At 36.7% G+C, this 57,118-nt stretch overlaps 6 protein-coding genes and 1 long non-coding RNA gene across 11 annotated transcripts; 6 read left to right on the top strand and 1 right to left on the bottom strand.

Annotated features, from left to right (window-relative positions):
- Window positions 1-14,304: 14,304 nt before the first annotated feature.
- LOC124185743 lies at window positions 14,305-24,166 on the top strand. The gene is made up of 4 exons (XM_046576807.1): window positions 14,305-14,544; window positions 22,649-22,775; window positions 22,986-23,196; window positions 23,413-24,166. Exons 2-4 carry the CDS (start codon window positions 22,654-22,656, stop codon window positions 23,536-23,538), a joined length of 459 nt encoding a protein of 152 aa, XP_046432763.1. The 5' UTR covers window positions 14,305-14,544; window positions 22,649-22,653; the 3' UTR covers window positions 23,539-24,166.
- A 254-nt stretch (window positions 24,167-24,420) lies between these two features.
- Window positions 24,421-28,347, top strand: LOC124185739. Its single transcript, XM_046576803.1, has 7 exons — window positions 24,421-25,630; window positions 25,782-25,946; window positions 26,056-26,211; window positions 26,347-26,575; window positions 26,672-26,758; window positions 26,895-27,191; window positions 27,343-28,347. The coding sequence occupies exons 1-7, from the start codon at window positions 24,600-24,602 to the stop codon at window positions 27,415-27,417; spliced, it is 2,040 nt and encodes a 679-aa protein (XP_046432759.1). The 5' UTR covers window positions 24,421-24,599; the 3' UTR covers window positions 27,418-28,347.
- On the bottom strand, window positions 27,588-30,299 carry LOC124185741 (mitochondrial ornithine transporter 1). The gene is made up of 5 exons (XM_046576805.1): window positions 29,828-30,299; window positions 29,008-29,244; window positions 28,680-28,843; window positions 28,200-28,472; window positions 27,588-28,076 (listed from the first exon to the last, which is right to left on the bottom strand). Exons 1-5 carry the CDS (start codon window positions 29,916-29,918, stop codon window positions 27,897-27,899), a joined length of 945 nt encoding a protein of 314 aa, XP_046432761.1. The 5' UTR covers window positions 29,919-30,299; the 3' UTR covers window positions 27,588-27,896.
- Window positions 30,300-30,855: 556 nt separating this feature from the next.
- Window positions 30,856-42,107, top strand: LOC124184194 (histone-lysine N-methyltransferase KMT5B-B). Of its 5 annotated transcripts, none has more exons than XM_046573609.1 (9): window positions 30,856-30,982; window positions 32,400-32,651; window positions 32,842-33,007; window positions 33,250-33,420; window positions 33,586-33,714; window positions 33,853-34,057; window positions 34,268-34,673; window positions 35,440-37,380; window positions 37,838-42,107. In XM_046573609.1, the coding sequence occupies exons 2-9, from the start codon at window positions 32,419-32,421 to the stop codon at window positions 38,235-38,237; spliced, it is 3,651 nt and encodes a 1,216-aa protein (XP_046429565.1). In that variant the 5' UTR covers window positions 30,856-30,982; window positions 32,400-32,418; the 3' UTR covers window positions 38,238-42,107. The 5 variants fall into 5 exon arrangements, with proteins under 5 accessions (XP_046429565.1, XP_046429567.1, XP_046429563.1 ...); XM_046573611.1 differs by lacking the exon at window positions 30,856-30,982 and adding an exon at window positions 30,992-31,288 and having other exon boundaries at window positions 33,853-34,042; XM_046573607.1 differs by lacking the exon at window positions 30,856-30,982 and adding an exon at window positions 30,992-31,288.
- A 1,266-nt stretch (window positions 42,108-43,373) lies between these two features.
- Window positions 43,374-46,905, top strand: LOC124184195 (RING-box protein 1A). The gene is made up of 5 exons (XM_046573612.1): window positions 43,374-43,576; window positions 43,741-43,768; window positions 45,054-45,175; window positions 45,461-45,546; window positions 46,827-46,905. Exons 1-5 carry the CDS (start codon window positions 43,484-43,486, stop codon window positions 46,837-46,839), a joined length of 342 nt encoding a protein of 113 aa, XP_046429568.1. The 5' UTR covers window positions 43,374-43,483; the 3' UTR covers window positions 46,840-46,905.
- On the top strand, window positions 43,775-44,682 carry LOC124184197. The gene is made up of 2 exons (XR_006871139.1): window positions 43,775-44,376; window positions 44,507-44,682. It is a non-coding gene; the product is annotated as an uncharacterized LOC124184197 (long non-coding RNA).
- Window positions 46,906-49,735: 2,830 nt separating the features above from the next.
- Window positions 49,736-53,590, top strand: LOC124184196 (RING-box protein 1-like). The gene is made up of 5 exons (XM_046573613.1): window positions 49,736-49,919; window positions 50,088-50,115; window positions 51,399-51,520; window positions 51,809-51,894; window positions 53,140-53,590. Exons 1-5 carry the CDS (start codon window positions 49,830-49,832, stop codon window positions 53,150-53,152), a joined length of 339 nt encoding a protein of 112 aa, XP_046429569.1. The 5' UTR covers window positions 49,736-49,829; the 3' UTR covers window positions 53,153-53,590.
- Window positions 53,591-57,118: the final 3,528 nt, after the last annotated feature.

Here is a 57,118-nt window from a genome sequence, read left to right as displayed (position 1 = left end):
ATAAGTATTTATTGAGTGGGTTATATATAATTATGAGCGTCGCTTCTCACTCCTATGTCTCAAATTTACCAACTAGGCTTATATAAATGTCCCTAGTCCGCAACAGTCACTTGCAGCCTTTCTATCCTATTAAGTAGCATAAACTTTCCGTAATTCGACTTTTCCATTCAAATTTGAATTAAGAAAATGACCGTGTCCCAATATGACAGAAAATACAAAACTTGCACGTTGCATTTGAACTTTATAACCATCGTAGAGAACTGACGTCGTTAATTTTTGCATTATTCTGTGTAATAAAACGCTAAATAAGCCCGATTGAATCGCTGACCCAGAACAGATCGCCATTGTCGGAATTTTTCCGTCGTGGTCTGTGTAAAGAGCGCGAAGGATCGTTTACTGGGCTAGAATCGTAGAGAGAATCAACGATTCAAGTATTTTGGTCGCGTCTAGTATAAACTAACTGAAGCGTATTAATGAAATTAAAACAAAGCTTTCTTGATTGAGTCTGTTAGTCGAGCTAGAAAAGGGTAGAGCAGCTAATCATGATTGCTCCAACTGAATGAGTACGAACAATAAGTTAAAATAAGTGCTGCTCTTCGCCCTCTTCAACTTTATAACGGGACCAGAAGCTCTTGCTCAATGAACCGCATTAAATAAGTCTTAAGAGAAATATCTGTCCAGCGACTGTAGCTGTATAATAATTTTTAACTCGTGCATTACGTTATACTTGCGACGAAATTATTGTGCCAATATTAACGATAAGCTAGGTTTGAAGATACCAAAACCTGCAATTAGATATCACAGTAAATCAAACCGAATTGAGTACTGCAAAAACAGAATTGGCATGAATTGGAAAAAAGAAATTAAAACAAATTCAAAAGAATTCGCACATATGTAAGTATTTTCAATTCGCTTCAAATCGAGTTAATTCGGTTTTCGGACTTACTCAATTCTATTCAATTCGTTTTGGTTTATTGGGATATCTTCAATTGTTGTTGGTGATTTAATGAAGTTGTTCAGTTTATGCTTCCGTTAAAGTTCGAATCATAAATGATGAAAGTGTAGAAATTGCGACATGTTTTTACGTGAAAACATATCTGACAGAAACTTCTGGAATCGAATATTTTAAATGATGTTTGTTTAAAATCTCGCGACTCTTTCCGAAAAAAGTCTCACGTTGCGATAGACTCTAGATAAAATTTTTCTCTCCATGTATACCATTCAAAGAAAGATTCAGGTCAAAACACTCAGACTTTCTCTGTTTATCCTATTCTTTACTCTATGTTGTCACAAAAAATATTTAACTTTCGTCGATTTTGTAGCTCTCCAATTTTTTATTTCAACAATTCGTGTGACTTCGTAAGATCATGTAATTCATTGTTAGAATTGCTCTCAGCGGTGTCCAATTCAATCAATCATTCCGATAATGTATTAATTTCGTTAATTGAAGCAAATTCCTGCAACTGAAAATTATACACACGTGAGTAATATTCCTAGATCAATATTGACCGAGTCAAACTCTGGCACTAACATCTTAGCAATGGACATCGGGTCTGGCAAAATACCTTATTAGTGGCTTCACTGATAGAAACAAGTCATTGAATTAACTAAATACGTGGTCACGGGCGGCATTCAAGATATGCTGGTCTAGCAAAATGTTTAGTTAGTGTCAACTAAATTGTTGATTTCAACGACGATTGAAACCCGCAGCATCGCACTCGTGCCACTTGACCAATTTTCAAGATTAATATAACAGTATTAAAGGAATCTTAGGAAAAAATCTAAGGAATCGATCAGTAGCTTGACTGCTTGAGCTACTGCAGAAGCTACAGGTGACCCGATCCCGTGTATCTGAATAAAATACATTCCGGTAGATGCCGAGCGGTGCCAAGTTTCCATAACTCATTATTTTCCACTCAATGGTCAAAATTTTTAGAGTCAGAAGCCAAAGGTGAGATTATTCAGTGCCAGTGAATATCTGGAGCGTGATTGAACGTGGGAAGTCAATTGTGGACGACACACCGCAGGTTTGAATTTAGTATAATCAGTTTGTGAATTAAATTATGATTTTGCGAAAAATCCGTGCTTCGGCAACTGCAGCCGAAGTATATATGCACGACATTCATTAAAACTGGATTCATCGCGTGCATTTAACGAGACGATTTTTCTTCTTTCGGTGAGCCAATTGAAAAGTTTCATTTATGAACAGGTCGACTGAGTTGCAGTAAGCAGATGTGAAAAAATTTACCCTTTTTCACACGGGATCACGTAAGAAGTTTGTGCAGTTCAAGGTGTTACATGGTGAAATTCCTTGATTTATGGGAATAGACAAATCCATCTAATCGTAAGTTATCCTAGTTTGCTGTACGCTCTAGCCTCTGTGTGTACAGAGAGAGTCGTCTGTCTCTCTCTTGGCGCCAGCATCCCACGCAACGTCTCAGTCAGCTCGATAGTAAAAATCGTGGGAAGATGAGAAAAGGCTACTGGTATCCTACTTCAATGGATAAAATAGAGATTTTACAATAAGTCACGTATTGTTTTTCGGCAAAAAATTATCGCGGCCAATGTCAGTGGCATGTTATTGCGCGTAACTGCTTTCCCAACTCCAACTCACTTAGAAGGTCAAACTTTCTGCCCCTGCACGAACAGGGAAAATTTCGACGAGCATTTTTTTTTCTGGCGATGACGCAGCAATATCGGGGGGCAAAAAGATTCGAAACGTCGGAAGGAATCACTTGCTTTTCGGTATGCCTCGGTGAAAATAATTTCATCAATATTTCTTCAACTTGTATTATACGTTGCGAGCTTATTTTCGTAAGAGTTATAGATGGCTGATGGTTTGCGAAATCGAGCGAGCTTATCAACTTCGAACTATTACCATATTCCTTTGTGCCGATCGATAAACTGTAAAAATGAATACATGTTTACATTTTTTCAACAATATATATAAAAAATTAGTTCTACCAGAAAATAATTCTTACCTTTGCCAGAAGATGCCGAACCGAAATTACTTTGAACGATGATCGATTTTTCGAAAACCCGGATCGAAAATCCGGGCGAATGAGTTGCAACAATTAATAAAAATTCATCTCGTATAGCCATGCACACACAGCATACGAGGATCGAAAAAGCATGATTTATTCGCCACGTGGCCTGGTGGATGACGATGATGTAAAATATGTTTAAATTCACGAGCTGCACGTTTGATATCGATTGCCGAATTGAAAATAGCGATAGTAAAAAGGACAAACGACATTCTCAGAAGGTCACAGGTATCGTTTTAGTAATAAATAAAAGGTCGTTCAACTTCAAAGAACTCCGCTTGAGTAGCATAAAAAGTTATGCTGTTGAGAGATCGCCAAGCAATCTGGTCCGTTAATCATTTAAAGTTACCTGTTTTCTTCTTTTTTGAGGGGAGGATGATGGGTGAGGGAGGGGAGGGGGGGGGGGGGGGTGAAAAGTGGGAGAAGAAAAAGGATCGAGATCGGTGAAAAATCGCGCAAAGTTGCGTTTGGGTAGGTATTGGTTTACATCCAATATCCCTCTCGGTTTTTTATATAACGTGCAACAGACGTGCATGAATTTTTTTGACAATACAATTATTACAGTGTAATACACCAATTGTCGACGCACGTTACATAATATCATAACAATTCCTGTCAGCCATGTAATTTAGATAAAGTTAGTAATAATTCTCGCGAATTTACGTGAAGCCGATAGAAGTGATAAAGTAATAATCGATCGTCTGGCAGTGCTAATTGGTTCGTTCAGAGAATCGCTGAAACCCGCACCCGTGACGTAAGAATAAATTATTAGCCCGCCACGCGGGATACCGAATAACTGCAATTTCTGACGCTAGTGAAACCAGACAGCAATTTCTTCTTTTGGTTGACGTATAGCGTACTTTTGAGACGAATTGCGCGTCGTTACACGAATACAAATTTCGATCATTATATTCGGTGATAATATAGCATTATTCTATTGGATCAAGAGGTTCGAGATGAACACAAGGCTCTGATAGCGCGTCCGTTCATATCTTCAAAGAGAAAACCTTCTCATGCGTGTGAGAATCTTTTACGGGCATTTTTGTAAACTTCTGAAAAGGCAGCGACGTTCCAGTGATTGCAATCGTCGCAATATTATCTAACAATCGAGGTTTATATCCGCAGTCCGCAGCCATGAATCCAGTTCTCACGTTTCGCAGCTTTCCAACCCAGTTATCAGAGTTTTTACTTTTTTAGGCACTAATTTTTAAACGTGCATTTCGGTCTATGAGTTGAATAGAAATTATACAGAACTGTCCAAGCTCTGTAAATGAAATCTTGACTTTTATAGAAAAGGTATAGCTGGATCCGATTCCATAATGAGAATTCTTGTTTATCTCCGTAGAAAAATATTTGTCGTTCTGACTCACACCTCGTGGAAAAAGATCCTTGTGTAGTCCTAAAAAAACTTCTACAGTAGGTATAGACTGTTCTCTGTAAATCTTTGACCCTTCCGACATTCACCCCAAAACATTTCCACTCCAACACTTTTTCCTGTCAAAGACATTTTCAACGCCCCCACACCTTACGGCTAACGCAGATTCAAATCTATAGCCGTAAATTCGCGAGAAAAATTTTCGTTCTTAAATTAAGAAAAACTTCCTTTGTTGACTGGCTCGTTTTTGGTACCTAGAATTGAATTATTGTTACATTGAATAATTATACTTGTTCCGCTTTATATCGATTGCGTAAATAACATGTCAACATTATTGTTACACGTGTAATTTTCTGTTATAACTATAATAGGATGAGATTTCTCTAAGTGCATGAATTTCCATTTCCGTCTTAGATGGAATAAAAATATGGTGAATCATTAAGATAATAAATATCGACTAATAATCAAAGAAACGCCGACGAATAATCTCTGAAAATTGTACCGTAGGCACAAAGAGTCTACTTTCCGCAAATGGCCGACCAAACACCGCCTGAACTACTTGCTAATACAGCGTCTGACCAAACACTTTTTCTCCCGGCGTTGCGTAACCCTCCTTTTCTACTGCCGTCTGACGGATGCCAAGCGTACTCTATTTTCACTGTCGGCTGATCAGGAGTAGCCTCTTTCCACTGGAATATCGGGAACTACGGTCTGACCAATAACGCGTCGCTGCTACTTGGCAGGAATCACGAATCCGTCCGACTCTATTTTTTTTCACTGGCGTTTAAACCGCTATGAACGATAATAAGCTGATTTTTGAAATCAGTTTTGAAGCTGCAGGGAAAATTCTATGAGGCTAAGCAATTGCTGTACAGAAAACGGAACGTATTGTTATATTTTGAATCAATTGTGTGTTTCTTTCTTCAAAAAATTAAAGTCGTATGCAATTACTCGGAAAAATTACTCTGCTTCTAAATAATCTGACTATTTTTTTTTTTGCCAAGTAGCTGTTTCTTCTCGATACATTTTCGAAATTTTTCAGGAACCTTAGAATACATATACATTATAAATATATGTATACCTTGTACATACTTACTTAGGTTGACTTTAATCGAAGTTTCTCACCCTGCGGTTTTCTTTACTTTATTCTCCCTTTAAGGTTCGCTGCAGTCCTCGGCTGGAATTGAAACTCGTTAAAATATTCGACTTCAACCTCAGGTTCAGTATATGAAAAAGGTTGGAACCTGGCTTAAAGAATGTCAAGGTATCAACTTTCAAACAGACAGCGGTGACATCCATTTTTCTCTAACCGTAAAGCAAAACGTTATTGCGGGTTCTTCGTTGTTTTTCGCTAAAGCGTATTTCGCCAATTGTACCAAGCGATAAAAGCATTGATCGATACTGATCGCTCTCACTGTAAGATTCGCGTGCAATGTCAATTGTCAAATTTATTAAAGAATACGGTGTCATTTCTTTACATAAGAGCGAATGAAAATAAAAACGGGACGTTATGCAGATGTGAAACAGCGACATCGATGCATGGAGATTCTCTTTGGCGAGACACGCGTATTTGACACGAATGAAAATGCCGAGTGAAGGGGCGAAGGGGGGGAGGGCAGGTTGCCGTTTAGTCTATTGACTTGGGCTAATGTGTCAATATCGCGTCATGTCGAGGGAAACATCCTTAGATCCTTGGGCAGAAATGGGATAAAGTTAGAACGCGGTTGCAGGAATCATTTCGCGTCTATTGCAGTCATCCATGAGCATCAGCAAGAAAAAAAACCTCGGCCGATGTAATTAAATACTGACATTTTATCGCCGGAATCGAACTTCGCGAAAATATTGTCGAGTTCGATTCAGCAGAATGAGGTCCACTATTATCGTATAATGATCACGTCAGAACGTAAAAAAACAATCCGATGCCTGATTGTGAGTCTCTTAATTCGTTTTGGGGAAACGCATGTTGAAGTCTCACAAGATAGCCTGGCATTCTGATGGATGTGCCGAACTCGATACGCTCAATAAAATATACGTTATGTCGTAATATTATATTTCCCTGGCGAAATTATTTTCCCCGAATCCTTGACAGTAGTTTCTTCCGCAAAAACTTAGAACCGTCTTTTTTCCCTACCAGAGACACAGCCAAGCGGTTATAATATGAGTGTTGCTCCAATTTCATCATGAATTTTTGCCATCTTTTGTCTTTCTCGATTATATGCGTTTGGATAAAGAAAATTAAGAAAGAATAAACGACCAAGATTTTTTTCCATCGTATTGGATCGCCATTTTGGATTTGGTAAATCTGACCTCAGATTAACGATCAGCCACCCAACAAACCGACATGTGCCAATTTTAATCAAATTCAAAATGTTTTCAATTTTTTTCAGCTTATTGAATACGCCCAATTTCAGTTTTATAAACTTGACCTTAGCTTCGTGATCAGTGACGCAGAAAACCTCGCGGTACCAATTTTCACCCAAATCCATTCATCCATTTTCAAGATGTCATTATTTTTTATTGATTGTTTGGAATTTTGTTAATTAAATGATTGAAAAAGTACTGAATCGATCACAGCGAAGATCTAATCAGTTTCAATTTTGGAAAAGCCACGTCGATCGAGAATAAAATCATTGAAATCCGTTAACTCATTCCCAGGATAACGTCGGACAAAAAAATTGATCACACACAAACGTCCATCCGAAAATGGTCGGAGGTGATTCTCTAAATCTCGAAACGTCGAGATGTAACAAAAACTCAACTTTTCATATTTCGTGGTGATTACAATAACTCCGTTTTTTTTTCTCTGAAAACAGAGAAACGGGAAAATCGAGGGGAGCGTGAAATTAGTTTTACACGTTCTTTCACATCGTCCGCATCAGGGTGAATCTTTTCAACTGATTGAATCTCACGGTCGCATTAAAAGCAATAAATGCGTGGAAGTTGCCGACTACTTTTTATCCTCTTCTCTTCACGGTCACCGGCAAAGGTCTACGAGATTCCTGCTCGCTTCTTCGTTCATCCGTCGTTGTTATTTCGTTTTATTGTCTATTCCTATTTTTTTCTCAATATCGTGCCGTTCGTGTAGCCGAGCTTGATTTCTTTATCGTGGCCGGAATGTGGCGCAGAAGGATGAGTCGTCCAAGGATCCCGGAAATGTGAATTGACTCGCCCACACGGAAAACCTCCAGTCAAATTTTATATAGACCGAATCGCGGTCCGATCCTCTGCAAGCTTTTGCCTAATAGGAACGAACCGAATTACGACTGATGTTTCTAGCTCCGCGTACGTCTTTCACCAGGCGCCGCATAGTCTGCACAAAGTCAGCCATCCGCCCGTTCTCCACTTACAAATTTACCCTCTGAATTAATTGTTTCTCAAATCCGGTGTAAAAAGCTCCTTCCAGTCTCTCTCGGCAAGTTTCGAAGGCCGAGATGTAAATGCGTACCTACTAAATTCGCACTCCCCGCATCCTCGATTTATAGTGTCTCTTTACACTCAATTTTACCGCCGATTTAACCAGGTTCTAAAATCAAATGACGTATGCACGTTTGTTCGACAATTTTCCGGTCGTTTGCTAGTCGCAACGAAAATAAGTAGAATAAAAATACAGAAAAGGGATTTAAAAAAAGAAAAAAAAATCCCCCAGGGATCGTTTTTCTCAGATTTGTTGAATCCTTGCATCTGTTTATATACCTACGTGTTATATTGTGTACGTTATACGGGAATCAGGATATCCGAGTCAGCGTATGTAGGGATAAGTTTATAATATATGGTCGATCGAGGGGAAAAGCGGGCGACCAAAAACGGATATTGCTCGAAGGGTGTAGTTCGGTGACCTCTGCAAGTTCACTGTCAATTTCTCAATACATGAAATGGTAAAAATTCGCGCCGGAGTTAATTCGGAGCGAAGAAACGATCCTTGTTCCCGATCGATATCGCAAGGATCACACGATTGACTCTTTTTACATCCGCACGTTACAATCCCAAGGTTCGCTTTTACGGTTTCATAAATCTGAACCGGTTTCACTCTTCAAGGGTATTAAAAATATCGTTAAACTTTTGGTTATTCATGCGGATTTCCGCGTGTCATAGATTCAAGACGTATAGTATCTAGTGCATGTATAATACGAATCGTAAAATTCCCCGCTCCGAAATCGTTTGCTAACCGCAATTTCAGTGCCCGGGTTGTATCTCTCGGGCAACAAATGATGTGTAACTCATTCTCGGAATGCAGGTTGACTTTCATGGTCTTAAATTCGCGGTGATTTTCCCGGGATTATAAAGCTGTCCGGTCGTTTCATCGACTGAATTGGAAAATCGATAAAATTGTCTCGTTTAAAGGAATTTCGACGATCGTTTCGGCCGTCTTTCTGCCGCAGATTGCATACCTTATACATGCGGATTGAATGCAGCGAATTACACGACGACTGGACGCGAATAATCGGGCTCGGACTCTGTGCGAAAAATAAGCCGGGTAGAGGCGACTGATATTCATTTGCATTGCTTATTTATACGGTCTTCGGTGAATCGCTTCCTCCGAGAGGGTTCGGCCGGCTGAACTTTTGGCTGGATCGTCGATGGAAAAAGCTCTGTAACAAATTTTTGTATTCCGAATGATTTGCGGATTTTTTACCAGGTATCGTTGCACCATTCGCCCTGCGATCACGCCAAGTTTTCATCTCAAGGATAAGAATAAACGTTGTCCTTCGGCAATCTTGCGTATTTCTGAAACGCAGCTGTATAACGTGTAATAGGTATAATAATAATTATTCAAGCGCGAGATAAAACGTGATGGTGAACGCGTCGAGTGGATTTATAGTTCACCGGACGTATCGTTGTGCTCTTGAAAATTTGCCTAGCATGTTATACGCGACTCGCAGATTATGGCATCACATAAAATGAGCCCCGCTGCATGTAACGATCGCTGCTGGAAACTGGTCGCGTTTGGAAAATTCGGCAGCACGGCTTTGTGTCGTCCGAATGTTGGCACATTGCGTTGAGTGAAGTTCGGAAGGAAGGTAAAAATTTCACATCGAATTTTGTATATTCGTAAGATTCTTGTACTGGAAAATATGATGCATTTCGTTGTATCATTTGCGTTACGCGGAGCTTGTCTTGCTTGTATGTTGAAAAGTTTTACACGTACAGCGACGACGCATCCTTCAAAAGCTTTCGCTTAAGTTTTTGACGGGTACAGTTTTAGAGGAATAATAAAAACACAACTCGAACCAATTTCTCAAATGCAACACGCTAGCGCTACGTAACAGGGAATTTATTATTGATCGAATTCACCGTAATTCGCGAATCTCTCGAATATTTTGAGTCTATAAGCGACGGCCACTGATCGTAAGCTAAAAATAATCGATGCATCGATCAATCGGGACCAGAAAAATAATCGAACCCGACTCGATTGAATCGGTAAAAATGAATCGATATTTTTCAAATGCTGAATTTAAAACCAAAATTTCGTTAATTTCAGTACATAGTCTTAATGGCGCAAAAGTTTTCTGACAATGATTAGTTTCGTTCAAAATATTTCTCGATTTCAGGTACAAACATTCATTTATCTTTCACTAATTCTATCAAATAGGCACTTAATGAGTAAGACAATGATAATCATTGATACCTTAATCACAAAAATTGATAATATCTCGCGTCGTTAATGGGGGTAAGAGTAAAAAACCGATTGTGACGAAAAACAATCGAGTTTGAAAAATAGTCGATCATATTCGATGAATCGGGATAAAATAACCGATTGTTTTTTATCGTTCTTAGAGTCTCGACACTGACCAAATCAGTTGTTCCCTTCCTCTCGTCTACAGCGACGTGTTAATCAAGGTATACGATTGAAATTTCGAAATTTCCAATTAGAGATATAAATTTAAATTAAATAATTGTGCTCGGCTGTACTTTTACCTCCGTCAATTACAATCTCACGATCGAGTTGCAATCATCCCGAATACCGTATATCATACAACAAGTTGAAAATTACCCGGAACTTTCGCAGGGTTGTATATCGCCTGTAATTAATTCGTAAAGCTCCGATGTTCAGGGGCCGAATACGGTCTGCTTCTTCCTTAAGGTTACCACGAATTTCTGTTGCAGCCGGAATACGAGAACTGGCGATCAGTTTTTCCCTGCGCTGATACGGCAGGCGGATCGTGAAAATTGATTCAGGGGTAAATTGGGATTCAGGGGAGAATACAAAACACGTTTAATAGGTAGAATTAAAATGTCAACGCTCTGCTTTGCCGTTGCATGACGGCAATTTATTTTTCACCGAACGAAAGACCGCGCATTTTTTTAATTTATTGCGGTAACACGATACAGACAATAATTAAACCTCCGCGGGTTTTAACCTCGTCTACTGTAATTTTTGCATCGTATTTTATTAATGTAAGACTTGAGCTCCGCACAATGAGCGATGAGGACGGAAATTATCCCGGGTCAGCGTTTCGAATTTTCATTCATAAATTATACAATTCACTCGCTTTTAGACGTGAAGTTTTCTTCACTTTCTATATTCTTATTTCTCTCTGTTATATTTCAACACCGTGGATTGCATGGATTTACTGCCGATTGATTTTCTGCCTGAGTAACGTATCGACAAAACGCATTGTTTAAAAGAAATTTCAACTAACTTGAATTATTAAGTTAGCTGCATTTTGATCCTTTCATCATCTTTCATTTAGGAATGCGTAACGTTTTGAGCTTAAAGCTTTCCGCGTCCTTCTTGTTTATTGACAAATTATTATACGGTTCTAGCCTGGTTTCCTGAATCAAAGTTCTTAAGAAACGTTATACGCCTATCTGTTCAATGAATTCTCTTATATCTTCCCGGAAAGCTAACAAATAATTATAAATGTACGTAGATGAATTTGCCAACGCAACCTTGGTTATTTTAACGAGGAAAATAACCGCAGGAATCGACCAGGTGTTGCTGTATATATATATACGTATACAAGCTTTCATCCGAAAGCGAGAGAAACTTCTAATAACAAACAAGATTCACGGAATTATACGTGTATTAAAAAATCACCTCTGGAATCCTAAAAATCTAGTGGCACAGGTATAATTTTATAAATACCATACAACGACAGTTTCCGTCGCTGCAGCCGCGAAGCAACAAGTTTTTCTTCTTTTGCCTCCCGGTCAGTTATTGACACGGAATCAGAAGATGTGTTGGAAAATTTTAAATACACGAAATGGACATTCATTTCTTCAAATATTAGTTTTTTATTTCTGTAATACTTATTCTCACAGTGATAGAAGTTTGATATTTATTTTGTTTAGAAATTTTTTAATCCTTCGTTTCTTATTTACAGCTACATCATTTCTGAACTTTTGGACCCCCGATGAAACTCATTTTTGCAAAATATTCACGTTTTTTGAATTGTTAAGCGCAAAATGTGAATGGAGAATAAATTGTAAAAATTAAATAAACATGCGACAAATTTATTCGAAGGGAAACAATTCACCCAATTTCTTAATTCGCCGCTAACGATTTCCGGCAAAAGTTGGCTTTTCATTATTCATTCGCTCGTTACTACCGCCTTTTAACCGCCTTGTCTTAAAGTAGGCCTGCTCTGTTATAAAAATATTTCTGCGCTTAAGTTCGGCTGTATACAAAATACTTTCCGTCGCCGTTAAACAGATCGTTGCCATATTTTTAAATACCGATCAATTCATAGCTTCGTTAATTATTTACTCTTGTTAGCACTGCTGCTTAGCATTTTACTCAGGGAAAGTCGGAGAATTTTTTTTTGACTCTTTTCAGTGTGTATAATATGTTTGCACACACGCACACAGGTATATAACAACAATAAAAAGTCCCACCCCGAAATGGATAACGAACGACAGAGGCGTGCACCGATCTGTGTACACGTAGAAATATATCTACGCATATACTCGAAGACCTAACGGCTGTCCAATAAAATAATAATTTTTCAGGAACGTGAGGATGGTTCGCGGGATGAGGATAGACCCAATCTCTCGGCAAAGCTCGCCTTGCCCATTTGTACTTATATCATTTCTTCTGTTTTTACGATAACATTCACGGCTTCTATCTCGCCATTAACTCTTCCCCGAGTAATTTGGCGCCTACAGCTCGGACCGACAGCTAATGGGTTGATCAATTATATTTATATTCTACAGCTGTCACGTTTATATACATATACCCTTGCACGGTATACGCGTAGATAAGTTATTCGACAACTCGCGGAGATTCGTTGAGTTACGCGGGTGTTAACGAGTCGAATTTTACAAACCTCCCTCACCTGCAGGCGCGATTATCGTTCTTAAGCTCCAGGGAATGACGGCGTTGAAATTCTCTGCGACCTTATTCTATTATGCATATTGTTGTTGCTGTAGATATTTTTGTTTTTAACCAACTTTTTATCGCGTTAGCACGACTCACTCGTGTATTCTTATTTTTTAAGCTCTCTCTTTCTCTCTCTCTCTCTCTCTTTCTCTCGCTCTCTCCGTCTGTCTGTATCCCTTCGTCTCTCTTTTCAGCATTTATAATTTGCATAGAGTAACCGGCGTAACTTGGCCACCTTACGAATGGCCGCAAAAGATATACTCGCTACCTGATCTACAACTCCCGAAGATGCAACGCGGTGTGAGAATATGCAAACGTTAACGATGCGAATTGTCTCGACATACCAAAAAGAACGATAGAAAAACGAGAGAATAGAACGAAAGAAGGAGAACAGATTTTAGCCAATAAAAATACACGCAAGGATAATGTAAAGATTAATGGAATATAACGTTTCAATTTGTTTAATAATAATCCATCAACTTTCTAAGATCCCTGGAATATTTATATACCGATTTAATTGTATGATTCAAATTTCAGACAACTTTGAAAATTTCTAATAATAAAAAAAATGTCCACTTTTTTATAAGAAAAAAAATGCAAGGAATGTTTGTTCTTTTTTTTACAACACTTCCTGAGGATCTACCTTGAAATGTATTTAATGTTCGGAAATTTCAAACTTTTTTTAGAAGACAAAACAAAACACATTTAGTGGTATTTTTAAACGATTATAGGAAGCGCTGAAATTTCGAAGACAAAACAGGTTCGATTCGAAATCGCGATAAAATAGATCAGCATTTTTCTCGTAAACGTTAATACGTAAGGGTTTAAAAATTTTAGGACCTTCGTATTTCATGATACACTAACAAAATATCCAAATTTCATTCGTATCGAACTTTCGTCCCTGAAAGGCTAGCCGAAATTTGGTGGATAATAATTGTTGTTATTGTAGACAGTAACAACGACGAGGATAACCAATAATTGCGGTTACGTAGCCTTTGCAAAACGCGTGATTACCGTTACGAAACGTTTTCTGGAACCGGAGTTCCACGCGATGCATGGTTACCTTTAATATCGTAACGAACCAGACGTCGCAGAATAAAATAAACAGGTTCCTGAGCTTGTGAAGCGAATTAGCAGGCAGGAAAATTAAAAGTTTGGAAAACCGCTTTTATTGGAAAATGCGCGCTATCGGTTTAAAGTCCGAAACAATACCGTTTGCAATAATTTTTGTTAACGTAGCCGCCTTATTCATTTTTTGAGGTACGAAAGCTTTCATACGTCCTTTAATTACGACGAGTACCGGATAGAAATAGGGGGGTAAAACGGGTGATTTCACCCTTTGCAACAACATGAATACAGTTATTCGAATGATCTCCTCAACTAATATAACGTCTCTGCGTTAGCCCGCAGGATAGGGTGTATGGGTATAGCTTGGTGAAACTATTTTTCTGTGACATCATCGTCGCGTCGAGGTGACGTCACTAACGCGCAAAAGACAACGGAAACACGGCGAAGAAGGGGCTCCTCGAATCGTCGAGTATATAAGCGGGGGCGCGCAAGCTCTACCAATCATTCGCCCGACGATCCCTAAGCCCGAAGGTTTGGTACCCCGGTTCCTCAAGTGCGACACCTCGCTGTATCAACACGCCTAAATCTTCGCCCGCTTCCCCGTATCTCATTCCGACAAGTAGAAAACACAACAGATATAAATAAAAATAGCAGAAGCTGAAAATACCTTGTGCACACACGGATCAGAAGTTTTCGCTGCAGAAGTTACGCCGCAGAAATTTTCGCTGCAGCTGAAAGTAAGTTGTCACGATCTGTTCTCCACTCCTCGTGTCATTTTTGTTGTTGTTATTATTATTATTATTATTATTATTTTCTCTCTTGAAACATAAATTTGATTAAATTACCGCAAAGAAAATTACAGAATTTTTTCATCCTTTGGATTATATTTCTCAACTCTTCTCTAGACTTGCAGAAATTTCAAAAAACGTCTCCATACTTCTTCGCTGACCGATTCACGTTTTTTTACTCTAATATTATCCGTAATGAATAAGCTTTCGGGCTTTTCACGCCGGTTTAAAAACTAGCCTCGATGTCCGGTCGTCTTTGGCATTTTGAATCGTGGTCTGCGGTTGTAAATGAAAATAATCATCGCCGATAGACGGAAATACGAACTCGTATTCGAACTTTCCCCACTGCTGATTCTGCCGGTTGTTATACACAGGCGTAAATCAATTTTTGACAACTCATAGGGCTCCTTTAAAATTTCACAGAGAAACTTTTTCACCCCCCGACACTCGAATACGGCGATTGCGGCAGCGAGTGGCTGCTTTTCGCATGCAGACACTGAGACGCCGTGGCGTCCCACATCTCCCAGACTCTTCGGGTCCCGCTTTTTCTCTTCCTTTTCTATTTTTCGTTCTCTCGCGGATATACGCAGAAGTCACGCTTTCGCGAACGAGCCATTCTCTCATTCATGGCCACTGCACCATACGTCAACGATCATCCCCCTCTCCCCCGTTATTTGCGGGGTGGAAAAATATCGTCATTGATTGAACAAACTTTTTTTTTTACTACCTGTACTGTTTCGATGTGAAATATCGACGTGAATCTGTAATTCGATTAATCATATTAGCGAAAAGTTATTTTTATCTATAATATAAATACATATATATATATATGTATACGCGAATGAAAAGTTAGTTATCGATTCAAATACAATTCCATTTCGTATGAATAGAATATTCACTTCGTCGTTGGTCGGAGTATTTTGAAAATTTTCATTCCAAACGTTGGTATCTAAATGCCTTTTTTCACTCGTCCGCGCAAATGAAAATTTACTTCCCACATACAGAATATTTAATGGATTCATGTTTGATTCGGAAGAATTAAAATCAATGACAAATAACTTCGTATAAATTTCTGCACATGAATATCTGCCGCAAATTGTGCGAGTATTCGGTTTATAGCGATTTAATTGTCCGCTGTTTTGCTCCCGGAAATAATTCAAGTTCGAAGAATCATTGCGGGATAAATTTTCATTCAGAAATCAAGATCCAAATTGTTACTCCCAACCGTGTGCAAAAATTCACATGTATTCCCCAAACAATTAAGTATGTTGGTTTTTTTTTCCTAACGTTGTCTCGCAGGCTGCTTTGAATAATTTTTTTTCACATCACACTTTTTACTACTTATTATTTTTTTTTTTTTTTCAAAAAAATTTACATGCTTCTCTTTCTCTCTCTTTCTCTCTCCCTTTTCCTCTCAAGTTCTATATTCATGCAAATTCACGGTTATTTTTCGTCGACGTAGTCAGGGATTCAATGTGCATATGTATGTAGGTTCAATTATAATCTCGCATGAAAGGTGATTACACTCTCGCATAAAAATTACACGGAAATTTTCATGCAATACTTCTTTTTTACCTTTGGCGTTTCTTTTATCAAGAATTATCACGCCGCCGTGCTCCTGATAATTTCTCGCAAACAATCCACAACCCGTTTGATTTTCTGTAATAATTATAGCACAATCACAAAGTCAAAGCCTCGTCGGCATCGGCTACCTAAAAATATGTATTTTCCCCCCTCGACCTTTGATTTACACCCTCAACCTGCTTCTCATTTGACTTTCATTTGAACGCTGCACAGTTTAGTAAGAATTTTATTTGAGTAGATTACAGTTTCGATGCAGGAATAAATTAAATATATTCCGCGAGCTTAACGCATTTATCCGTTCTTTTCCGTTTGTCTTTCCAAATACGAATCAAATTTTTATTTGATCGTTCAAAATCCGATCATGAGGGTGTGAACTTCTAAGAGTGTGATAGTCATTTCGGCTAAACCGCGTAGCGAAACCTTCGAATCAACTGATTCACAATTCGGTTGATTTGACTAAATGCAACGATTAAATTTGCGACATAATTAAATATTCGCCTCTGCTGTGCACACAGCGTCACCAAGTACCGAATGCGAAGATTTCACTTGCTGATGAAATTCCCTCTGCACGAGGACGTCGGCGCTATCTAAACTTTCCTTGTACGCGAACGGCGTCAAACTGTAATTGATCAATTAATTAAGTGTTCGGCGCGAAATAATTACAGCTGCGTTGGCTCTGCAGCGATTCACCGCATAGAGACGGACCAATTTCAACTCGTAAAAATCGGAGAGCCAATTCCGGAAGTTTACTTCCGCGCTCGCACTTGCTTCGGATCGACGTACGGTCGGAGAAATATTTCGACGAACAAACTTCTTCCGTTCTCTGTTTCTATGTAAAGCGCGAAGCTGAGATTGGTTGCGAAGACGCGATCCTCGTGGATCGGTGGACGGCCTAACTTGGAATGTTATCTTTACCTAGGAGCGGTCAATTAAATTTACAAACTTTGAATAGAGTCCAGAAATACTCGGGCCTTTCGGTTCGGCCGCCGCAAAGTCTTAACGTCCTTTGAGCGGAGGAATCCTTCAAGTTCGGAGTCAGATTGGCTACTCCGGAAACTTTTGTCCGAACCGAATATCCCGCCAGCGGCACTTTCAAAATCGCACCTTTCGATCAACTTATTACTCCGGAAAGTTTCTATTTTTACTCTTCTCTTTTTTCCTCCGTACTATCCGCAGCTTATTTCACCCTCCGGGATATTCTTCGCGAAAAGTTTATACTTTGTTATAAGTATCATTGCATGGACAAAATCGAAGTCCATTTTCACCTCTTTTCTTCTTCGATCTCAGATTATGTTCACACGTATTGATTTTTCGCATCTCTTCACCCGTATTTACATTAAGGGGGGAAACCGGTTTATGAGGTCGAAATTTTGCTGTTTTTCATGATTTTTTTTAACCAGGAAGAAATAATCACAAATTGTTTAAACTTGGAGGATATTTTATTTATGTTTTCAAGTACTCTTTAAAATTTTTTCAAACGATTTCCGCCGGAAACAGTGGAGTTACCGCGTGCAGTCCATGAGCGATTGCCATCCGAGCATTTGGCTGGCGTACATCCCTGACGTCGCAATTTTTATCTGTAATCATCGGGATTTTTTTTTTCATTAAAAACATATTTTCTAAGAATATGAACCTAATTTTGATCAAACAAATTGAAAATTGCATGTTTTTGAGGTGTTTGAACACAATGTCATGTTTTTATACTATATTTTTTCATCTTTCTTGCATAAAAACATATATTTTTAATAACAATATAATCCCCGAATTTGGTTCATGTTACGTGAAATTGAATAAAGAATATCTACACCAAATTTCAGAACGATTGATCAATAACTTTTTGAGCTAGAATGTACGCTAGCGGAAAAAAAGTCGTTTCGAGGAAAACGCGTTTGAAATAAAATGTAGCGAAAACGAGAAATTCAAGGCAGTAATTAATTATAAAAAATGCTCATCGGTTAATCAGCTATTCCAGCACCATATATCAATCCCTCTTCTTGCTCATATGCGTCATTCTATTATTCAATAGCACAGCGGTGTTGAGGCAGGTGGCTGGAAAAGAAGGGCCTGGACGACCGCTCCGATATAATTACCGTGCGCTTCTTCACAGAACCGACGGGCGGTCACTTAAGTGCTCATTGCATTCGAACTGATGGGAATTTTGCTTTGAAATTTTGACCACATATTCTTGAATAGTTATACTAACGATTCATGCAATAAAAAAAAGACGATTTTTCGATCGGTCTAAACTGGTTTCCCCCCTTAAAACTTAACCGAAGAGTGTAAAAGAAAATTGTTTTTCGGAAACTTTGTAATCAGTCAACTCGAGAAATAAAAAATCAATCTCTCGCGACATTCGTACGGCGGAGGAAATTTTTTAAAATTGGAAAAACTAACAAAAACGTTCGACGTTAATTTTGTACAAAGTTTTAATCACTAATTTCAAGGTAGATTAATAATTTGCGGATTTAGGACGATAATTTAGTTTTCTAATTTCGTTACGTATACCTACACCTTAGGTACCTTCAGCCTAGAACTTAGACAAGATTTTGAACAGTTTTATTTCTGAGACAAAAGTTTGAAGGGTGTTTTAGGAGTCGGAAATTTATTCTTTTCAGGCAAGAAATCAACTCGCTGCGAAAACATTGAACGACTGTGAAAGCGTGGATTTGGCAGTGAAAACGGGAGCAACTGCGGCGTGAATTTTGTGTAAATTTCGGACTATGTCTGGCGACGAAAATAATAGCAGTAGTGATGATAATAGGAACAAAGTGGCGCATGGCGTGGCAATCTAGCAAACAACGTTGCAGAGAGTGCGCCGGATTTTATTCAGCAAATGGGAACGAATTTTCATCGCACAAAAGTGTGTTAGATTTAATCTCTGGATAGCTAATTAGCAACAAATGACCAAAGTTTAGAAGTTTCTCACTTGTCTAATTATGCCCTACTTTGCCTGATTTAATTATTCTGTTCTGCGCTGATTGACGAACCTAGTTTGGAGAACGAAAAATAACTTACGATGCTGAATGTCGCAGTTGAAAATCATTTCGTCGCTACGAAAGTCGATCGATTCATAGTCATTAAATTATACCGAGGCACGCGATTTGAATACGATTTTTTCGCCATCACGCCGTGCAAAATTCTGTCGCACACATCGAGTCATTTAATATTAAATACGCGATTTGTCGCGGTGAATTTTTGGCAAGTTTGCAACGAAGTCCGTCGCCTGTAACTTGGCATACGCAAACGCACTGCGACTTTTCTAAAATCTGTGCATTTTGTCCGAAACTTGGCAATAAGTTCGGTATTTTAATCTTCGAGAAGTATCGTCGAAAGGTTAGGCATTCGAAATGTTCTTAGTACGTCATTATATCGATAGAATTATAAAACCTTCTGCAAGTGAAAAAATGTTCGGAAAAAAATCTTGTATCGAAAGAGGATTAAACAATATTTTATGCCGTTGTAATAAGCGCGTGAAATATTTAAGCAGCTCTTTGCAAAAACATTTATTTATATTATTAATATCCTTATTATTAATTTACTGCATAGTTGTAACAGTTTTCCTTCCGTCAAATTCAATACCTCTTGTGAAATATGAAAATTGCCGGGAGGACTTTTCGCTTAATTACTAATTACACAATCGGAGAATACACTTCATGTTCAGTAATTAGTAGCTTAAGTCCAGACGAGTAATTTTATATATTCGTACAAAACTATACCTACTTTGTTGTACCGAAACTTTACTACATTATCACCAAATTCATTCATTTATTCATACAACAACCGTCAATCCACGTATACGCGAATATATAGATCTGAAAGAACGATTTGCATTTCGCAGAGAATTCTTAACGTGCTTGTGATTAAAACGCGCCTAATTACTGTCACCCTTATTTTGAGAAAGAAGTTTTGGGAATTAAGAGAAAAAAACAAACAAAAAACAACTGAAAGTTGTTGCAAAGCAAATTGCGTTCTTAATTACGATCCCTCGGGAGTGACAAATAAATTCTTCACATTTCGGAATGAAGAAGTTTCTATAACAAAAAAGTGCATACACATTGCAAGTTATATAACGTGACTTCGCGCCTTGTTCGAACGGTGATTTTTACATCCTAGTTTTTAAACGTGCCTCAATCGGTTCGGTAATAGTTTGTTATAAACACTCGTTACCGTAAGTTTCACGTCAAACTCTGCAGCGAGAACGAACTATAAATTGTTCTCAAAATTATCGCCAACTGAAAAGACTTACGGGACGCTGACCAATCAGAAAGCATCGCGCAATACAAACTTCGCAGGCATGGCATACACAGCTTTTGAATGCTTAGCGTGAAACGCGGTAGGACCTTATAATTAACGTGTAAGATAAGCCTGGTTGTCGTCTTAACGATTAAACAGGCATTCAAGCTGTTCACGGTGCGAAAACTATTTTGCAAAGTAATAAAATCGAGCTTGTTGTTTTCCTTGTGGTATTAGGAACAGAATAGAAATTTTGAAAATGTCAGAGCACCGTCAATCTTATCGTCTTATTTTTTCGTTCTTACGTATTATGCGCACACCACAATTTATCAATCTTCTCTGTCGCGTGTCACACTTAATATCTGCGTTATCATGTACATGCGATGGAGTTGAGAGAATTTCTTAATGCGATTTCGCGTGCTGTTCGAGATTCGGATGGAGGTGTAATAAATCGAAAAATATCACATAAATAACTGGGTTGAAAAGGAATTCGGAGAGGCCCGGCAATTGTCGATTGTCCGAAAATTATTCACACCCCTGTCATCGAAGGGATGAATTCAGTGCCATTAATAAGGATACACAGGGAAATTAATATATAATCTCAGATGCGGTAAATTGGGTGTCAAACCGGTCCATCCTCTCCCCGTGAGGAACTTTCTACAGAAGCCTTGCACCTGCAAAACTTCCCACGCTGTTAATTATCAAAGCTCGAGCGATAATCCCTTGATTAAAATAATATATCGACACCAACAACTAGTGCGAAAACTGTATCGTGACGCGAATTGCGATTGCTATTCTCACGCATTAAACCTCCACTTGTTAAATTAACGATGTGCAATCAGGGATTGAAAAGTGAAACTAAGTTCAATGTTAATCTATAAAATTCAAATTTATTGAGTAACAAATTGTGATTGAAGTTCTTACGCATTAAACCTCTTCTTGTGAAACAAACTACATGCAATCTGGGATTGAAAAGTGAAACTAAGTTCGATCTTAGTTTACAAAATTCAATTCTACTAACTGATACAGTTGCAGGTTCGAAATCCTTGCTTCTTTTTATCCTTTGATTAGTTTACACACCGGATAGATACATCTTTAATTTCATTTCAGTTTCTTGCCGATGTTGTTTTCAACGAACAGCGCGATTAATGACCTCCCGTTTCTTCAGAAATCATTTTATACCTTTTAAAACAATTTCTCGGCATGTCGTGGCAGGCAATTATTGTAGCTGAATACTTTTAGTACTCGAAGCTTTTGTCAATATTTATCTGCAGTTTGACGAGGCCGTTGAAAAAACTTCGAGACCCATTTCCTTTCTCAAACTGATAATCATCCTTGATCAGTCGATGTAGTCGTGTTGGAAAGCAAAACAGCCCTTTAACATAGCCTCTGAAGATCTTTGCAATTAACGATTGCAAACTGCTCCTGAACCGTGAATGCAAAAGGATCAAAATCACAGTTCCACAAATACACCGTGTTCGAAATCTCATTTGCAACGTAATAAAAACGACAAATCATCTGACTAGGAGCTGGATCGGAACAGTTCGGTATTGATTTTGAAATATAAGATAATGATCGCGCTTTCTAAGTACGCGGATCGCAATGCATATAATATCGGATTATTCTCCTATGGGATAAGCTTTTCAGGGAATGAGATTGCGTCGTCACTCTGCATTGAGCCGGGGCGGCGACGGCGAGTCTGAAATCGTAAATATCTTGCGAAACTGCACGTATTTCTTTTCTCGGTTACTGTATACACATACTCTCTTCTTTTTTCGGCGCTAATGTAGCGTATCACCAGTTTTAAGAATGTTTGCACTCGAGATTATCGTTTATTTTTACACGCTGATTAAGTCGACGTAACGAGTTCGAAAAAAAGGAGGAACGGGTCAAAAGTTTAATTTTGAGACTTGAAACTTTCTAGTAACGAATTAATTAAGTTAAGCTTCTAATTGTCGACCCTTGCTCGCAGAAGCGGCGCGTTTCGATTGAATTTAAAGAGATCAGAAACGAGGTCGGGCTAATCAGTGCGAAGCAATTCGAAACGCTTAGAAAAAATATTGAAAAAATCTTACCATGCAGGTCTTCAATATTATATTTTCAATTTGGATTTTTCTCGCTTTATTTTGAACTTTGTTGTACCCGACAACGAAACAAATTTATAGTCTGTCTTCCAACCATGTCCAAGACGTGTTATCGATATTGGAAAAAATATATATGTACAATTATTTTGCAGGGACGATGACTTTTCAAAGATGCGCTTTCGTCGTAGGAATTTTAGTCTGTTATTCTTCGAGCTTGATACAAGCGGATTTTCCGAGATTGCGAGAGGGAAGACAGATGAACATCGGTGAGATCTGCCTGTAAGTTATAGAAATTTCTAACTCAAATATACGCCGTTTCACCGCGATTTTCAGCAATAATTTTCAAGAACGAAACTCTGGCACCAATAACTGTGAAAGTGAAATTTTGCAGTTATTTTTTTCCGTCTTCATTGAGAGTTCCTTCAATTATTTTAGAATTGGTCTCTCGGGAAAACCAATTATCAGATGACAGAAATTTTCCGTCCACAGGCAACATCCGTTTCATCCTCAATGCCGGGGAATTCAAAGTAAAAGATCCTCGTCTCCAACGAACGAAGTTGACTATCGTACCGCACACAGACTCGAGGATCTATTTGGAATGACGGACGGCTCAAGGAAGCCTTCTCATTCCTCGCGATCCGGAAACAGCATCGACAACAACTACGACAGGTCGAGACTTCTGACTGCACTACTGGACAGGGTAACTATGATGATTAATAAAACAAACGCAATGTACATTAGTGGAAAAAATTAACGAACTTCCGAAATTGTTTCTGGTTCAATTTTCTACTTGCAATTTACGCAAATTTATAGCGTTTCAAAGTTGGACCGTTTTTCACCAAAAAAACAGCAGGGGGTGTTAATTTTTTCCACAAGTACGACGGGCATTGATCGATGTTTTTCATCTTTCTTTCAGGGCTTGAATCCTGACGTAATTTACGACTGGTACATGAACCAAGTGCAGGAGAAAAATGATGGGAACAGAGGACAATTGGACGAAGACAATTTCCCGGGTAGTACTGTGATCGGCGATGACTATTAATTTTTGAACAATGATCTCGTGTAATGTACCAACGGATCAATTTTTTCAATACTCAACAACAATATTCTTGTATATACATATACACGTACAGCTTGTCCAAGCTTACAGAAAGTAATCTAAAAATTGAAACCTAAAAAATGAAGAACGTGTACGTAAACTTATAATTGTATAACCTGTTATAATTGGCATCATTAAAAGCGAATCGGTACCCACGATATGAAACTACTATATATATATTGTGATTGTTATGCAGTTTTCTCAATTGACAATTATGCAGGGTATGTTATAACGTTATTATATATATTACTCTGCCACAAATCTTATAGAGAGAGTACCGAGCTCGTTCAGTCGAAAAATTTCGAGCTGTATTTGAGGCAGGCATGGAAAAGGGGGAATAAAGCGAGAAATACAGCGCAGTAAGCGAACTGCTTTAAAAATTTTCAATATCACCAATTTGTAGGATAAGGTTTCCGAAAGTCTAGATTGAGGTGTACAATACATGACAATTATTAGGTCACAAATAAGATCGAAGAAGAGCAAAATTTAGACCCAAACCCTTTTTCCAAATGTGTATCGAGGATTGTACGTGAAATAAACCGACTTCTGGCTGTTGGATATGAAATGAATTTATTCACACTTCGTTCATCATTCAATGAATTCAGGAAAATCTAGTTAATAATTCGTTCCTTGTCCTGTAATTTTCAGTATTCACTGTTGAAGAATTTAGCTATGCTGCTATTCTAATTGGGATGAATTAAAGTTTGACTTAACAGATCATCTTTGAAGAAAGGAACAAGTATATTTATTCAATTTCTCTATTTAAGGTTATGTAGTACTCCTATCCTTACCGATCGAGCAGACAGCACATTTTGAATAACGAGATTCGCGTTCGAGAACCGCAGCGTGGTTTTTCTCACATAACCTCAAACCGAATGATAGCCAGGAAATTAACCTTTCCAAGCCCATAAACGCAACGGACTCAATGTACTCTCAACCAGAAAGGAAGTCGTGTGCATATTTCCTTAGCATTGTTTTAAACTTCGCTCTCGTAGCTACAAGTCATGTTTAAACATTTGCTAAAGCGTCGAAGCGAGGTATTCATCACTGTTGGAAGACGCGCGACTAAACGTCAACTAAGCAACAATGCGGCGTCGAGTTGGTTCGTGGAAAGGGATGAGAAAAAGACGTTGCTTCAAAATGTGAGGAAAAATTTTCCCGCCAGACGTAACGTGGGATATGAATATGCCAGTAATCCAAATCATGCAATCCCGGAACAATCCGCTGAAATTTTAACAATCTTTGGGGTTTTCAATAACGCCGAAGATCAGTATGCGCACTCAGTTATGGAGGCGAGAGAAGCTTACGCTGAGAATCTGGTCCAGCCACTGCCAGGCTGTACCGAGGAGATAGCGGAGGATGAAATAGAGAATTACTTGAATAAGAGCTGGAAGGCGTTACCCATCGAAGAGATAATTTATGCCTTCAAGAGAATAACGTACTATGCCAAGAAAAATGATGAGTGCATCATTGATGAAAAGTATAATAAATTTATCAAGTATTTAATAGCAAATTGCGAGAAATTCACGGACTCTGAACTCAGTGACGTCTTACGGTTCATCGCTCTCTGGCCCCTGAAGCACAGCAAGAAAGATGAATGTTTCAAATCATTTTACAAAGCTTTGGACAAGGAGTGCATACGTCGAGCCCCGAATTGGTCGTACAACGAATTGTTGTATTTCTGTGACCACTGGTACTTCTTGAGACTCCTGAAATACACGGACTTTTCTTGGTACATTATGGGCAAGACTATTTCTAAACCGAGTAAATTGACGCCAACCAATTTGGTACAGTTTATGTTCTACGTTCAATGTTGTCGATGGCGTCCTGGCAATATGTATAACTTTGAGTATCATCTCGAGTCTTGCGTCAATGAACTTGATCTTAGTGAACTGGCTGTCATATCAATGGGGTTTTTTAAAAGCCAAACACCAATTAGGAACGCCAAATTATTGATGAAAATAATCCAGCGAGTGATCAAAGATATTGACATGGTCAATGAAATTTGCCTGTCAGCTTTCATGAAATCCATAAGGTGAGACGATCAGCTGGCTGAAACCTTAGAGAGTAAAGCAAGTCTGGTATCACTATTAATTTCTGGTAAATTGTGTAGATCAATTTTATGTTCTGACTATAAATCTTTATTTATGGCACGTTACAATTAATTATGCCTCTACATTTTCTAGGCTCTCAACTAAGCTTCATCAAGAGCATGACATAATTTGGGAATTAATATCATCTACCTTATCACAAATACCGAGACTTTCGGTGCAAGCCGTAGTGCATATTCTCGCGACTTGTGTGAAGCTGCGCCTCTATCATCCAGAGGTATTGACAGCTTGTGTGAAAAGGTGAGATACGTTGTCATTTTTGAAAGGTTTTACAAGCCCTTAAAAATCATCACTTCTCAAGGGAGATGTTTATGGTTTATTAACAGAATGATGTGTAAAATCAACTTAGATTTATCGAGACTAAGAAGAATGCCAGGCTGAAGGACTTGGAGCGTTTAACACTTGGGCTATCTTGCTTTAATTTTACTTCCGACCAGTACCCCAACATCTATGAAATTATTCTAGATGAATTAAGGGATGACAGTAGGGTGGAAGAATTGAAAAGGTACGTTTATTCTGCCAAACGAGTTACGATTCTTTGTCCATTAAAATCCGAGAGAAATTCCATTAAAAGTCCACCAAGTACAACTGTATTTTTTAAAATAATTACAAGACACACATCATTTCTTTGTTAAAATAGATACGCAACATCATTGGCTAACTGTTTGCAATACCTTAGTACTGTGAACGTCTATCCAAAGGATTTAATCTCAATGGTGCTGGACCCTAATAATCTTAGGTTGACATATGGGCCAACAGCTTACAGCATACCAATTCCAATATTATTCATTGATGCAAATGTTGAAATAGAAGTCCCAGACTACACAGGCCCGAGACTTGGAATTAAGTCACGAACTACGATAACCAAGGTAGTGTAAATTAAGTAACGAAAATCTCAAAGAGGCATCAATTAGTGTGTTCATATCATGTATCTACATATACATATACTTGTGTTAATTTTTCAGCTGATCGTTACCCCACCACCAAAGAAAGATGTTTTAAAGATGAGTGCGCGTCACAGGCTTGTGGTCCAAATTATGAATACTTTTGAGGTTTGATTAATTATTAGAAAATTATTTTGTATAGAGAAATCTGTACTAACCGGAATTTCAATGATGTATGTTATGCTCACATATCCATTGGAACAACGCCACAATTTGACAGATTGATATAAAACAATTTTTCCAGGCAATCTTTGACTCGAGTGAAATGATGCATCTAGATTGGGTGTTACCACAATTTACAGATGGAGATGTGATCATTTGTTTGGATAATAATGGTTCACCACTCCCAGTAAAACAAATAATATCTGAAATTCCTTTCGGAGAAATCAAGAGAGCACCGAAAGTGTATCCCGAAGGATCCAAATGGCTTGCAGTATTCATTTGTTCACAAACTTGCTACATTAAGGACACTAATCTTCTACTTGGCAAGGACCTCGTTAAAATCAGGCTATTGGAGAAAATAGGATACAAACCAGTAATTGTACGTCTTCAGTAGAATTTTTTTATATATCATATAAAAAAAGCTACGTTCATTGCAACAGATTTTGTTCGCCATATCAAAAACATATAAACACATAAGCATTGTCTGTGATGATGATTTGATTTTAATTTTGACCTATTCAACTTTGCAGATACCGTGGACTGAATGGTATGCGACTCAGCTGGATCAGAAACAGTATTTGAAGCATAAAATTCTTGAGGAATAATTTTCAAAAATAAGAATACTTCTCTGCATCGTAGGCAAATAATAAATTCAGTCGGCAAGTACGTACAGAACAACACATTTTATTTACAAATATAATACATTTATTACAATTATCACTGTTATTAGATGTGTTTGTGTACACCTATAAAAATACACAAGATATAATTTTTACTTTTCTGTTGGAGAACATCGCCATGCTCCTGTTCTGGGTATGCAAAGGTGACCGCCGGTGTTGAAGTCTTTGTATAACAGTTGTACAAAATATAATCTATTGCACAGCGCAAATGGAGACAGAATTTACAGAAACTGACATTTTAACAGTTGAAATGCGTTGAAATGCATGAAAATCTTCTAATTAACACTAATTCTCTTCTAATTATCCCAAAAAAAATTTTCATCTAATGTTCAAGCTGACTTTTGAGTACCACGAATTGAAAATTTTACACTTGTAACTCTGTTCGTAATTGAATAATCCAAACATCAATCATCGAAATATTTGTGCATCAATCCTTTTGAATATTCGTATGTGACAAATAGTGTTGCAGTAGCAGGTACTGTTCTGATTAATGTTGGTTTTAAGCCATTGTATAGAGCACCGATACCTTCAGTTCGAACAACATCTTTGAGGATAATATACACCGGTTTTCTTAGATTCTGAACCTGTATGAAAAGCCAATTGATTAGAATGCAAAGTTGAAAATAATTCAATTTTGCTTTAGCCGTCGTAGTGAAACAGGGTGCAGATGGGTATCAAGGAAACAGATATAAAAATGCCGGACAAACCTGTATTCTGCTTTTAATTACATCAGCTGGGAATATAACAAGCCAGAATATTACACCACCAGCAGCTCCGGCTATCATTGTATTAATCCAGCCAATATCCTCTTTATTTTGTCCTGGTTTTGCAAGCAATTGCCGCGTAGTTTCATAACCACCAAAAAAGCAAAAATATCCGGGCATTTCTCTGCCAATGGTAGATAAAAGACCCCTAAATAAGCCCTGAGGACCTTCTGCACGTACAATTTGTTTTGTTAATTGCCAGGGTCCAATAAAATTCTGTAAAAAATATTGAAAATTATATAATTGCTTCCAACTTTTTAAATTAAATGTCATAGGATCAGTCTGTCTAATTTTCAATCACAAGTGTATAACGCGTTTTCTTATACACGTGATTTCCCATGAAAATTGTCATGGCACATACCACGATGAGAATCTTTATCATTCTTTTTTGACAAAAATTTTCAATGTACTATTCCTACATACAACACGTTCACCTGGAGCTGCTTTTTGTGTTTCAACTTCTCTCATAGCCTGCAATTGACATTTAATCAGCTCCGTGGGACAAAGTGATAAGGATGAAAAAAATGCTGCAAAAAAACCAGCCCAGGCATTCCCCAGTAAACTCAAATCTTCTACTTTCTGAACACCTGTTAAAAAACAAAAATTAGGAAGTTAACATGAGACAAGATAAGTAGTTTAAGTAGAGCGACTTGTTCAACTTCGAAAATTGCCGAAGTCTATGAACTGTTGGATGTTATTTGTTTAAGTATGGACAAAAACAATACATTTATTGACAGAATTAATTTCTTACCTGTCAAATTAGCTATTGCATTTTGGCACAGTCCATAAGCTGCGAATAACACAGAATTTTCAGCAACATTTGCTACAAGTGCAGGAATAGTCCCTGCGTATAAACCTCTGACTATACCGTCTTGTTTCAAGGTCTTCATAAAGCAGTCTATCATCCCTTTGTATAATTGGGGAAATGTTTGCATCTTTACTTTTACTGTATCGAGCGGCTGTCCAACATAGACCAGAGTTACTCCACCTGATATCACCAGTAAAAGTAAACAGATGATTGAAAAAAAAATTTATGCTGTGGAATATATGAAATTAAAAAAACATTGGTGGAGTCAGGGGATAATAATCATATTCAATGTAAGCGACAGAAGCAAAAGAAAAAAGAATAAGAACAGATATATCAACACTTAGCAAAAACGAACAATTCACTGAAATTTTGATCAGAAAGTATGTGTGTAACTGAATATCTTTGTAAGATAGTAACGACCCGATGACGAGATTGATATTAAACCAAGATCAAGGTTCAAATTTTTTTTTTTAAGTTGAAGTTTGTACGATTGTTTGGATACTAATGAATAAGTTGATAAAATTAAAAAATTAAGCAATGATAGACATCTCTATTTGTTCGATTCGCTCTGATTACAATTAGGTATTTCCAAATAGCAACATATGTACAGTATGATTCTCTATTATTTTCGGATTAGAAAAAAATTACTGAATCCAGCTAGTGATGTATGAAGAGTGAAACAAAATTCATAGTAATTTTTTCAGAATGATAAGAAAACTAAAACAAAAATTATTAGTATAAAATTGAGATAATTTGTTCTCACCGAGAGAACCCGCGGTGAAGTCGATAATTCCGGATTTCAGATTCTTGGGGCTTTTCAAAGTTCCGTGATCATCTTTGTGTTCCATGGCCATTTTCGCGCTACTTCATTAATCCAATGACTAATTCGATTGAATATCGATTGTTAGGTTAACACGTGCTTCTATCAAGGAACTTCTGTCTCTTTCTTGCGCCACGGTCAGAAACACCTTTCGCAGCTGTACACCTAACGGTAGTGCCTAAACTATTTATAACCTTCGCCGATCAACGGCTGATACGGTACTACTTGTGTTTACGGTCTACTGTGCCTAGATACGATTGTGAAAATGACAGCTTTCGACTCGATGTATTAACATGGATGTTGTAGCCGCTACGTAATCCGATTATGTTTAAATAAAAAATACGCATGACGCCTAATGCGTGCTGATTGATAAGCGGCTATTGAGACATGCAGCATGACGTGCGTACGTGGATTTGGAGATGTTCTTGATTACGCCGGCCTCAGGAGCGTATCGGGGAATTGACAAACCCCAGGCCCTTAGAATTATTAATCAGTTAACGAGAATTGTTCGACCAATTAAAGTTTCTTTGTACCGTCACCGGCACTCAGTCATTGTGGATTCCATCAATTCTATCTGCGATGATTTATCTGTGAATTGGCGTTTGATTCTAGCGTAGCACGTGAACAAAGCAGTTAGGATCGGAAATTTTTTCAGACTCGAAGTAAGTCGTGAACACACAAGGCAAATATTTATTGGAAAAGTAAAGTTTTGAATAGAAATCTGCAAAAATAAAACGTATTTCATTTTCACGTAATCCGAAGAATTGTGAAAAATTAGTTTCCGCCGTCATTTTGACGCTGCCGTTCGTTGCTAGGTATGATTTTCACAGTGAACGCCGAATGGTCGTCATGACAACGCAGTTCTGGCACCAGTAGACAAATAATACTATGAATAAATGACAGAAAAATTGATAGAATATCGGAAACAGGTGACAAGTGAACATGTATTTTGAAGAATTTTCTCCCTCCGTCGTACCGCTATTCTAAGAAGTGAGCGTAGCGCGATACAGGAGGCTAGTAATGAGCCACAGAGTGAAGAGGAATATCATTTCTAGCAGGGTGGTGTCACTGGAAAGATCCCTAGATCGGCATACTTCGGTGAGTACAGAAGCATACGCGATAGTTTGTAGTTCCAAAACAAGAGTTTCAGCAATATTACGCCTAATATATGGTGGAAGACGTGTTCGTATTCGTAGTTGAAAAATACTCAAAAGTCCGGGAAATAGGACACGACCGTTTCGGAATTCGGTTAATGGACTTATACGATAAAATTGTTTAATTTTTCCAAGTGCGTATCGCGGTCAACCTGCCATGGTTGCTCGGAACGCGTCTTCTTTGCGCTGTGAAATATCGGAAAATATACCTAAAATGCGAGAACCCTGCTATAAGGAGCGGCATTTTACGGTAATTATAATAACATTCGGACACCGAGTGTCACGGACGATTCATATTATCGGATCAACTTCTGAAATTAAATCCACAATAAAGGGGTAAACGGGTATCGAGCAGGCACTCGGTTTGTCTGCGGCCATTAGGGCATGGTCGCCAGAGCCTCTTGTCAAATTGTCAAAATATTACAAATTTTACGTAAATTCAATAATTTATCACCATCCAGAGCTATCGCATGATTGTCACTATGCGAAGTTTCACTTTGAGTGTCACAAAGTGTCATATTAACTTATAAATTATTATCAATTTTCGGGGTTCCCCCTTTATAAAATGCAAGGTGTCTTATTTTCTTGTAAAGATGTAGCATGTAACATCCAACAATCTTGACCCTCCATCAGGATCGGTTTACTAGATCACATTGTTACAGTTTCAATCAGTATAACAGCATTTACATTACATGTGGTTATATCGAATGCTTCTAAGCCATGTGATAAACTGTTAGTATTCTTCTGTTTCCAATGAATTGTACAATGGTTTGTGAGAATTCATCACTGGTCACAACATCATTCATTCATTCACCTATCCGCTCCTTCAAATCATGACGAATCACTCTCTTACTCCCAGGAGCCTAATATATTCGACATGTATTTTACATGAGAAATGTTCTGTTTCTAGGTATGCTTTATAAATGAAATCAGATCACATTTTACCTTCATAAACTCCATTACTATTACTGTAAATGCATTCAACTATGAAAATAAATTAAATTTTACGCACCCTTATTACTGCCGTTAGGGGTGTTTGAACCTCTTCATATATACCGTGGACATGTAAATGCTACGTTAATTTTAACATCCTGTTAAATCGTGAGCTCTAGTCTTACCTCAAGTAACAAAATCTTGATTTTTGCGATCTTGTCAAAAGACTGTTTATATTCTTTCTCCACACATAACTCGTTACAACACAGTACATCTTCAATAGAAAATAATTTTCCGCGTATGTAGAAAGCCTTCATTAAAATTTTTGTCATTTCTGTCAGACTTCAAAGTTGATCAAAGTGTTTGCAGCTTAGAAATTTTAGTTCAGCATTGAGCTGATTTGAGCTCATTCGTTATTCTGATTTCAGTGAGAGCAAGACCTGCAGAATGGTGGTGGATTCATTATCAGTTCAGGGCTCAGCAGGTGTAGCGAGAAAGCACGAGCGAAGATTGGGAGTAGGCGGAACTGTGGGGGCAAAAATGCAGCCCAATGGTGGAAGTGGTGGTGGTGGTAGCGGAGGTGGTATGACGCCCAAGGAGCTTTCTGACAACGATGATCTTGCAACGTCTCTAGTGCTCGATCCCTACTTAGGCTTCACAACGCACAAAATGAATATTAGGTATCAATTATTTGATTGCTGAATGATCGATTCAAGGAAATAAAACAACCAGAATGAAATTGAATTCTTTTGTGAATCCTTTGTTTATTCAACATCAAAGCAATTACAATCTTATTAATGCAAACTAACTTTTCTCGACGTAGGAGTGCACAGATTCACATTTCATAATTTTTGTTTTTTAATACTTTAGATACAGACCTCTGAAAGCTAATAAAGACGAACTGCGCAAGATTATCACAGAGTTCATTCAAACTCAAAATTATGAGAAAGCTTACAAAAAATTAATGGGGGGTGATTGGGGAGCAAGATTACCCCATACGAAAACTAAACAGCAGCAGATTAATCTAGAAAAACACGTAAGTATTAAAGAAAATATAAGTCACACCCGTCCATTGTATTCCAGGATGTGTCTGGTAATTATATATCAACTGACTGCTTGTATTTAATGAAATAATTATCAAAGCTTACAGATATGTGCATAGAAGGTGTAAGGCGAAATACGACTTGATTTTATTTGATCTTGCAAATATCGTTCGTTTTTTACGTTTGTTGGTTATATATTCTAATTTTTCTGATATAAATTGTACATTATTTGCAGATTTACCGATATTTAAGAGTATTTGACAAAAACTCAGGGTTCGCAATTGAGCCCTGTTACAGGTACTCACTAGAGGGACAGAAGGGTGCCAAAATATGTGCAACTCGTCGGTGGCCAAAACATGAAAAGATTTCATGCCTCGTAGGGTGTATAGCCGAACTTAGTGAAAAGGTTTTAATCTTTCCTTAATTACCCCAGTTTGATATTTAGTAATTACTGATAGATACTGTGAAATTTATTTCTATGCGTAAACATCGAGTCAATGTATTTGATATGCATCATTGATATTGCAAAGCGTTTCGTTTCAAAAAATAGAGGTTATTTAAATAATTTCAGGAAGAAGCGGCTTTATTGCATCCTGGAAAAAATGATTTCTCGGTAATGTTCAGCTGTAGAAAGAATTGTGCACAGCTTTGGCTGGGCCCTGCTGCATATATTAATCACGACTGTCGAGCAAATTGCAAGGTACAATCAACATTGATAATCCAATCAGCTTGGATTTTCGAAAATTTCATTCCTAGATATAGTTTCCTACAGTTTGAATATATGGTCGATTAAAGGTTGAAATAGTAGTTAAAATTCAATTTTTAATCATTTTGTTAGTTTGTCGCAACTGGGAGAGACACTGCCTGCGTCAAAGTCTTGCGTGATATAGAAGTGGGTGAAGAAATAACCTGTTTTTATGGTGAGGATTTTTTTGGTGATGGAAACTGTTACTGTGAATGCGAAACGTGCGAGAGACGTGGGACAGGTGCATTTGCCAGTCAAAAACCAGGCGAAGAGCTTTCATCTGGTAATTCATGCAAAAGTATTGAATTTTTATTGATATTGTAATAGGCTACATTTATACATATACATAAAACAGCAGATGCCATCATGAATTATTGGTAGTGCATGTTATATGGTGGCATATCTTGGTCGAATTTGATTATGTTTGTTTAGATTATTTATCTATTTGTGTAACATCTTCAATACAGTTAAATGGTAGATTCTTTACTCAGTTATTCAACTGTTGCAGGGTATCGCTTAAGAGAAACCGATAATCGTATAAATCGTACAAAACATCGACAACAGCCTCCATCTGGAAACAAGCAACAGCAAACTGAAAATTCTTTGGCAGATAAAAACGCCATGCTGGTTGCAAATTCCGCTGTAACACCCCTGTCTCTTAGTATGAAAGAATTGCGACGAAAAGGGTTGACCAAATATGACGCGGAGTTATTGATTGCCCAGGGATGTCGGTTTTCGGACATTGCGCAACAGCCAGTAAACGTGAACAACAATAGTGAAAACCCACAGGTTCGACAACACTCTACCTCAAATCTTGTCAGCACCCGAAATCTCAGGAATAAACAACAGTCGATGGCGAGAACAGAAAGCAACAACAATAACAACAAAAACAGTCAAAGCCTCAGAGCTTCCAGGTATGCCTTTGTGAAATCTCGATTATATTCAGCTTTATCCATGTTAGTGAAATTGCATGGTAAGTAGTTGTATACATTTCTGTAATCTAATCATATGGGGCGACGGCTCTTAAAACTGATAAACAGGACACAATTTTAGTAAGAGGGGTAAGTATGATTTCTGAAAATACTGATAGTAGTAGGAGCTATTGGCCTGTAATTCGCGGTATTTTGTATCCAACGACTGATAACCATTCTTAAAGACAAATAGCTTTTCGTATAATGAAATATCTCCATATTCGTAATCTTAAAAAAATTCCGAAACTGACGAGTCGTTTATAATATTACTTGTATTTTCTAAATTACCCTATCAAATACAAAAGAATTAACAGATATATTTTGGGCAGTGTAGTTAGGCGATTGAGTAATGAACTATGCCTAGAAAGGCCATATTCAGAAGTTTGTATAGACTTAGCGAATACATTTTAATGCAACAAGAATATTTCGACAATATTGAAACAGTTTAATTAATAATTTTCGTATGTATTGAAGATCATGACTTTCAACTTTCCGCTACTCAAATTGGGTGAACAACATTATACGATAATTGGTTGTACTATCTCACCATTTTTGTTTGAGATTTGTAACTTGAAAATTTGCAATCGATGTTTCAAGTTTCGGTAATCATTATGTAAAGCTTTTTCTTTGTTTAATCAAGTTTTGAGTTGTCGAAATGTAATCTTGTGATATTCGTTTGCGGATTCGAACATGCGCGTATGCCTTACAGGCTTCAAAAGAGGACAGAGACGAAAAGAACCAGGGCCAGTGAGGATGACGGGTCGTCGAGGTCGAGCAGTTCTACAACAAATAGTCGAGACGAACATGAAATAAGTATGTGCAAGAATGAATCCGATCTAACACAAAATGAGAATGTCGAATTACTCTCAAGGCTGCAACCAAGTCATTCGAACAACGGTTTAAGAGCAGATATCTTCGATGAAAATTCCCACAGTATGGGGAGACTTCATACCAAGAATGGCGACGAAAATTCAGGAGCATCGAATGTTTTGAATAAAAATCTTCAAAACAGACTGTCTACTTTACACGCATATGAGACGTCAAAGTCTGCTCTTTCGTCGATGGATAATAATGACAAAGACGAATCTCGAGAGGTTGAAGCCTATGGCATTGATAATAAGAAAATATGTTTTGATGGTCAGCAAAAGTGTGGTAATTCTCTGGTTCCTTGCCTCTCGAACCTGAATTCCCTTCAGATAAATCAGCAGAAAGATGGAGCACTCAACGAAGGCCATACAAATTTTGATTATCAGATCGATGCTAACGGATCATCGAAGAATAATGAATTTCATAACTCAACTAGTGAAAAGCATGAATTTTCAGAGAAAGTCCGTGCATCTATTGAAAATAAAGATAATTTTTGTAAGGATATGCAGATGCAGATTGACGAACAAGAAAACAAGGAGAGAGTTAAAAGGTTCATTGGAATGCAGATGCCTGAGAATGTCAGAGATGGTTTAATGGTACATGAAAATATGATGGAAGATACGAAGCACAACTATAAGATTAACGAAAATCAATCCCACACAATGGGCTTTCAGACAGCTTCCAATAACCAGCAAAATGAAAATTCCAGTGAAACTAGTCGGTCCAGTTCCGTATCTCGTGAAGTAAGTGAAACAAACAGTGAATCCGATAGAACAAGTCAGGTGAAGTATCATCTGCAAGAAGAAGAATTCAACATAATAAATACTGGCAATGAAAATTCTTTAGAAACCTATGAAAAATCGGAAAGCTCTGTCCAGGTACCATCGATTGCTGCTGAAAGTCATACAACTAGAAACGACGACCATCAAGATAGAGAAAACCGTAGAAATGAGTCATCAGCTTTAAGGCAAAATGGAATTGTTTCAGAAAAAAAATGTCACACCCTAAATCTACGACGTAATCATGAAAGTCTTTATGATACACGAAAGCAGAGGCATGATTCTCACGATATGTTTTCAAGGAAAGGTATCTTGGAAGACAATACGTATGATAAAGAGTTGATGACTGGAAAAAATAATCCGGATCAAAATTTCCCAAGAAAAGAAGATACCTTGGACAATTCGCACAGCATGAATCTCAGAAAATCTGAGGATCGGCGAAATATAACAATAAAAAGATTAACTCAGCAACGAGCCAAAAGCACTGACATCAGCTTGAGGTCTCGTAGGAATCACAAACGGCTCACTGAACCTTCCTTGGAATCTGGTGTCGAGGGTGACTCACCTGATAGTGGACAACAGACTGTTTCTACGTCAAGAGACAAAAGTAAAGGAGTCAAAACTAACGGAAGATTAACAAGGAGCCAGCGAAGGGGTCATCAACGAAATGACGCAACAGCGGTGGCAGCTGTAGCAGTTGCCGATGATGATTCAGGCATTCAGGGTGATATATACGAGTTTAACGAGAAGGAAAGCAACTTGGAAGACATTGAAATATCGGCGATTAGACGAGGCAGAAATAACGACAGACAATCGGTTAGTCCAGAATCTCGGTTGCAGTTGCCACAAGGCGGGGAAGCTTTTAGCCACCTGCAACCTCCTGCACTTATACCTGAGGAACCTTGGCCGCGCAGTGCAAATACGCAGCCGAATTCCAACAGCTGGGAAGAAAAAAGTAATTATTTGCAGGAGAATTCAAGGACTGGTGGAGCGGGTAATGAAAGGTGAGAAAGATCGAGCATTTTTAATCGAACAAAATCGAATATATTTTTTTTTTTTATGGTGGTTATTATTTCAAAACTGTATAAAGCAGCAAATCTGTCTATCGAATTGTGAGAAATGAACATTTGTGTTCTAATTTCCCTCAGAAACGGTAGCCTTGTTTTTTAATTTTTGACGTGATTGCTAAAAAATAAGCAGATGATAAATGGCTTTAGTTTTGAGTAAAGTTTTTGGTCTGCCTTGGAATTAGCAATGCCATATGAAATGAATCTTCGTAAGGAAATCTGAGTCGAGATTATTTTTCCGTCAACTTCAAACTGAATTCAACACTCTCATGAGAAGCTATTGAAGCAAAGTCGCCAGTTCTTTTTTATTCATTCAAACTTTTGATTTTCAAGTTACTACAGAACAAATGTCATGAGTTACTCAGGCTGGATGTTATTATCTAAATGATTATAGGCTGGTGACAGAGGAGAACAAGAGCACAAAGAAGTCAATGTCGCTACCGGACTGTCAATGGTCTTTGAGTAGCAATCAAAACTGCCAAGTTTGTCCCGCGACTCCGGAAAGAACAGGAGGAAGGCTAAAGCTAACATTACGTATGAAGCGTTCTCCAGTATTGGATGATGTTATTGAGTCTGGTACAAGCCTCAGCGAAGACAGTTATGAACCGGAATACGAAGTTTTAAGAGTTGAGGGTGTGGAAGAGGGCAGGCGTCGTAAGAAACATAAAACAAGAGACCGGGAAAGGCGGCACAAGAAACGAGAAATAAATTTAAACCCACCACCACCTCCTATGAAACGATTACGTTTAATTTTTGGCAACGAGAGCCATACTATTGATCTACCACATTCTTAACGGATAGGTCTGGGCATATAAAAATAGTTGTAATATTATGATCAATTATTGACTATTATTATCATTATCATTATTCTTCAGTTACAAAAAGAAGAAACATCTTTAAATAAAAGACTGTGTTTGACGAAGACAATTTAGGAACCTTTTGCCATTGCCCAACTTTCCTTTTCTACTACTATCAACCAAAGAATCTGCTTACTTTTTCCGTCAATTCAATTAGTTTCAGCAGTTGCGATCGATTTCATAAGCAAGATTTTGTGATAATTAACTACTTTATATTTGATGAAATGAATATTCTGGTGCTGTGTGGTATGCAATAATCAGGCTCGACAAATCGAGTGAGTATGCGGGTTTTTGGTGATTGTTCGCATTAGGAATACTAGCATGTTGATGCATTTTCTCTTGAATCAAATTAGTCCAGTCCAGTCAAGTGTCCACGGCAGTCAGGATCCTATGACTTTCAAGCACAGATTTTTTATTTAAAGAAATGCCGGTGTTCATAAAATTCGTTATATTATAAATTCAAGGGATTTCAAAGGTGATTCTTGCATGTCTTACAGGCAAAAAGAAAAATTCAAGAAACAAAAAAAAAAGGAGATAAAAACTTGCATTTTACCAATACAAAAATTAATATGTGTTAATTATATAATGAATATAATCAATTGATTGAAAGTTTTTTCGGTATTTACATGTCATCAATATCTGCTTACTAATATCTTATCAAATCAAACCGGACTTGTAAGTATCCACACACTACGCGTTTATACTTATGATCAGTTTCTATTATAAAAAATAATTAAGAGGAAAAAGCTCACAAAAATGAAAGAGCAATCTACGATTATAGATTTTTCTGGGCGCAAAACAAATTAAGTTCAATTCAAATGATGTATTGCCGAAGAATCCACGTTTTATGATTATGTTTTCATGCCTGTGGTACGTACATATTACCTAAAGAGATCTTAAATTTAGTACGGTAACCGAGGAAAGTTGAACATATTTCCTAGTCTGAATCTTGTTTTTTCTTCATCGCGATACATTGATGAATAAACTTTATTGTAAAAAAAAAAGGTTTATTTATAAATATGTATTTTTTTCTTTTTTTTTACACTTCAGATTTTGATAATTAAAGATTTCTATACACATGTAACTGGTGTTTCATTCTGATAAATAAGTAACAAGATAGGTTATCCTATTAAATTTAGTCTGTACAGGTATATCATCTTTGGAGACTCTTGATTATTGTGATTAATATTAATGTCACTCAATATATTACCTATTGAGTCTGTGTTCATATAACTTATTGAAACTGTTGATGGGACTATGGTGAAATATGAATTGAAATGAGATGAAACAGAAATAATCGATGATGATGAACTTTCCATGCATCTTTTAACTACATGTAGAAATAGTTATTGAATTCGAAAAATCCATTTGTCTGTGTTTTAAGAATGGTACAGGACAAAAGTGAAGAAGTGTTGAAAAAAAAAAAAAAAATTGGCTCTGAATCTTAATCCCAGTCAAACAAAGACTATTCGTCATTTTTCCATAATCACTTGTTAAATCTCTTCGTGTACATTGTCTTTATAAAGTGACAAGTGAAGAGAATCCATACTTACTATGTATAATAAATAGCAATTAAACTATAAAATAATTGAAATAGCTAAATACCAGTTAGTAACTATTATTATTATTATTATTATTGTTATTATTATTATTAATATTATTGTTATTGATTTATCAATTAATAATAATATGTGACATATTATCACAGGACAATTGTAAATAGATTTGAAGATATAGTAACAGTATTCTGTATTCTGTTTTCATACAGCGCCTCAACACACATCTAACGATCAGTTCTGACTAACTTTTTAATTCAGCAAAATTGAATGTTGAACGATATAGTAGCTACTGTGTAGAAACATCCGTTGAAAAAAAAAGTTACCTATTCAGTGCATGCATGATTTTATTCAGCAACCGAAATATGTTATTTCAAAATAAATGTTTAAGAAAAGAATTAATTGTAATCTTCGATTAATCCCATTTGATTTAAATTTTCCGAGTTTTCCTCTTCGCTTCGTTCTTTTGAACCAGTATTCTTGGGAAGGATGAGAAAATTTTGAATCAAATTAATTCATGGTGCAATTTAGAAACATTTTTCAACGGATATGTCATAACTTATCTCAAGAATTTACATATTGTACGCTTTTATAACCGATATATAATACTAGGATTAACTGATTACTGCCATTCATTCATCGTACTTGTTTTTGTAGGAATATGAAAACGAATATGTAAAATGAGACACTTCTACTTGTTTATGTATTGCATAAAATATCAGTTCAACGTACCCCTAGTGAAAGCGGAGAATTTGTTGCGTATTATGAAAAATGATGTATTCAATAAGCAATTGAAACTGAATATTTGGAATACTAATATTTTCTCACAGTTGTACCAAATGTTTCATCTTGTTCACAAATGATATTGAACTTATACTTTGCTTCAAGTATTCAACACAGCCGTATGCGATATAAATGTGTAAGATTCAAAGGGTTATAATCAGCTAAAATTTATGTGAATTCCTGGGATATTGAGTGTAACCAACTTTATATGAAGATACGTGAGAGCGAATAGAAGGAAAAAAATTTTGTTCAACTTTGACAGCATGTTAAGTAATATGATCAATGGATCAAAATTTAAAAAGTTTATTATAAGCTAACTGTATAGCTAAACTGCTTGACGCTTGTGTTGTGAGGTGTATAGACTTAGAAAATTTACTCAAAAACTTTTTTTTCGTTCTATTTCTCGATAGCAAAACTGGCCGTAAAATTATTCACTGTTTATAATAAAATTTGTAAATCCATATAAAAAATACATTATACATATGCATAGGAAACAGTGAAATATGAATACGAATTAGGACTATCGTTGGATGACTATACCTATATTCTCTTTCATCTTGCATCATTATTTATTGATCTACATTTACATACATCCGAACACCCTATGTTTGTGTTTTTTCGACATATTTATATTTATACATACAAGTCAATTCAAATAGCGGCAATAGAAATTTGAAAATGATCGTTCGTTCACAATGCTGTGTCATACCAATTAATAAGTTTTTGATAGAGCACGTACAATAGACTTCTGCCAAATGTCAATCATATACAATTATTTTAGCTACATAGGTCTTTAAATATTGTTTTATTCTTACGTCATAGTTTCTTGAGATTTTATCTTATATTAAAGACCCTTTTTTTTAACGTATCAAAATTGATTACTGTTTTTCTTTTTTTCTCGTTTCTTTCTTTTTTTTTTCTAGTGAAACTTGACGTGCAATTCCATACGTATTTATGGATAAGGCGAAATAAGTATGATAATATGATGTAGGGAGAAGGGGGCGAAGCAATGAATAACATGAAAAGTTAGGGTCTAACATTTATGTTCGTATTTTACTTGGCATGCGGCAGTCTTCTAGCAGCTTTGTATTATAACAATTGAATATACATATATATTCGATTAAAAGTATAATAATAATAATAGTAAACAATACTGTAAATTAAATTATAGATTTAAATATTATACTGGTATGAAGTAGGTTTGTTCTGGGAGTGTGTTCTTGTGACCTCTCTCTCTCAAAAAAAAAGATGAAAATTTGTGATATATAACCGTTCTTTATTTCAGTCTGATGATGTAATACAAATAATAATAATAATAATGGCCCATTTTGCCAAGGTCTCAAAAAAATAGTTGAATTCATAGGTGTAAGTTCAGAACATGTTGAAAAGAAGAAAGGAATGAAAAAAAAAATAATTCCGAAAAGTTGAAAGACTAACGTAAACGAGAACTGTTTATTTCGATATTTCATAATGTTTAGAACGATAATTATTTTAATAAACATATAACTTTATTCAAGTCTTTATCTTGCAAATCGTTTTTCACTGTAAGTCTCTCTTGGATTTTACAGCATTCAGCTAACTTGTAATTGATAATGTATTAACGTTGTTACTTTATTTTACTACTACTACTACTACTACTACTACTACTACTACTACTACTACTACTACTACTACTACTACTACTACTACTACTACTACTACTACTACTATTATTATTATTATTATTATTATTATTATTATTATTATCATTATTATCATTACCACTATCCTGATTATCACTATTATTATTATTATTATTATTATTATTATTATTATTATTAATATCATTATTATCATTATTATTTTTTTGTACACATCGTCCATTTGTCATTTTCATCAAATTAAATGTAGATTTTGTTAGTAAAATTGTTGGAGAAGCCATGATGCATATTACGCGTACCGTCCATCCCTAATTTTCCCTTATATTCGGCAACACGAGATGTTCTATGAAATCTTCACATAAGGACAAGAATAAAATAATTTATTTACAAATAAATCACGTGAATGTATTTCAACAATCATATGTATTTTGTTGACAAGTCGTTGTCTATTCAGTAGAAATGATCAATGAACGGGCAATGAAAAGTAAATTGTCAGGATTCATAAAAATCTAAGAAACGTTACTATGCTTGAATTGTGAAACACTTGATCAGATTACGTACTTTCTAATGAACCGAGATCGAATTACAAAAATCAAACTTTCAGCTTTTCGGATTGAATCATATTTACGTCAAGGTAAAATTATTTTGCTTCAGTCTTATTTTAATTCAAAAATCTTGAATTTGTTAGCAGATTTCAGTTTAATTAAGCTGTACTCTGATTTATAAAGATTCCAAAAAATCTGCTCATGATAAATATGCAATTATTGTTATAGCATTGATGAACATTTTAACTTTTTTAGTAAAGGTGTAACAAATTTGTAACGAATTGTCCTGAATAGAATTATCATAAAAAAAACTGGGCTTTCTGTGGTCACGTGGAATATTTACATTCAGTTCAGAGTAACGATTTTGCGATTGCTGGATGTAATTTGGGATGCGTTTTATTTGCCACATTTTGAAGACAAAGGACATTAAACACTCATCTGATGAGTCAGTGAAATAAAACGCACGCTAAGTATCTGTGCTTATATAACGCCTGTGTTTTACAGTTACGAAATTTTCATTTTGTGGTAAGTTGTGAAGATTTTGAAAGTGAGTACAACAGGTCGAAACAGATAATCACCAGAGAGAAACCCTCGAACTCGAAAGTCGAAAGCGTGCGACGATCAGGCACGCGAAATTGTCGTGGGTGTCAAAATTAAAAATGGCATCGGCTATGGACATAGATGACGAGGAGATTGATTTACCAACTTCCAGCAGCAGCAAAGGAGAGAAGAAACGTTTCGAAGTGAAAAAGGTATTGATGAGAAACCGCAGTAACACTACTTGAAGTTCATAGTCAACCCACCTCGGTTCGAAACGACACAGACAATACTCTAACCTCCAATTAGCCATGTCATCGCTCAACACAAGCTTACTTGTTATTTGTCGTAATATAACGAATTTACGTATTTGTTCCAGTGGAATGCTGTTGCTCTATGGGCCTGGGGTAAGAAATTCAAAATAACCACTCTAAGTTATATCTGATTCTGTACCAAAATCCAACGAAGTTTGTCGTCACTCGTGTTACACATTTTGCAACAAGATATATTTCGTTTGCCACTGTATTAAAGATTCTTACTTACTAGAACGTGCTTCTTCTCAGTGTGATCGATAGAATCGATGGAAAAGTTGAATAAGTCAACGGGTAGACTCGGCGAAATGCTCTTACAAATTTCAAAGGTCAATCTAATCTGATGCGATGTTTTTTATGTTGATATTGAAGCTGTGCGATGTATTGACTCATTGTTTCTAAAGTATTTTAATTATCATCGACTCTTGCGATCATCGGTATTCCCAAAACATTATTTATACTTGACCCTCTGCGGTACCCCTGAGTCTTCTGAAGCACAACCTGAATTTTTTCCTTAAATATCTCCGATATGCAAGAAGAGCTGGACCTGGCTCCGGTCCCTAAACAAAGTTATTGGTAGTGAGGACTTGAGAGCTAAGAGACGACTAAGTCCGGCAGTCTGTTGGTAAATAGTAATAAAGAGTACAAATCAATTGTGTGCCATGAAAGACCCAGGAGTTTGGCGGCATTAGTGGTTTGCAATAGTAAGTCAATTTTATTTTTTTTGTTCCGTTTTGTTTTACTATTTTCAAATGCTTATCAATAATATAAAGGTTTCTTGAGTTCCTTATATAAATACGGCGTCAGTTATGAACACATATTCCAAAATATAAGGTATGGCAGAGAGGAGCACCGAGGAAGTACGTCATTATTCCAGAATTTTGATGAGGCTTTTGACGAAGAAGAGGACGGAAAAGAAGTTGAAGAGTTATTTCCGACAGTCAGAATGCCGATCAAGATTATCTCATTTTCGAATGTCTAAATAAATATACTTTTTTGAGCCGTGGAAATTGAAACTATTTTATCCCGAAAGGTCATCGTCTGAACTTTACAACCATACAGTATTTCTTCTTGATATTTATTTACTGCAGATATTAATTTTTCTTAACGAATTCCAATTTTTTGCAAATGACTATGTGAATTCTGATTATTATTGCAAAAGTATTGATACATTTCATTGTAAAAACGATTGGAGCGTGCAGTAGAGACCCAGGGAAGTATCCATAGAGCTTTCCAGATTTTTAAAAAGACTACAAGATGAAGAAATACAGGACAGGACATAAAAGATTCAGGGGCTCCACGGAAGCAGTAACAAAAAAAAAAAAATTGGGTTCCGTGGAGGGTTAATTCCTACTCTCACGCTCTCTCCTTCTTTGTGCAGATATCGTGGTCGACAACTGTGCAATTTGTCGAAATCACATCATGGATTTGTGCATCGAATGTCAGGCTAACCAAGCTTCCGCTACTAGCGAAGAATGCACAGTCGCCTGGGGGGTGTGTAACGTGAGTATTTGTCAAAAAATGTATCATATTCTCTTATCACTTTCGATTCTGTCTTACGATGCGATCATTCGTCCTAGTCAGCAATAACTTGAAAAGCGACACCTCCAAAGCTTGCTCCATTTATAATCACCGGTAAAGAAATGTTATATAGTGTTTATAAGTTGACTTTCATCATTTTGTTCCTATTCCATCTTTTCTTATTTTAATTACGATTACACACATTATTGTTTTCATCATCATTACTCTGACTGTTGATATTAACTCTGTTTAATTTCCGTTGCGCAGCATGCATTCCATTTCCATTGCATCTCTCGTTGGTTGAAGACTCGCCAGGTGTGCCCGTTGGACAATCGTGAATGGGAATTTCAAAAGTGAGTATTGGACATGTACAGACTTAGTATATTGCTTGTTTGCTTCGTCTATATTGTCGTTTCTTTTTATCTTATGTTATTCTGTTTCATTTCTTTCACTTGCTTAACTCACATCAAAGAATTAAAAAAAAACTCATCTCTCTGACGTTTTGATATTCACGATTTTTGGGGCAGATATAAAATTGTTATACTCAGGGTATATTTCTACCAGTCTGCGAATTCAATTGGATACAATTTCAACTTTATACGAAATCAACGGCGAGGGAAAAAATCCGCATGATTGGGAAGTAAAAATTCTAACCAACGCCTGCTTGGCAGTTAAAAATTGTAATTGGAATTAGTGGTTCTAGATAACGATTAATTTCTCTATTCTCGGTTTCAAACACATTATTTTGAACAATTTTCAGAGATTATTCCCAGAACTGCAGTTCAAGTGAAAATAACCTGCTGCAATTAGATTGTCACTACATGACCGATGAAAGAAAAAAACTGATTTTCGGTTCACTGTACCTCGAAACTTTCACACTAAATTTAGGACATTCAGCTACCAATGTCCCATGTTCGATAAAAATCGGCACAATCCTATGTAAAACATGCATGATAATTTACGCATTGTATTGCCGTTAAAGAAAATGAGGTTAGCAGGAACTGAAAATGTCCAAAGATTTGGACTCTGACAGTTTGTAAATGTTTATTCACCGATTGTTTTACGAATTCTATATTCAACTAAATCTATGAATGACGGTATTTCTTTTCCCCACATCCCCGCATCCGCTTATGCGTCTTTGCATTCGCTCAATCGTACTGTGCGTTTCATCGGGTGTGATAACTGCTGCCTTGCATCCCGACATCAGGGTTGTTACGATCTTTTCAGATGAAAGCAAAAAGTTTTTAGGGATTCTTATTCTTTAAATATATTTGAAATTCGATACCCTTGCAAAAAAGTATCCGGTATTATTAATTAGAGATACGCTTTACACAGAGCTAAATTCAATAATGTAACTCGCGATTGATGAATTATACGAACACGTACAACAAATTTTGTTAGATACGTTTTGTCCGTTCCGAATTTCACTTATGGTAATATATAGTCTTGAGGTTATTTAGTATTATATTAGATTTTCTGACAACATCATTTGTTCTGTTATTATCCAATAACGAGAAATAATTTTTACACAAAAAAAAAAGAAAAGAATCAATATTGAACTTTGATTTTTTTAACAACCCTGAATTCACTTTTATTCATTTGTAAATTGTTTGTTTCTTTTCGCGTATTCAAGGTATGGCCACTAACCGGATGCTCACAGCTGACACGAAGAACAGAACCCTCAAGAACTACGCGACCGACCCTGGTGTAATGAAAAAACAATTTCTACAAAATTATCAAAATCTGTTACGACTGCTTTCACGTCTCTTCTGAAAAAAAAAGAAAAATATTATAATAATTCAGTAAGTATTCTCAGGTATTGTCCAATATCGCACATGGTATAAAGTTAACAAGTAATTAAAATTTCACTTGTAAGCAGGTTATTTCATTTCTTTGATGGACCGCTCTTACATCATGCCTTAGCTGAAGTATTGCCATTCTCGACGAAGTTATTCAAGTTATTTGCTCTTCATACAAATACGTAACGATCGTGTTTCCAGATTTAAAGTCGTCGTGTCGCTATTTTGTAATTAATATAGGTATCAAAACTTGAATAAATTTAAATGACAAATCGTAAGTATACACATTCAGACTTATCTTATAGCTGAAATTAACATGAACGTATATTAATGCAAGCATTACCCTCGTGTAATTTGAAAAGTTCATTGTAAGCTGTGTAGCTAAACTGCTCGAGGCTTTTGTTGTGAGGTGTATAGACTTGGAAAATTTACTCAAATACTTTTTTTCCTTTTGTTTCCTGGTAGCAAAACTGGCCGTAAAATTATTCACTATTCATAATAAAAATGGAGTTTCAGTCGGGTAGTAATCAGCCAAGGGAACAATCGATTTTTATTCTTGTGTTACATATAGGACTTTATTTCCGACTCAACTCTGGCCGCAATATTTATTTGAAAATTGTGACGTTTAAATCAGGCTAATATTTTCCGTAAATGCGTTTTAGGGAAAAATATGCCACTTTCGTCCCGCTTTTGAGGTCAAAAAAGTTGACTTAATGGTTGATTCGAGCGGCAATAGAAATTTGAAAATAATCGTTCGTTCACAATGCTGATTTTATCTTATATTAAAGACCTTTTTTTTTAACGAATCAAAATTGATTACTGTTTTTCTTTTTTTCTCGTTTCTTTCTTTTTTTTTTCTTGTGAAACTTGACGTGCAATTCCATACGTATTTATGGATAAGGCGAAATAAGTATGATAATATGATGTAGGGAGAAGGGGGCGAAGCAATGAATAACATAAAAAGTTAGGGTCTAACATTTATGTTCGTATTTTACTTGGCATGCGGCAGTCTTCTAGCAGCTTTGTATTATAACAATTGAATATACATATATATTCGATTAAAAGTATAATAATAATAATAGTAAACAATACTGTAAATTAAATTATAGATTTAAATATTATACTGGTATGAAGTAGGTTTGTTCTGGGAGTGTGTTCTTGTGACCTCTCTCTCTCAAAAAAAAAAGATAAAAATTTGTGATATATAACCGTTCTTTATTTCAGTCTGATGATGTTATACAAATAATAATAATAATAATGGCCCATTTTGCCAGGGTCTCAAAAAATAGTTATATTCTTAGATGTAAGTTCAGAGCATGATGAGAAGAAGAAAGAAATGAAAAAAAAATCAAAAGACTTGAATGATTAATGTAAAAAAGAACTGTTTATTTCTATACTTGATAATGTTAAGAAGGATATTTATTTTAATAAACATATAACTTTATCTAAGACTTTATCTTGCAAATCTTGTTTCACTGTAAGTCTCTCTTGGCTTTTACAGCATTTAGCTAACTTATAACTGATAATGTATTAATGTTGTTATTTTATTTTACTACTACTACTATTGGTACTATTATTATCATTATTATCATTACCACTATCATCATCGTCATCGTTATTATCATTATTATTATTATTTTGTACGTATCGTCCATTTGTCATTTTCGTCAAATTAAATGTAGATTTTGTTAGTAAAATTGTTGGAGAAGCCATGATGCATATTACGCGTACCGTCCATCCCTAATTTTCCCTTATATTCGGCAACACGAGATGTTCTATGAAATATTCACATAAGGACAAGAATAAAATAATTTATTTACAAATAAATTACGTGAATGTATTTCTACAATCATATGTATTTTTTTGACAAGTCGTTATCTATTCAGTAGAAATGATCAATGAACGGGCAATGAAAAGTAAATTGTCAGGATTCATAAAAATCTAAGAAATGTTACTGTGTTTGAATTGTGAAACATTTGATCAAACTACTTACTTTCTAATGAACCGAGATCGAATTTCAAAAATGAAACTTTCAACTTTTCGGATTGAATCGGATTCATGTCAAGGTAAAATTATTTTGCTTCAGTCTTATTTTAATTCAAAAATCTTGAATTTGTTAGCAGATTTCAGTTTGATTAAGCTGTACTTTGATTTATAAGGATTCCAAAAAATCTGCTCATGATAAATATGCAAATATTGTTATAGCATCTAATAAACATTTCAGCTTTTGTAGTAAATGTATAACAAATTTCTAACGAACAGTCCTGAATAGAGTTGTCATAATAACAAAAACCGGGCGTTTTGTGGTCACGTGAAATGTTTACATTTAGTTCAAAGTAACGATTTTGCGATTGCTGGATGTAATATGGGATGCGTTTTATTTGCCACACTTTGAAGACAAAGGACATTAAACACTCATCTGATTAGTCAGCTTTTTCTAAACCTTCCCTCACGGAAAAAAACCCCACTTGGGTGTAAATTCGTACCCCTAACTCATAGATAATGCTAATTTCCCATAAGAAAAAAGTTAGGGGTACGAACTTACACCCAATTTGGGTTTTTTTTTCGATAGTTGGAAAATAAAACGTACGCTAAGTATCTGTGCCTATATAACGCTTATGTTGTAAAGTTACAAAGTTTTCATTTTGTGGTAAGTTGTGAAGATTTTGAAAGTGAGTACGACAGATCGACACAGATAATCACACACTCGAAGTCGAAAGTCGAACGCGTGCGACGATCAGGGACGTGAAATTGTCGCGAGTGCCAAATTATTCATTGCTACTCTAGTCCTCTGTGATTTGTCGCCAAATCGAAGTTCGAAGGGATCAAAATTAAGAATGGCGTCGGCTATGGACACCGACGAAGAGATTGAAATACCAATTGCTTCCCGGGGAAAAGGACCGAAGAAACGTTTCGAAGTGAAAAAGGTATTGATGAGAAATCGCAGTAACACTACTTGAAGTTCACAGTCAACTCACCTCGGTTCGAAACGACACAGACAATACTCTAACCTCTAATTAGCTATGTCATCGCACCGTCAACACTAGCTTACTTGTTATTTGTCGTAATATAACGAATTTACGTATTTGTTTCAGTGGAATGCTGTTGCTCTATGGGCCTGGGGTAAGAAATTCAAAATAACCACTCTAAGTTATATCTGATTCCGTACCAAAATCCAACGAAGTTTTTCGTCACTCGTGTTACACATTTTGCGACAAGATATATTTCGTTTGCCACTGTATTAAAGATTCTTACTTACTAGAACGTGTTTCTTCTCAGTGTAATCGATAGAATCGATGGAAAAGTTGAATAAGTCGACGGGTAGACTCGGCGAAATGCTTTTACAAATTTCAAAGGTCAATCCAATCTTATGCGATGTTTTTTATGTTGATATTGAAGCTGAGCGATGTATTGACTCATTGTTTCTAAAGTATTTTAATTATCATCGACTCTTGCGATCATCGGTATTCCCAAAACATTATTTATACTTGACCCTCTGTGTTACCCCTGAGTCGTTTGAAGCACAACCTGAATTTTCTCCTTAAATATCTCCGATATGCAAGAAGAGTTGGACCTTGCTCCGGTCCCTAAACAAAGTTATTGGTAGTGAGAACTTGAGAGCCAAGAGACGATTAAGTCCGGCAGTCTGTTGGTAAATAGTAATAAAGAGTACAAATCGATTGTGTGCCCTGAAAGACCCAGGAGTTTGGCGGCATTAGTGGTTTGCAATAGTAAGTCAATTTTATTTGTTCCGTTTTGTTTTACTATTTTCAAATGTTTATCAATAATATAAAGGTTTCTTGAGTTCCTTATATAAATACGGCGTCATTTATGAACACATATTCCAAAATATAAGGTATGGCAGAGAGGAGCGCCGAGGAAGTACGTCATTATTCCAGAATTTTGATGAGGCTTTTGACGAAGAAGAGGACGGAAAAGAAGTTGAAGAGTTATTTCCGACAGTCAGAATGCCGATCAAGATTATCTCATTTTCGAATGTCTAAATAAATATACTTTTTTGAGCCGTGGAAATTGAAACTATTTTATCCCGAAAGGTCATCGTCTGAACTTTACAACCATACAGTATTTCTTGTTGATATTTATTTACTGCAGATATTAATTTTTCTTAACGAATTCCAATTTTTTGCAAATGACTATGTGAATTCTGATTATTATTGCAAAAGTATTGATACATTTCATTGTAAAAACGATTGGAGCGTGCAGTAGAGACCCAGGGAAGTATCCATAGAGCTTTTCAGATTTTTAAAAAGACTGCAAGATGAAGAAATACAGGACAGGACATGAAAGATTCAGGGGCTCCGTGGAAGCAGTAACAAAAAAAAAAAAAAAATTGGGTTCCGTGGAGGGTTAATTCCTACTCTCACGCTCTCTCCTTCTTTGTGCAGATATCGTGGTCGACAACTGTGCAATTTGTCGAAATCACATCATGGATTTGTGCATCGAATGTCAGGCTAACCAAGCTTCCGCCACTAGCGAAGAATGCACAGTCGCCTGGGGGGTGTGTAACGTGAGTATTTGTCAAAAAATGTATCATATTCTCTTATCACTACGTTCGATTCTGTCTTACGATGCGATCATTCGTCCTAGTCAGCAATAACTTGAAAAGCGACACCTCCAAAGCTTGCTCCATTTATAATCACCGGTAAAGAAATGTTATATAGTGTTCATAAGTTGACTTTCATCATTTTGTTCCTATTCCATCTTTTCTTATTTTAATTACGATTACACACATTATTGTTTTCATCATCATTACTCTGACTGTTGATATTAACTCTGTTTAATTTCCGTTGCGCAGCATGCATTCCATTTCCATTGCATCTCTCGTTGGTTGAAGACTCGCCAGGTGTGCCCGTTGGACAATCGTGAATGGGAATTTCAAAAGTGAGTATTGGACATGTACAGACTTAGTATATTGCTTGTTTGCTTCGTCTATATTGTCGTTTCTTTTTATCTTATGTTATTCTGTTTCATTTCTTTCACTTGCTTAACTCACATCAAAGAATTAAAAAAAAACTCATCTCTCTGACGTTTTGATATTCACGATTTTTGGGGCAGATATAAAATTGTTATACTCAGGGTATATTTCTACCAGTCTGCGAATTCAATTGGATACAATTTCAACTTTATACGAAATCAACGGCGAGGGAAAAAATCCGCATGATTGGGAAGTAAAAATTGTAATTGGAATTAGTGGTTCTAGATAACGATTAATTTCTCTATTCTCGGTTTCAAACACAATATTCTGAACAATTTTCAGAGATTATTCCTAGAACTGCAGTTCAAGTAAAAATAACCTGCTGCAATTAGATTGTCACTACATGACCGATGAAAGAAAAAAACTGATTTTCGGTTCACTGTACGTCGAAACTTTCATACTAAATTTAGGACATTCAGCTACCAATGTCCCATGTTCGATAAAAATCGGCATAATCCTATGTAAAACATGCATGATAATTTACGTATTGTATTGCCGTTAAAGAAAATGAGTTTAGCAGGAACTGAAAATGTCCAAAGATTTGGACCCTGACAGTTTGTAAATGTTTATTCACCGATTGTTTTACGAATTCTATATTCAACTGAATCTATGAATAACGGTATTTCTTTTCCTTACATCCCCGCATCCGCTTATGCGTCTTTGCATCCGCTCCATCTTACTGTGCGTTTCATCGGGTGTGATAACTGCTGCCTTGCATCCCGACATCAGGGTTGTTACGATCTTTTCAGATGAAAGCAAAAAGTTATTAGGGATTCTTATTCTTTAAAGTATATTTGAAATTTGATACAATTGCACAAAAGTATCCGGTATTATTAATTAGAGATACGCTTTACACAGAGCTAAATTCAATAATGTGACTCGCGATTGATGAATTATTCGAACACGTACAACAAATTTTGTTAGATACGTTTTGTCCGTTTCGAATTTCATTCATGGTAATATAGTCTTGAGGTAATTCAGTATTATATTATATTTTCCGGCAAGGTAATTTGTTCTGTTATTTTCCAATAACGGGAAAAGATTTTTACACAGAAAAAAAAAAGAATCAATACAGAACTCTGATTTTCGTAACAACCCTGAATTCACTTTTATCGATTTGTAAGTTGTTTGTTTCTTTTCGCGTATTCAAGGTATGGCCACTAACCGGATGCTCGCAGTTGACGCGAACAACAGAACCTTCAAGAACTACGCGACCGACCCTGGTGTAATGAAAAAACAATTTCTACAAAATTATCAAAATCTATTACGACTGCTTTCACGTTTCTTCTGAAACAAAAGAAAAACATAATAGTAAATCATTAATCATTCTTAAGTTTCGTCTAATATCGTACGTGGTATAAAGTTAACAAGTAATTAACATTTCACTTGCAAGCAAGTTATTTTATTTCGTTGCTGGACCGCTATTTCGTCATGCTTCAGCTGAAGTATTGCCACTCTCGACGAAGTTATTTAAATTATCTCCTCTTCTTTATACGTATACGTAACGATCGTGTTTCTAGATTTAAAGTCGTCGTTTCGCTATTTTGTAATTAATATAGGTATCAAAACTTGAATAAATTAAAATGATAAATCGTAAGTATACACATTCAGCCTTATCTTATAGCTGAAATTAACATGAACGTATATTAATGCAAGCATTTCCCTCCTGTAATTTCGTCATTTTATTACACAGGAAAGCTACGTGTGCTAGGTATTGTAATAAGTCGTTTAATAACGGCAATGAACGTGTGAATTTAGATTAGCAAGATTCTTGGGAGTTTATCTTTGAAAATCCAATTTGTCCTACTAATAATGGAATAATCGTTAATCTTCGTCTTGTTTTGTTTCGTTTAACCGTACAGCGAAGCAACGGCAGTGAAATTGAAAATGATTTACATGCGAATCCGACCTCTTCTCCATTTCGCCCAGAGGGGAGTATTTTTTTTCTCTATCCTCTGGATGTAGCCTCGTACATACGAAAGAAGGAAATGTAGGGGCGAATGGGGACTTTAGTAAGGGCTCCTTGACTCTTCATAAATGCCAGTTGCTCTCTAAGGATCTAATTTTCGCTCTATGCTAGGATTAGAAGCCAGTCGTCGCGATTTCAACCCACCGCCGGTAAAAGAATTGTCGCGCATCTTTTCTCCGTCTATTCAAGACCAGAAAATCGTGAAACTCTCGTTTTGATTTTACTGAAAAGTTCGGAAACGTCAAGGGAGAAAAAAAATTATATATTTCAAAAATGTTTCCGTCCGAGGCGAGTACAATGATTCAACATACAATCGAAAAATAAATTCAGACAGCGAACAAATCTGTTTCTCACGAACTGCACGCCGTTTTTTCATTCCCCAATTTTTTTACCCCCGTGAAAGTGACGCTTTTAATGAATATCTCTATATTTTTTTTTTGCCAAGTAAAAATTTACCGTCAACCACCGTTGCTACGTGAGAAAAAGGTAATATCATGGAGTCAGGCTAAATTCACAGAGAGCATGTGCCAAAACTTTTGCAAGGATGAACTGCGGCAGGTCGGATAATCGGATCATCCAGGGTGCAATAAAAAAAGGACAAAACACAAAATGGCGCTCGTGGCTATTCCTTTAGGTCCTCCTTTTTTTTCGCTCGGAAGCCGCCCACGCCCGCAATTTTAAATTTATTTCGAATTACATTCGAAATATCGGTCGACTTCAAATTTACCCGATGTAATACATTTCTTCTCTCGCGTTCTTTCTCTTTCCAATTAATCAGTGCAATATTAAACCAACAAATTTTTCGGATTGACAAGTATTTTCGTAATCAAAATTTCGTTGTGCAATTTCACTACGCAGTTTCATGCTTGACGTTAAAATCGTTTGGAATCGATGTAGTAATTGAGTTTTTTTTGTTAAAAATAAAAGTAACAAATAATATATCGGGAAAGTCGTTCTATATAAAGGTTTTGCAATTTAGATTCGTCGGAACGGATTCATCTTCCTTAAATTCTACAGCTTATTCTCATTAATTACTATCGAAATCCCAAGGAGTTGACAAACTTTGCGTTTCGCTAATCCATAGATGATCTACATTTAACGGACCAGCAATTTTCTCCGACATCTGGCTTAAAGTCGCTATTTGCAACGTAACGACACCGGGTTTTTTTTCATTTGACGGATCGGCATAACTTGCGTCAATACTCCTCTGTCTCACCCGTTTTTTCCCGTGCCATACCTTCTCCTTTCCCCACGCCGGTTACCTGCGCTGCGGGAGATGGAACGTAAATACGATTTCCACCCACCCTTGCAGGAGAGGCTTAGCGTCGCGAAGGCCTCATTTCCGCCGGAAACAGGACTCCCACCTTCTCGCCTCGCCCGTCGCCAAAGGCCAATCGAATTAAATACATTCCCGTTGCGCGACCAATCAGCTTGTTTTGTCTCTAACTCTTCGTCGCTTAGTCTCTCTCACTCTTTCCCTCTTGTTTTCTCCCTCCCTCCCTCCCGCCACTTTCTCTTCCTCCCTCTGTCCAGAGTTTCACCTTTTGCGGCCTCGGGCGGTCCGAAATGCTGATTTGATTCCGTTATCCGCAGTTTAATCGCGACGAGATTGCGGGAGTAGTTTCATTTCTTCGTTAAATCCATATATACTAAAATTCTACATATACTGCAGTTTCATTGATTCACGGTTGAGTAGATATATAACTCTGCCCTGAAAGTTTTCGTTATCTTTTTCCATTTTATTTTTGGGACATGGTCGAATTTTCTGCAGAAGCCGGTTAGCACGGTTTTCATATTTTTAATTCTCAATCTTTCGACGTTACTTACCTCAGTTTTCTCACATTCTACTTATACACACATCGTATTAAATCTGCCGGTCTTACGTGCCGCCGATGCGATAACTTTCTGCCAGAAAAATTTACGAGGTTTTTTCTTCATCCTTCGCCTCGAACAAACCGAAGAAAAAAAGAGAGAAAGAAGAAATTACATACCATCTCTGCAACTTCAAGATAAATATTGTGCAATCAATTTTTTATACTTCAAGTTTATCATGTGCGACGTTTATTATTTTTTAATCAAACATGAACCCTCGTCTCCGTTACTCTTCCCACCAAGAACATGAAGAACACGTAATATCTACGTACATTCTATACTTTTACGCACACACACACACACACCAAAGTTATCGTATGATCTCGAAAAAGGTCGGCGAGCTTACACATGGCCGAGTCGGTTCATGGTGGAAAATTTCTCATGCATCGAACACTCTGTACTCTCGTTTTATTTTTAAATATTTCACATCCCATGGTTCTTGGTTCCTCTTATTCTCCTTATTTTTATCCTACTTCCGTTTTCTTCTCTTTATTCTTCAAAACCTCTCGTCCGGACTCGTCCATCCATTATCCGCATCCCCGATAAATCCGCGAAGCGTTTGAGCTTCCCGTGTTTGGCGGATATATCAACGTTTCTTAACGTTGTTTTGCATCTGTTCGTCCGTCTTGTCGCGTCCGTATACACACGTGCATGTATATATCCATACACCTACTCACCGCCAGAGTTTACCAAGAAAATCCTCATCCCTACCGCAGCCGGAAGGTACACACGTTTCAGTAAGTTTTCACCGGAATTCTTACTACTACCCCACAAGACTTTACAACGTTCCGGACGGCTGCTATACATCCAAACATTTCCATGTACGTGTGTTGAACGGGGACGAAATAACAAAAATAAAAATAGACAGCGGCCGCGTTTTACGCGGCGGAGGTGCGGACGTGAATCGTCCCTCTAAATCCTTGTTAGATCCGAAAGAAAATAAAACGTAAAGCTGAAAGATAAAGGTAAAAAATAAACCACAACGTCCCAGCGAAAGAGGGACCCATCCATGGTATTCCGTTCTTCGTTTCCCTTCGGCACGATCTTCGCTCATCGTCTTGCTCTCCGACGGACAAGATTCTATCTATGTATGAATTACCTGTTAAATCGTAAAAACGTCAGGTAACGTACGATCCCTGTTACTAATAACGAATACAAAATTATTCCTCCAGTATCCACGCTCTCGAATCCAGCTTGTCGATAAGTCAGGGATCTTCCCGAAGCCGTCCTTACGCCGAGCGACCGACAAAATCGAGGGCACTCCAATGGTCTAAGTAGATCAGAAACCT

This window comes from Neodiprion fabricii, chromosome 6, assembly GCF_021155785.1.
Source record: "Neodiprion fabricii isolate iyNeoFabr1 chromosome 6, iyNeoFabr1.1, whole genome shotgun sequence".
Taxonomy (NCBI): domain Eukaryota; kingdom Metazoa; phylum Arthropoda; class Insecta; order Hymenoptera; family Diprionidae; genus Neodiprion; species Neodiprion fabricii.
Note: the sequence above shows the minus strand (reverse complement) of the source record. Positions and strands in the feature narration are given on the sequence as shown.

What these genes read in the sequence shown, in the direction of transcription:
- LOC124185739 (XM_046576803.1), top strand. Translation starts at nt 24,600, where the DNA reads ATGTTTAAACATTTGCTAAAGCGTCGAAGCGAGGTATTCATCACTGTT. An exon ending in GCTTTCATGAAATCCATAAG is followed by an intron (nt 25,631 to 25,781) that starts GTGAGACGATCA and finishes TACATTTTCTAG; the next exon opens with GCTCTCAACTAAGCTTCATC. An exon ending in CACGAACTACGATAACCAAG is followed by an intron (nt 26,576 to 26,671) that starts GTAGTGTAAATT and finishes TTAATTTTTCAG; the next exon opens with CTGATCGTTACCCCACCACC.
- LOC124185741 (XM_046576805.1), bottom strand. Translation starts at nt 29,918, where the DNA reads ATGGCCATGGAACACAAAGATGATCACGGAACTTTGAAAAGCCCCAAG. An exon ending in CTTCACCGCGGGTTCTCTCG is followed by an intron (nt 29,245 to 29,827) that starts GTGAGAACAAAT and finishes TGGTGATATCAG; the next exon opens with GTGGAGTAACTCTGGTCTAT. An exon ending in TAATTAAAAGCAGAATACAG is followed by an intron (nt 28,077 to 28,199) that starts GTTTGTCCGGCA and finishes CTTTTCATACAG; the next exon opens with GTTCAGAATCTAAGAAAACC.
- LOC124184194 (XM_046573609.1), top strand. Translation starts at nt 32,419, where the DNA reads ATGGTGGTGGATTCATTATCAGTTCAGGGCTCAGCAGGTGTAGCGAGA. An exon ending in ACGCACAAAATGAATATTAG is followed by an intron (nt 32,652 to 32,841) that starts GTATCAATTATT and finishes TTAATACTTTAG; the next exon opens with ATACAGACCTCTGAAAGCTA. An exon ending in ACTGTCGAGCAAATTGCAAG is followed by an intron (nt 33,715 to 33,852) that starts GTACAATCAACA and finishes TCATTTTGTTAG; the next exon opens with TTTGTCGCAACTGGGAGAGA.
- LOC124184196 (XM_046573613.1), top strand. Translation starts at nt 49,830, where the DNA reads ATGGCGTCGGCTATGGACACCGACGAAGAGATTGAAATACCAATTGCT. An exon ending in AACGTTTCGAAGTGAAAAAG is followed by an intron (nt 49,920 to 50,087) that starts GTATTGATGAGA and finishes TATTTGTTTCAG; the next exon opens with TGGAATGCTGTTGCTCTATG. An exon ending in TCGCCTGGGGGGTGTGTAAC is followed by an intron (nt 51,521 to 51,808) that starts GTGAGTATTTGT and finishes TCCGTTGCGCAG; the next exon opens with CATGCATTCCATTTCCATTG.
- LOC124184195 (XM_046573612.1), top strand. Translation starts at nt 43,484, where the DNA reads ATGGCATCGGCTATGGACATAGATGACGAGGAGATTGATTTACCAACT. An exon ending in AACGTTTCGAAGTGAAAAAG is followed by an intron (nt 43,577 to 43,740) that starts GTATTGATGAGA and finishes TATTTGTTCCAG; the next exon opens with TGGAATGCTGTTGCTCTATG. An exon ending in TGTTGCTCTATGGGCCTGGG is followed by an intron (nt 43,769 to 45,053) that starts GTAAGAAATTCA and finishes TTCTTTGTGCAG; the next exon opens with ATATCGTGGTCGACAACTGT.
- LOC124185743 (XM_046576807.1), top strand. Translation starts at nt 22,654, where the DNA reads ATGACTTTTCAAAGATGCGCTTTCGTCGTAGGAATTTTAGTCTGTTAT. An exon ending in AACATCGGTGAGATCTGCCT is followed by an intron (nt 22,776 to 22,985) that starts GTAAGTTATAGA and finishes TTCCGTCCACAG; the next exon opens with GCAACATCCGTTTCATCCTC. An exon ending in TGACTGCACTACTGGACAGG is followed by an intron (nt 23,197 to 23,412) that starts GTAACTATGATG and finishes TCTTTCTTTCAG; the next exon opens with GGCTTGAATCCTGACGTAAT.